At 36.5% G+C, this 62,144-nt stretch overlaps 4 protein-coding genes and 3 long non-coding RNA genes across 8 annotated transcripts; 5 read left to right on the top strand and 2 right to left on the bottom strand.

Moving 5' to 3' along the window:
- Positions 1-5,103: 5,103 nt before the first annotated feature.
- On the top strand, positions 5,104-6,900 carry LOC103462788 (kallikrein-14-like). Its single transcript, XM_008405783.2, has 6 exons — positions 5,104-5,205; positions 5,418-5,607; positions 5,690-5,875; positions 6,169-6,230; positions 6,332-6,459; positions 6,551-6,900. The coding sequence occupies exons 1-6, from the start codon at positions 5,172-5,174 to the stop codon at positions 6,698-6,700; spliced, it is 750 nt and encodes a 249-aa protein (XP_008404005.1). The 5' UTR covers positions 5,104-5,171; the 3' UTR covers positions 6,701-6,900.
- A 9,580-nt stretch (positions 6,901-16,480) lies between these two features.
- LOC145551125 (uncharacterized) lies at positions 16,481-18,373 on the bottom strand. Its single transcript, XR_014086943.1, has 2 exons — positions 16,910-18,373; positions 16,481-16,839 (listed from the first exon to the last, which is right to left on the bottom strand). It is a non-coding gene; the product is annotated as an uncharacterized LOC145551125 (long non-coding RNA).
- An 11-nt stretch (positions 18,374-18,384) lies between these two features.
- LOC145551124 (uncharacterized) lies at positions 18,385-21,266 on the top strand. 2 transcript variants are annotated; one of them, XR_014086942.1, is made up of 3 exons: positions 18,385-18,602; positions 18,706-18,845; positions 19,857-21,266. It is a non-coding gene; the product is annotated as an uncharacterized LOC145551124 (long non-coding RNA). The 2 variants fall into 2 exon arrangements; XR_014086941.1 differs by lacking the exon at positions 19,857-21,266 and having other exon boundaries at positions 18,392-18,602; positions 18,706-18,958.
- A 2,031-nt stretch (positions 21,267-23,297) lies between these two features.
- LOC103462787 (trypsin-like) lies at positions 23,298-26,209 on the bottom strand. Its single transcript, XM_081605289.1, has 6 exons — positions 26,101-26,209; positions 25,700-25,892; positions 25,432-25,617; positions 25,051-25,112; positions 24,825-24,949; positions 23,298-24,735 (listed from the first exon to the last, which is right to left on the bottom strand). The coding sequence occupies exons 1-6, from the start codon at positions 26,132-26,134 to the stop codon at positions 24,589-24,591; spliced, it is 747 nt and encodes a 248-aa protein (XP_081461415.1). The 5' UTR covers positions 26,135-26,209; the 3' UTR covers positions 23,298-24,588.
- A 13,845-nt stretch (positions 26,210-40,054) lies between these two features.
- On the top strand, positions 40,055-41,904 carry LOC103462791 (prostate-specific antigen-like). Its single transcript, XM_081605287.1, has 6 exons — positions 40,055-40,183; positions 40,405-40,597; positions 40,680-40,865; positions 41,181-41,242; positions 41,333-41,457; positions 41,549-41,904. Exons 1-6 carry the CDS (start codon positions 40,144-40,146, stop codon positions 41,693-41,695), a joined length of 753 nt encoding a protein of 250 aa, XP_081461413.1. The 5' UTR covers positions 40,055-40,143; the 3' UTR covers positions 41,696-41,904.
- Positions 41,905-45,999: 4,095 nt separating this feature from the next.
- LOC103461391 (uncharacterized) lies at positions 46,000-47,568 on the top strand. The gene is made up of 4 exons (XR_014086940.1): positions 46,000-46,253; positions 46,590-46,651; positions 46,753-46,877; positions 46,971-47,568. It is a non-coding gene; the product is annotated as an uncharacterized LOC103461391 (long non-coding RNA).
- Positions 47,569-50,969: 3,401 nt separating this feature from the next.
- LOC145551123 (snake venom serine protease homolog 2A-like) lies at positions 50,970-52,879 on the top strand. The gene is made up of 6 exons (XM_081605286.1): positions 50,970-51,129; positions 51,342-51,534; positions 51,618-51,803; positions 52,117-52,178; positions 52,269-52,393; positions 52,487-52,879. Exons 1-6 carry the CDS (start codon positions 51,093-51,095, stop codon positions 52,637-52,639), a joined length of 756 nt encoding a protein of 251 aa, XP_081461412.1. The 5' UTR covers positions 50,970-51,092; the 3' UTR covers positions 52,640-52,879.
- The last annotated feature ends 9,265 nt before the right edge of the window (positions 52,880-62,144 follow it).

Genomic DNA, 62,144 nt, shown 5'->3' with positions numbered 1-62,144 from the left:
GAGGGGATACGTTTTGGTGGCCTTAGGATCACATCTCTGCTTTTTGCGGATGATGTGGTCCTGTTGGCTTCATCAGATCGTGATCTGCAGCTCTCGCTGGAGCGGTTCGTGGCCAAGTGTGAAGCGGCCGGGATGAGGCCCAGTGCCTCCAAATCAGAGGCCATGGTCTTAAGCCGGAAAAGGGTAGAGTGCCTTCTCCGGGTCAGGGGGGTCATCCTGCCTCAAGTGGAGGAGTTTAAGTATCTGGGGATCTTGTTCATGAATGAGGGAAGAAGGGAGCGGGAGATCGACAGGTGGATTGGGGCAGCGTCTACCATGAAGCGGGCGCTGTACTGGTCCATCGTGGTGAAGAGAGCTGAGTCAAAAAGCGAAGCTCTTGATATACTGTTCAATCTCCGTTCCCACCCTCATCTATGGTCATGAGGTTTGGGTCATGACCGAAAGAACGAGGTCACGGATACAAGCGGATGAAATTGGTTTTCTCTGCAGGGTGGCTGGGCTCTCCCTTAGAGATAGGGTGAGAAACTCGGTCATCAGGGAGGGACTCAGAGTAGAGCCGCTGCTCCTCCACGTCGAGAGGAGCCAGTTGAGGTGGCTCGGGCATCTGAGAAGGATGTCTTCTGGACGTCTCCCTGGTGAGGTGTCCCGGGCACGTCCCACCGGGAGGAGGCCTCGGGGAAGACCCAGGAAATGCTGGAGGGACTATGTCTCTCGGCTGGCCTGGGAACGCTTTGGGGTTCCCCCCGAGGAGCTGGAAGAAGTGGCTGGGGAGAGGGAAGTCTGGACCTCCCTTCTGAAGCTGCTGCCCCCGCGACCCAACCCCGGATAAAGCAGAAGAAAATGGGACCTGCCCTGATTACCTTCCCTGTGTATTTAACCCCACCTGTTTTTGTCCTATGTTGGGTCCTCGTCGTATGTTAATCAATCAATCAAATTTTATTTGTATAGCACTTTTCAGCAGCAAGGCATTTCAAAATGCTTTACATAATTAAAATAAAAACAGCATGTGACATTGAATGAAGAGTGAGAAAGAGAGATTTTTTTAAAAAGAAAAAGAATAATTAAAAAGGATAAAAACATAGACATCAAAACCCACACTCTAACCCTAATTTAGCTTTTTAGTTTTCTGGAAGTTTGTTCCAAATTTGTGGTGCGTAGAAACTGAATGCTGCTTCTCCTCGTTTGGTTTTGGTTCTGGGGATTCAGAGCAAACCAGAACCAGAATATCTGAGGGGTCTAGACGATTGGTACAGCAGCAGCAGATCTTTAATGTATTGTGGTGCTAAACCGTTCAGCGATTTATAAACTAACAACAGTATTTTAAAGTCTATTCTCTGAGCTACAGGGAGCCAGCGTAGGGACTTTAAAACTGGTGTTATGTGCTCTATCTTCCGGGTTTTAGTGAGAACACGAGCAGCAGCATTCTGGATCAGCTGCAGCTGTTTGATTGATTTATTAGTCAGACCTGTGAAGACGCTGTTTCAGTAATGAATGCGGTTAAAGATAAACGCATGGATGAGTTTCTCTAGATGGTGCTGAGACATCAGTCCTCTAATCCTGGAGATGTTCTTCAGGTGATAGAAGGCCGACTTTGTGACTGTCTTAATGTGGCTATGAAGGTTCAGGTCAGAGTCTATCACTACTCCCAGGATTCGGGCCTGATCGCTGATTTTTAGTTGTAAAAATCAGCGATCGCTCCTTTTTAGGTCCAAAGATAATAACTTCAGTTTTGTTTCTGTTCAGCTGGAGAAAGTCAATCAATCAAATTTTATTTGATTGATTGACATGTAATGACATGTAATGTCACATGTAATTCTGCAGTAGTGATTTGTCTAGATTGTTCTTTTTTATCAGTGGTTTGATAACTGCTGTTTTCAAAGCCTGGGGGAAAACACCTGAAGAGAGCGATGAGTTTACTATTTGGATCAGATCCTTAGCAATGACAGGCAAGACTTTCTTAAAGAAAAGTGTAGGTAGGACATCCAGACAGCAGGAACCGGAGCTTAAATGACTAATAATTTTTTCTAGGGTTTTATAATTAAGTAGTTGAAATTGGGTCATTTTTCCTGCATTTGTTTTGTTTGGGCACAGCATTAGTACTGTCTTAGGAGTGGATGTGCAGATTAATTCTCTTATCTTTTGAATCTTCTCTAAAAAGAAACTGGAAAACTTGTTGCAGGCCACATCAGATTAAAGTTCAGGTGGCAAAGTCATCGGAGGATTTGTGAGCCTGTCAACAGTAGCAAATAAAGCTTGAGCATTGTTAATGTTTTTGTTTATGACATCTGCAAAGAAAGCCTCTCTTTCATGTTTTAGTGTTGTGTGATAGTTACGTAGTCTTTGCTTGTAGATGTCATAATAAACATGCAGTTGAGCTTTATGTCATTTCCGTTCGGCCCTACTGCAGAGTTGTCTTGCAGATTGAACTGTTTGTGGATTTCTCCATGGAGATTTCTTCCTACCAGTCACAACCTTCACTTTAATGCGGGCAATGTAATCAATGACATCTAAAAGTTTGCACTGAAAATCATCTACCAACTTATCTTTGTCATTATAGCTTACGGGCGAGGAAGAAGAGTAGATTTGATTAAATGTTTCTGCTGTGTTTTCTGTGAAAATACGTTTTGTGATAGTAGCTTTTTGTACAAGTGGGTTAACGGATAAAGAACTGTCAAAGATAACAGCAAAGTGATCCGACAGGGCCACATCAGTTACAGAGACATTGGAAATATTCACACCCTTACTGATAACCAGGTTCTGTGTGTGTCCCTGAGTGTGTGTTGCTTGTTTGACATGTTGTGTTAAACCAAAACTCTCTAATATATTGAAGGGCTTTTTTGCCCCTCGGTTGTGGTGATTTCAACATGAATGTTGAAATCACCAACAATTATTAAACAATCATAATCAATGCATATGAGAGATAGAAGCTCATTGAAGTCGGTAAAGAAATTTTCCACATATGTTGGGGTTTTGTATAGAGTTAGTGTCAAAGTTCGTTTGTGGCCTTTTACCTCAATTCCAAGATATTCAAAATACATAAAATTACCCAATGAGATTTTGCTACAGTTCATGGTATTTTTAAATATTGAAGCCACACCTCCTCCTTTTTTGTGTTTTCTATTCTCACTTAAAAAATTGTAGTTAGAAGGCGCTGATTCAATTAGTACGATTGGTTCATTATTTTCATTCATGTTTTATTTCTGTCAGAAATAAAACATCAATATTATGCTCGGTGATGAAATCATTAATTAATAGAGCTTTAGCACAGAGAGATCTCGTATTTAAAAGAGCCAGTTTAAGTGACTTGGAGGCTGAAAGCTCTTCAGTCTGAGGTTCCTTTAGACAGGGGATCAGTCTGAGGTTTGAATTAAGACCACTGCTTTTTGTATTTCTGTTTTTTGTAACTTTTCTTGTAGTGATCCGGACAGGTAATGTACTGCTATGCAATGTCGGGGGGCCAGACACATTCTGGTGGAAGACGGTTGCAAAGATAATATCTGGACCCCGGTCTCAGACATCAGAAACGCAGAGTGCTGGATCCTCAGGGAGGTTAGAGGCAGGTGGCTTAGATGAAGTGAGGTCTGCTATGTTAGAGGAACGGAGAGTCGTGCCGAGGTGAAACTGTTGATCCATACCATCCTGCTGGGAGGAGGAGTCCGTCTGTTTTCCTCTCTGACCCGGATCCCCCACCAGCATCTTCAGGCGGTTCAGGTGCAGCCCGACTCTCTTTAGTGATTGACTTCCTGGGAAACTCTGATCTTCTGAGTGAGTGTAGGAGCAGAGAGGGAGGAGGGAAGAAGGAGGGGAACCAATCATTCTGTTCCTAGTTGATGTCTTATCACTTTGTTTTGGGACACTTTGCTCTTGATAAGCGGAGGCTTCCATCTTAGTCAGACATCCTTGAGCCTGTTCTTCTGAAGCGATGGTCACATTGTTGTTCTTGTTGATAAAATGAAAAATATTTGCAGTTAGCAGTCTTATTCCATGTTTGCTAAGATTACCTCCTCTTCTCCCAAAGAGGTGAAAGCGCTGCTAGTAGGTCCAGAAGTTATTGATGAAGGTCACTAAGCTGGCAGAGCAGGTTTGTCACCATGTCATCAGTCTGCTCTCTGGTTTTTGGATTAATCATTAAATCATCATTTACATCATGTCTACCTGGGCCTGCCAGCGTCTTTCTCACCACCACCGATTTTGCTAACAAAATGTGTCACTTTGACCCTAAGTGTTGCTGTACAGCCACGTGTTCACAATTGCATCAAAGCTATCAAGAAAAACTGTAAAAGCAAAATATCATGGGTGATGAAAGAGGTCTGTGTTTTTTATAAAAAGAATCACATCGTTTAAAAGTTTACCATAGTTTTCCTTTAAATGTGTTTTAAAATCAGAATTGTTTTCATTTAAGCGGGTGAATTTCTGAGTTTTAATTCTTAGTTGTAATTTTGCATTTACAAAAAATGCAAATGCTCTTCACCACCCAGCACTGTAATATTATTCTTTTTCAAAATAAAAGAAGCAAACCATTTTTGTATATAAAGAGGTTAATTTTCACACCTCATCAATAAACAAAATGATTTATTTACTTTCAGGAGCAAAGGCAGATGTGAATTCTTGTAGGTTTTTCTTTAAAAAATCATCAACCTGAAAACAAGGACGATTCGCTCTTTCTTCAGAAAATCTGTTTCATTCCATTAAGTTTACAATCAAGTTTTCCTTGGAGCAAAACTCACTGCAAGCGTGTTCACTACAAAAACAGAAAATTTACCAATTATTTTTAGTCTATTTTCTAGTGCAAGTCTCTCAGTTCACCTCAGATAAAGCTCAACTATTTTACAAGTAACTACAGTAGAATGTATGAGCTGCTTATTTTTAGTCAAATCCTTAATATTGATGAAAAAGTTATTTCATTTGCTGATTTAAGTTATGAGAGGGGGAAATGTTTTATTAGTGAAATCTGTCAATGGAACAAGAACTTTTTTCAAGTGTTTGAGAACGACGAGATGTTAAAGATCCTCTATATGTTGATGACAGCACAGATCAGTGTCTGACCTGTGATTGGACAGATCAGTGTCTGTCTTGTGATTGGTGGCTTTCTTTCCAGCAGGAAGTTGTGAACAGAGTTTAAAAGCTGCTGCAGGACTGCAGACATTCACAGCAAGCTGGACGGACCAGCAATGTACTTGCTGAAGGTTCTGCTGCTGGGGCTGGGTGAGTCGGAAACACTGGAGACATTTCCACTGGTTCCAGAGAGGCTGCTGCTCTCGGTGACTCTCAGACTTCCCTCTGATTCTGTTTCAGAATGAAACTTCTTTGCATATAAACTGTGATGCTTTTTAATCTTTAACTGTTTATCCTCTTTCTGTTCCTGCAGCCATTTTTGCACCTGATTTCTGAGTAAAGTCCTCCTTTTTCTTCTTCAGGTGTTTCAGTAAACTCAGGTGTTTCTCTGCAGAAGAGAATCATTGGAGGTCGAAACTGTGAAAACACAGAGCGTCTTTTTCATGTTCGGCTGGAGAGCAGCAGGTCTAGTAATGAAAGGATCCGCTGTGGAGGATCTCTGATCGACCCTGAGTGGATCCTGACTGCAGCTCACTGCTGGAAGCCAGGATGGTAGGAAAGAGACATGAAGACAATTTTATCTGCAGATGATCAGGTTTTCTGTCTTTTAATTATGATCTAACTTTTTCTGCAGGATTAATGAAGCAATGTTAGAAGTTCATCCACAGACTGCTAGGCAGCAGAGTCAAGTAATCCGAGACAGACCTGTGATTTATACTCGCAGTCGCAGAGACCATGACATTGCGTTGGTGAAGCTTCATACACCAGTATCAGGTGTCCCTCTTGCTCGGCTATCAGACTGCAGATATCGTCTTAAAGTGTAAATCTTTCTCTGATCATAACATAACTTCAGGTTTTCTATCCTGCTCCTCCAATCCTGCTGCCTCTGCTTCAGCACACCTGAGTCAGGTAATCAGGCCACCAGCAGAACCAGAACCCATTTAGCTCAGGTGTGTTGGACTAGAGACACATGTCACTGAGGACTGGAGGTGGACACTCCTGTGTCAGTGGATAAAGTCCTTCATGGATTTATTTTCTGTTCTTTCATTGTTCTTTGCAGTTAATTTTCTTTGTTATCTTGTATTTTTACATTTTCTTCTTATTGTTTTTTAGAGGCGATACTGTTCATCTGGCAGGAGAGGGAGAAACAACAGCTGGCCCCAATAATCAGCGATGTGAGAGAAATATTGAAGTTATGAGAATAAAATCTTTGTTTCTGTCTCTAAAGAGAAGTTTGAGTGAAGAACATGTTTATGATTCTCTTGTTTCTCTACAGTGCCTATTATTCCTCCTATTCCAGCAAATCTTCAGTGTGTCGACATGAATGTTGTTGCCGTTTCCCTCTTCATAGTGCCATATGGGCATGTATTCCGTGCTGAAGCACCGAACAAGGATATATGCTATGTAAGTTTGTTTTTTCCCAATATCGCTCTACAGCAATTAGAAGACTTTTCTGTTTTACAACATAACTATATTGATATAAATTTTTCTACAGGCCGACACTGGTGGAGCAGCGATATACAATGGCAAGATTTATGGTGTGATTGCTCTTAGTGGAGAATTAGCATATCAGAGTCCAGCTACAATCATGGATGTGTGTAAATACAAGGACTGGATTAAAAGAACAATTAGGCGTGGAAAATAAACTATTGTGGAATAAAATTCTCATAAAATTTCCTCACATATAATTTTATAATTGCATCTTCATCAGTTTGATCCACATGTCTGTAGAATTAGAATAAATGAAGTTTTGTTTTTTTCTCACCTGATCTTCACCTCCCTAATGGAGCTTTCTCTTCACCTAAGAAATGAAAAATAAATTAATAAATGCATGAAAAAGAAACATTTCCTGACTGATTGTCTTTACATTCATGGTTCAGTTTGTTCAGTTGATATTTTCCCTGAACTGAGTCTAAAAACATGAGTTTTAAATCACATGAAGAGGAGAAACAGAAGTAATTTATTTATTCAGTTTTTGTCTTTATTTTACATCAGAAATGAATATGCAGCATCTAAACTTTGCAGCTCTGGAGTTACTATTCCTGATTTAGTTCTAGAGAACTTTAAACGCCAACACAACCAAAGAGTTGTGCACAAAAATAATGAAACAGAAGTCACATAATGCAACTATTGACAAATAATAAAATCTTAATGTAAAAATAATAGAAAAAACATCACATTTTTAATAAAGATACAAAGAAATAAGTTTAAAAATTAAAAACATTTTAAAAGTCAGAGTTTGGAATGACAGAAGTTTTAAGGAAACATTTAAAAACAGGTAAAACTAATTAATGGTATCTTCTAGTTGCCCCAAATTCAACATGAAAATTATTGAAAATGTTTGTCTTTTGCAGTTAAAGTTTCATTGTGGATTTATAATATATATACTTTTCTTTCTATAAGGAAACATAAAGCTATAAAAAGGGATTATCTTAAAAACATTAACATAAAAATGGCTTGTAAAATAAGGGAGGAAGTGCTAAGATATTTATTTACTTTCACTGTTGAAGTTAAAATTTGAATTACATGTTTATTGTGTAAAACATTTCAGAAATTACAATTTGGTTTTTAAAAAATTAACATGGCAGTAGTTATCTGTTAATTTTATAGTAACATCTGATAAATGTTATGTGTTAGTTTTGCTAAAATATGTCATTAATACGTTATTATGTTTTCAATGATAACGTTTACATAAATTTAAACAGAAAAGAAGGTTTGCATCATCAAATATGATGGCCTTATTAAATAATTATCCAAATAATGGTATTAATTAACAAGTTTTACTTATTTCTAATGAACCAAGAATATTAATGCTGTTATTAAATGATACAAACTTTTTCAAGAGTAGTGATTTTTGTTGTTCGTTTTATTCTTCATACTTCGCAGCAGTGACGTGCGGCAGGCCCGTGCAGAGACCACTAAAGGGTCAGGTGCTAAAAAAAAAGGGCACATCTAACCGCATTCTAGGACAGAATATTAAAGCCTCTCAGCTTTCAGAGTTTAATAAACAATGATAAATTACAAAAATGTGACATATACACAAACATCTCTATATAGAGCATAACACTGTACCTATATGTAAGATATTTTATTAGTAATATTTTTTTCAGGTCTACTTTGTTATTTGTTCAGGAAATCAGAGCTGCATCAAACTTTAACCTGGAACTGCAGAAAAAAGAAAAAAATATTAGCAAAACTTGAATTGTTAACGCATGTCACCATGAGAAAGGCCTACTGAGTTTTGCTTAAAAAAAACTTTTTTAAACATTTAAATCACATTCGTCTCATGAAGTGTATTTTTTTTGCGAAGCAAACTTATTTTGCATGTCAGAAATCTTTTCTTAATATTCTAAGTTTTTGTTGGAGTCAAAGTTTTGCTTGTGATTCGCACATGACGTCTTGAGCAGGGCCTAAAATCACAACAAAAGATTTCTGATGTGTGCATATAAAAGTTTATATTTGGCAAATAACTTTTTAAGTTCACAAGACAAAAATAAGTTATTTAATTTAAAAAAGTTTTTTAAACAAAACAATGTTTTTTAAACAAGAAATCATTACAATTCCAAAAGTTTTGATTACAATTTTATTTTACTTAGTTAGTTTTACTTGGTTAGTTGTTTTTTTTTCATTGAATAATTGGGAAACAATTTTAACTTCATACTCTGTGAACCAGACACTAAACTTAAAGTCTGGTTTGAGTTTTTTCCCCTTCATTAATGACACACTTTTACTACATTCATTATATCTATCATGGTAATTCAGGGTGAGTTATTTTTAATTCTAAATGAATATCCTTGTTGGACTATTATTTAAGCCTTAAAGATACATTTACCTAATGCTGTAATAAATGAAATGTACATTATGTAGCAAAGGAAATTAGAAGATTGGACATATATTCATTATGGAGATGATCGGTTTTGGACAGGCGATGTCCCCTTATTGCATAAGCGATACTGAAGAATAACTGATATCATTAAAAATACAGGGAAGAAGCTTTTTAGTTATCTTGCTTTGCTAGCAAAGTTGTTAGCTAGCAGCTAGCTAATAGCACTCCAACAACAGCCTAATGTCTGTATGATAAAAATACTGAATCGGTAGATAACAACAGTTTTTCCTCACCTGGCTGTCCTCCCGCTCAGTAGTTCTTCAGAGAAAGGCAGACGCAGAGGCCTGTCAGTGTCTTAAATTGCGACTCCGTGCTGAAGCAGAAACGATGCTTCAACGTTTTCTGTCATCTGAGAAGTAGCAAGTCTACTCCACTTTATTCACCAAAAACGTTTTTTTTTAATTCACCAAAAACTGTTCTGTAATCTGGAACGTTCGCTATGTTGAGCTCCAGTTAGCCACCTTATCTCACTGCGCGAGAGGCAACTGCGTCATGCGTCACCGGCAAAAGGTCGAAGGTAACAAGGTGACCGGAGGGCTTATTATGTTGTACAAAGAATAATAAAAATAATTTTAGTACATGTTATGTGTCAGAAGAGGGCTTAGAAAATAATAAAACAAAAAAAATAAAATAAAAATAAAAATTGACCAAAAGGGCACTTTGGGCAAGGAGCAAAAAGGGCAGGTGCTCAAGCACCCCAGCCCCCCTCTGCATGTGCCTGACGTGGGGTGAGGTTCATGGCTGGTGAGGCTCTGACTTAATCATAATCATATTTACAAATGTAAATACCTGGCATGTTACTGTTTACATATGGAAATTATACAAATGCGCACAATGAAAAAACACTTCTTTAACATGCCATCCATGGCTGCGCTGCCACAGTAGAACAATTCTGTACAGACAAGAGTAGGCACGTGCAGAGGGGAGCCTGAGGGGGCATGAGCCCCTGCTGCTTTTATCCTTGATGCCCGTTTTCATTTTGGAATGAATATGTGTAATGTAAACATTTAAATATAAATAAAAAATGTGGCCACTTCTGCTAAATTTTTGTGGATTGTATTTTGTACCATTTAGTTTTCTTCTTTGGGTAGTTAGAATATATATAAGTTAGTTTAGAACCAAAATGTATAATTAATTTTTATATTTGGAATTGTGTAGATTACATTGTTAATTGTTAGACCCTCCCATTAATTTGAGTAATTAAGTACACAACGGTTGAAGGTCTATTGTTTGGTAAATGTCTGGTGTGTTGCTAGGTAACAGGAACAAAGGTTTTTACATATTACATTGTGTAAAAGTGTTGAGCATAAACAAACTGTTTTCACCATTGACTTTAAGATGCATGTTGTCAGGAACAAAGAACACATACAGACAGGGGCACAACTACACAGTATTCAGGTGGATGCGAAAACATAAATCGGTGCCAACCCCCAAGGAAGGTACGTCAGGGTGAAGGAGCATAGAAAACATACGCTCCGGAGGAGCTGGAAGAAGTGGCTGGGGAGAGGGAAGTCTGGGCCTCCCTTCTGAAGCTGCTGCCCCCGTGACCCGACCCCGGATAAGTGGCAGAAAATGGATGGATGGATGGATGGCATACTTTAGGCACCTAAAAGTATGCCTTTTAGGTGCCTTGATAAGCTTTTACTATTTTTGTTACAATTGCAAAGAATAAAAAAATTATAATCCTGATGTAATGTTGTTTAACAAAGTACCCAATCCATTTTTAGATTTATGACGCAAGATCTATAAGTCAACGGATTTAGCTCCAGTTCACACTCCAGACCAGATGGTGGTGGTATTGCACACTTTCATATATATATATATATATATATATATATATATATATTATTGTAAAAAAAGATATAAAAGAGGAAGGAACTGGAAAGGGTAAGGGGAGTTCAGTAACACTGGTTAATTTATTAAGTAAACATCAATCACAGGATATAATACTAGCAATTTGAAAGTTACAAAAGTAGCTGAAAGGATTTAGTATGTGTGCGAGCAGGGCCGTGTAGAGACTACTAAAAGGGCAGGTGCTCAACAACAAAAAAATGGGCACATCTAACCGCATTCTAGGAGAATATTAACAAAGCCACTCAGCTTTCAGAGTTTAATAAACAATGATAAATTACAAAATTGTGAGATAGACAACCAAAGCTAAGGAAAATCTCTATATAGAGCATACAACTATGCATATGTAAGATATTTTATTAAAAATATAAACAAGGGCACAATGCAATTGTTTAGTGTACTGTAATCTATAAAACAGAGCTGCCTGTTTGCTACACTTGCAGTGGAGATGAAGATGGTCCATTCAGGAAAGCAGAGCTGCATTAAACTTTAATGTGGAACTGCAGAAAAATGAAAAAAATAAAAGCAAAAATGTAATTGTTAATGCATGTCACCATGAGAAAAGCCTACTGCGTTTTGCTTAAAAAACTTTTTTTTAATAAAAATCACACATTTTTGTCTCATGAAGTGAAAAAATTATTTGCAAAACAAACTTATTTGTGCATGTCAAAAATCTTTTCTGGCTATTCTAAGTTTTTGTTTGTGACTCAAAGTTTTACTTGTGATTCTCACATGACGTCGTGGGCAGGGCCTAAAATCACAACAAAAGATTTCTGATGTGTGCAAATAAATGTTTGTTTGGCAAATAACTTTTTAAGTTCACAAGACAAAAATGAGTTATTTCATGTAAAAAGAAAGTTTTTTAAACAAAATGTTTTGTTTTTTTTAAAAAAGAAACCATTACAATTCCAAAAGTTTTGATTACAATTTTATTTTACTTAACTGAGGTTAGTTTTTTTTCCATTGAATAATTGGGGGAAGAATTGGTAACACTTTATTTGAAGGGGGGTGAATAAGACTGACATGACACTTTCATAAACATATTACACTTGTCATGAACTGTTTAAACTTTACCTTTAATAACATAAAGTTACCTATTTTTTAAAGTGCAATCACTAATACTTTTATAACAAATTTATATCAGTAATGATTTCTTGGTTAATGACATGTTGTCATAACAAAGACATTTGGAATAATGTCAACTTTGTATTAAAAGTGTCATAATTTACCGATGACGCTTTATGACAAAAGTCGTAAATATTCATGAAGGCTTCTTCATGTTCATGATAGGTGTTTATGACAGTGTCATGTCAGTCTTATTCACCCCCCTTCTAATAAAGTGTTACCAAACAATTTAACTTAATTCTCTGCGAACCAGACCCTAAACTTAAAGTCTGGATTGAGTTTTTTCCCCTTCATTAATGACACTTTAATTACATACATTATATCTATCATGTAGTTCAGGGTGAGTTATTTTTAATTCTAAATAAATATCCTTGTTGGTCTATTTAAGTGTTATTCTTCTTCAAGATACATTTACCTAACGCTAGAATAAATACAATGTACATTATGCAGCAAAGGAAATTAGAAGACAGGACATATATCCATTATGGAGATGATAGGTTTTATACGGGCGATGTGCCCTTATTGCATAAGCAATACTGAACTGAAGAATGACTATCATTAACAATACAGGGAAGACGTTTTTTAGTTATCTTGCGTTGCTAGCAAAGTCGTAACACACAGTCTAATGTCTGTATGATAAAAACACTGAATCGATAGATAAGAACAGTTTTTCCTCACCTGGCTGTCTCCTCCCGCTCAGTAGTTCTTCAGAGAAAGGCAGACGCAGAGGCCTGTCAGTGTCTGTTGTATTTCATTACCTCTCTGCATAAACCGCGACTCCGTGCTGAAGCAGAAACAATACTTCAACGTTTTCCATCATCTGACAAGTAGCAAGTCTACTCCACTTTCTTCACCATAAACTTTTTTTAATTCACCAAAAACTGTTCTGTAATCTGGAACGTTCGCTACATTGAGCTCCAGTTAGCCGCTTTATCTCACTGCGCGAGAGGCAATTGCGTCGTGCGTCATGGGAAAAAGGTCAAAGGTAACAAGGTGACCGGAGGGCTTATTACGTTGTACAAAAAAACCCAACAAAAAACTAAATAATTTTAGTACATGTTATTATGTGTCAGAAGAGGGCTTAGAAAAATAATAATACCCAAGGAAAACAAATAAAATAAAACATTGACCAAAAGGGCACTTGTGGACAAGGAGCAAAAGGGGTAGGTGCTGAAGCACCCCCAATTCCCTTTGCACGTGCCTGTAACTTAAGTAACCAACCAATGAAACAAGAACTTTTTCATTAACATTAAAGAATTGACTCAAAACAAGCAGCTCCTATATTTTGCTGCAAAGTTGTTAGCAAGTGATCCTTTGCTTTACAGTTTTTCTTGATTGCTTTGATGTATTTGTGAATACAAGAGGCTGAACAGCAGCACTTAGGGTCAAAGTGACATATTTTGTTAGCAAAAGGCTCAAACTGTGCCACAACATTTAAAATGTTAAACAAAAACAAATATTCCTCTCTCTCAGCCTTGAAATAAGCATAACATGTTCCAATCAATTATTACATAATAAACGACAAAATACAAAACTTGATCTTCAGTGAAGCCCAGAAGTTTTCAAAGTGTGGGAGATCTAGCCTCCATGCTAGTCTCTATTCTAGCAATCCATTCATTTTCTTACAAATTTGTCCCCAGTGGTGTCAAGAGGGGTTTTTTTGTAAATGCACATCTCCAAATATCTTTCATGACTGACAAACACCATCCTGTTAGCACCTCAGACCATGCATTAAATATAGAATCCATTTCATGCATAGCAGGCAGTGGACAGCTATCCAAAAGCCAGTTTCTTGTGTTTATATGGGTTTTTATTTTGCGCACAGACCACTAATGTGGTTATTAGTGCATCAAATAATACACTGCCATCTATTGGCCATCCACTGAAAGTGTAAGAAAATTTAGTTAAATCCAATATTGCAGACAGATGAAAAAACATGCCAACCCACTCAGGAATATCCAGTCCCTCCTTCTACTGTAGAAACTCTTGCAGGTAAAAAAATATATTATGACATGAAGAAAAGACTAATACTACTGATGTAGTTTCCAAATAACAACTTTGTATTTAGAAAAATTACCAAAAATCACCTGTCCACTAAAGTGGACATCATGCATCAGTGGCAATATTCTGACAGGTATTTACTGACATCATTACTCTGACTATAGAAATACAATATGCACCATTTACAGCAATTATTTTGGCTATTAAAGTGCAGCGGAGAGCATAATTATGATGAAAGTAAAAATGGGAAGGATAATTGCTGTAATTGTGGAGGGCAACATAGGGTGACTTATGGAGGATATGAAGTCAGAAGGAAAGCAATGGAAATCGAACAAGTCAACGTCACTAATAATATCAGTTATGCTGAAGCTGTTAAAAGAGTAAAACCTAAAGAAGTTACAAGGAAGGTTCAGCCGAATCCAACAACAGATCAGAAGCAGAGTGGAATTGAAACTGGGTTAACAGTTGAAAAGATTCTGTTGTTCATTGCATATGTAATTAATTGTACAGATCAGATCAAGTTAACATTAGTCTCAAATTCTTTAGCAGGTGTTTGTTTATAGCAAGTTTACAATAAAACAACTATAGGAAGTGATCAGTATCCTATTAGGACTGAAATAAAGTTAAATGTAGAGAGGTATTGTATAAAAGGGATAAAGAAGTGGTCTTTTAAGTCCGCAGACTGGGGAAAATTTAGGAAAATTAGTGAAATAAAAATGCTAAAAGTAGATATGAACAGTAGTATTGATGATTTAAATTCTTCTATATGTAATGCTATATTTGAAGCAGCTAATCAGACTATAAAGAAGGAAAGAGGGGGAAGTGACAGAAGGTTGGTACCATGGTGGACATCAGTATGTACTAAAGTTATAAAGAAATGAAATAAAGCCTTCAAATTATTAAAAAGAAATCATAATTTTCAGAATCTGAATGAATACAAGAAATTGCAAGCAAATGCAAGAAGGGTTATTAAAAAGTGATTATTGGAGGAGTTTTTGTAATTCAATAGGGAAAGAGACAGATATTCGTAAGATCTGGGCAACAATTAAAAGGATGAATGGGATTAAGAGAGTGAGTGGAAATCCAATACTAAATTGAGAAATAACAGCAGTTACTGACAGAGAAAAGGCAAAAATGTTAGTAAATACTTTTGTTAAAATTCATAGTTCTGAAAATATTAGTGAAGGAGGAAAAAAAGGAAGGCAAAAGACAATATTGGAGAACATAAATGTATTGCAGCAAATGGAAGATACAAATGATCCATTAAATATGTCTTTTACAATAAATGAACTAAATAGGGAACTTAAAAAAATTAAGTTATCAGCTCCAGGAAAAGATCAAATTTATTATGTTATGGTTAGTAATTTAAGTGAGTCTTCTAAAAATATTTTATTAGAAATGTATAGCAGGATATGGGAGGATGGGAAGCTGCTAAAAAGTTGGAAGGAAGCAGTGATTATTCCAATCCGAAAACCAGGGAAAGATGAATCAAAACCAGAAAATTATCTTCCGATAGCGTTAACATCCAACTTATGTAAGATAATGGAGAGAATGATAAATGAAAGATTAATATATTATATGGAAAAGAAGGGACTTATATCGTCTTATCAGAGTGGTTTCAGGAGAGGGAGAAGTACAATGGATCCAGTTTTATGTTTAGAGCATGAAATTAGAAAGGCTCAAGTGAATGAAGAGTGTTGTGGCAATATTTTTTGATATTGAGCGAGCATATGATATGATGTGAAGGGAAGGGTTATTAATTTAAATGAGAAGAATGGGTATAAATGGTCATGTGTTCAGATGGCTCAAAAATGTTCTAGAAGGAAGACAAATACAAGTGAGGATAGGGAAGGATTATTCTGAGTATGAATATAGAAATGGGACACCACAGGTTAGTATAGTAAGTCCGTTATTGTTTTCAGTGGTAGTTAATATGTTTAAAGTAGAGGGTGGAATGGGATTTTCACTTTTTGCTGATGGAGCAATGTGGAAAAGAGAAAAAATTTTGAATTTATTGTTAAAAAGCTTCAGGGAGCAATTTTAGCTGTAGAAAAATGATCATGTAAATGGGGTTTTAAACTCTCTATAGAAAAAAAAAGTTTTTTTTACAAGAAAAAGAGTTGATGAAAAAACTAAATTAAAATTATATGGACAAGATTTAGAAAGAGTTAAACAATTTATATTTCTTGGAATGTGGTTTGATGAAAGAATGACATGGGAAGTGCATATTAAGAAAATAATAGATAAGTGTAGGAAAGTATTAAATATAATGAGGTGCTTAGTTGGAACAGAGTGGGGAGCTGATAGAAAATCATAAAAATACAATTTATACTGGGTTAATTAGGTCAGTCCTGGATTATGGATGAATAGTTTACAATTCAGCAGCAGATTCAAACCTCCATAAGTTAAATATTATCTAGCATCAGACTTTAAGAGTATGTACCGGTGATTTTAAAACATCTTCAACACCAGCATTACAGGTTGAAATGGGAGAAATGCCTCTTAATGTCATAATGTGAGGTACCAGGACTCGAAGGCAAGCAACAACTACAGACACCAAACTCAGTTTAACAGATTTATTGAACAATAATGGGGGGACGGATGGAGAGGTGTAGACCAGCAGCAGCAGGGAGGAACCAGGCCAGAGGAGGAACTAAGAAATGGGTGAGTGGTTAGACAGAGGAATAATGGTGTGACCTGGTAAAGGCTTATGGTTTGAGGGTTCAGATGAGCAGAGGAGGGTACAGCAGTTGGGGCAGTGAGGGGGTTTGCAGGTGGAGGAGTTCCAGCAGGTAACTGACAGTGGACAGGCAGCAGCAGGGTGGTGGTTGTGGAGGAATCCAGGGGGCTAGGCCTAGCAGAACAGCGAGGATCAGGTTGTCCAGGTGGATCAGACTCTCAGAGAGAGGTCAGAGCTGGTTCTAGGAGGAAAGAAGAGGTGTCAGGAACAAGTAAAACACTTGCAACACAGCACTAAGAGCTAGAGTGTACCACTGTAGAAGCGGAACCATCTGGCATCTTCTTCCAGGAAGCCACTCCTATTTAAGGCCCTTGCTGATTGGAGATGATGAGCACCAGCTGGATCCCATCAGCCTGCCACCCTGAAAATGTAGAGAAAACACTTCCCTGCAGAACCCAACACTTAAGGGATCAATTATCCTTAAAGTATTGGTCAAATTTACAGGGACAAAGAAACGATCATCCAACATTAGAGGTGCTTAAACACATCTGGGAAAAGTAAAAAAAAAAAAAAAACAATTAAAGAGCTTTGGATAGATAATAAACTCTAAAGTTAATTAAATTAATTTAAATCAGTTAGATATATGTCAGGCAGTTCCATTACTGCAGTTCCACCTTGGATACTTCCTGATGCTGAGGTTGATTTTTCTTTTTTAGAAAAAAACAACAAAGATAAATATCACCTTATGGATAGATATATAATACAAGAATACTTAAATGAATATTATAACTATATATAAATAAATATATTATAAATATGAGCTTTGGTTAAATATAAAACGGGCTTTAATGCAGAAAATGATCATATATATATTATAAATATACACAGATGCATCAAAAAATACAACTAATAAGGTAGGGATAGCATTTATTGTGCCACAGTTTCAAATTAAAGTAGGAAAAAGGATTAGTGATGGAGTCTCGGTGTATACAGGAGAAATGCATGCTTTGCTTTTAGCAGTTTAATGAGTGGAAGAGGTAAGACCATTAAAATCAATTATTTGCTCAAATTCTAGTTCTTCGTAATTCAGTTTGCAAAATAATAAATCAGATAGTAGACCAGATATATTAATTGAAATACAACAAACACTTTACAGAATCAATATGATGGGGCTAACAGTAAATTTAGTTTGGGTTCCAGGACATTACGGGATTATGGGGAATGAAATGGCAGACAGAATGGCTTAAGAGAGTACTAATCGGGTGAGTATAGATATTATTGTTAGTTTTAGTATAACAGAAATAAAGGCTATAATTAAACAAAAAACAAGAGAGGTGGCAAAAGATATGAGAAGAAGAAAAGAAAGGAAGGTGGTTATATAAAATTCAAACGACTATTGGACAAATGAGAAGAACAGAAAGAATAAGGAGAGAAGAGATAATTATTTCATGGTTTAGAATCGGACATACAGGACTAAATAGGTCATTATTTCTGATAGGGAAACATCAGACAGGGAAATGTGACTGCAGGGAAGATGAGACAGTGGAACATGTTATTTTGAGTTGTAGAAATTATTTGATGCAAAGAAATAACTTAATTAGAAACCTTAGTAGCATGAAAATGAAATTTGATAATGTTGATTTATTGCAAAAAGATTCAGGAAGTAGAGTATATGAGGCCTTATTTTATTTTTTAAGACAGAGGAAGTTGTTTAATAAGATATAGGTTTTTTTTTGTTCGTTTTTTTTGTCATGTGGTCCAAACTCTTTATCAGTTGGTGCCGGTAATGCTTACCTAACGTTTTATGCCAACCGCCAATAAAATTCAACTAGAAGAAGAACTAGATGAAGGAGAGGGGTGAAGACTGATCCTGTAAGTAACAGAGACGGATACAATGCCGAGCGAGGGGTGGACGGAATCCGCACGCCAGGCACAGAGCACCGGGAGGTGAACCGACGGCCCAGCACAGAGGATCAGGGCAGAGGGGAACCTCTGCCTGCGCCTGTAAGTAGTGCTCCGTCTCGATCAGAGAGTATCGGCAGGGAATATATCTCTCGACGAAGTATTGGTGCGGGGATGCTAGCGTCTTCCTGCTTCTTTCTTTCAGCCGGATCGGTCTGAAAAGAGACGTGGCACGCCGAACAGGGGAGCAATGCTGAAGCCTCCCAGAGTCAGCTGGGGATCGGCAAGTGAGCATGCTGCAGGTGTATCGCCTTCACCTGGAGCCCAACTGGTGGCCTCTGATCGGTGACTTTCTTTTAGGACAATTACTGACTCTTGAATTTTATTAAGAAGAAAATGACTGTTTTATTGGGTCACTGTTGAGGGGTCTCAGTTCAAATAAAACATTTTGAATTTGATTGTTCAGCTGTTAGGGATTTGAGATGTTTGCTCCACCTTGTACCAAAGACGAAGTGTGGGGCCATATTGGTCACACTAGCATAAAGGTCTGGCTGTTAAACTGGACCAATCCTGGTCGCTATCAAGATTAATTTCTATTAGCAGCTTAACAAATCTTTGCATTACATTATCAAGGCACATTAAAACAAACCTTTATCTTGGATTTTTTCTATTCTTGCCCTTTCTTTTCTCCCTTCCTGAAGGATAAATCCTTTTTTGAGATAGTTTTGGTTACTTAACTTCTGACCGGAGCTTTGGACCTTAGATGCTCTGCTCATTGTACAGCAGCTCATGATACCAGCTGTATCTACTGCGGCCACCAGGGGCCCACAAGAGCAATATTTTTTTTTCTTTTCATCAATAAAGTTATAATTTATACATACCACCATACCAACTTTATGTATAAAGCACTTTAAAACAACCACAGCTGATACAAAATAGGGTGCTGTGGTGGCAGAGGGGCAAATCACAACCCATGTATTGAGGCCTTAGTCCTCATGCCGGTGGTCGCAAGTTTGATTCCCAGCCTGGTGACATTTGCCGCATGTCTTCCCCCTCTCTCATAACCCTCTTTCCTGTCAAACTACTTTCAAATAAAGGACACTAGAGCCAACAAAACCTAAAAAAAACAGCTGATACAAAGTGCTGTACATTAAAAAATAACATAAAAATAATAACTCATAGTTTAAAAACAAAAACATACAATTTAAAACTAGATCCCGCTGAAGTTGAAAGCCAAGTAAAATAGATGGGTTTTAAGTCGAACTTTACAAAATATATATATTATTGTTAAAAAAATAACAATAGTGAAATTGATTAATCACAAATACAAGTGGCCAAAATGAGTTTTCTCTGCAGGGTGTCTGCATAGAAAACTTCTATGAAGCTCGGTCATCCAGGAGGAACTCAGAGTAGAGCCACTGCTCCTCCACGTCAAGAGGAGCCAGTTGAGGCTCGGGCATCTGGTCAGGATGCCTCCTGGACGCCTTCCTGGTGAGGTGTTCCGGGCACGTCCCACCGAGAGGAGGCCCTGAGGAAGACCCAGGACACGCAGGAGGGACTATGTCTCTCGGCTGGCCTGGGAATGCCTTGGGGTTCCCCCGGAGGAGCTGGAAGAAGTGGTTGGGGAGAGGGAAGTCTGGGCCTCCTTTCTGAAGCTGCTGCCCCTGTGACCCGACCCCAGATAAGCAGCAGAAAATGGATGGATGGATGGTGAAATTGTGTGTTTTTGATATTATGACATAGAAATTATTACTAAAAAATAAGCTCCATTGAGGGGGCCCCCTAGTGGCCTTGGGGCCCTAAGTGGCTGCTTAGTTTGCTTTGCCAGTCCTGGTCCTGATGGGTGTGGTTTGTATCCAAATGCAGCAGGCAGGAGATGAAAAAGTTCTGTAGTAGATTTAATTAAAAATCTAATTTAAAGAAAAACAAAGAGCAAGGCACAAAAATAAACCCAAACCAGAGACATGAAGAGAGCAAGAGGAAACCAGGGCGAAGGGATGAGGAGCAGTGGCCTGGAGTAACAAGATGAACCGGCAAGTAACCGTCTGTGATTTGACTAATTAGAGACGTGATTATATATTCATCTGCTAATAAAAAAATGTTTTATGAGGCTAAAGGTTAGTTTAGTGTAAAGTGGAGCTAATGTTCTAACAAAGTTCAAGTTAAGGACACGCATGAATACAAAAATAGAAAAAAGCCCTGATGCCACAATGTGAAAATCATAAATGTAACTAAAATATCCTTCGTAAAAGAAACTATGAATCTTGTGATTTTCATAGACAAGAAATGTTACAAGAAATTCATAAGGAACACTCTGTTATGGACAAAAGGACTCTGTCTTTTCTGTTTTATCTGCTCACGTACACGGCTGCATGCTGACATAACCACAACATTTAAGACTGACAACAGTCACACACAAAGAAAAACTGATGAAGGCATGAAACACCTTAGAGAGGAAGCAGAATGAGGAGAAAATAAAGCAGAACTTGCTCCACAATCTTTGCTTCACTTGGTGTCTCCCCTAAGGTGAGCTGAGTGGAGCTCAGCTGGACGGTGAATGTTACTCTGTATCTGCTCCATTTGGACGACATGGAAACATTTGATCATTTTCTGCATTAAAGCCTGTTTTATATTTTAAATTCAAAGCTCATTATTTCTCAATGTAATGATACTGGGATTTTAGTCGGGTCTTTTGGTGCATCATAGTTGGAGAATAGATGAATCAATGAAAGAAATAAAACAAATCTTTGCTTCTGTCATGATAAATGTCTTTATTTTTGTCACATCACTAACACACCTTATGGGTCACTTCTACCACAGAGGTCCTGTGTAACGTCTTGCACAAATAAGCCCTAATAAGTCCATCTTGATTTTTTACATTTAATTTTCCTTTGAAAGAGTTGACGGCGTTGAAATATTAAGTGGTCCATATCTGTGGTTTCCTAACATAAGATGAGAGTGAGATCGCTTCAGACATTAAACTAAAGCACATTTATGCTAAAAGGTGTTAGAAGAGATAAAAACAGTATCTACGACAAGATAAAATAAATACATTGTATTGGCAGTTGATGCTGTCTCTTTTAGGCCTCATCTCACCAAACTGGTACCAGTGCCTAACTGGTTCAAGAACTTATTAAACTATACTTATCTGTGTTTCCACCAAGTCATTAAGTGCTACTTCTGAAAACAAAAGAAGCCAGCAGCCAGTCAAAACATCATAATCACCGTGTCTGAAACGTCGCAGTTTAGTTTTGTTTTTGAAAATACAGCAGGATAATAAAAAGAAACAGAAACCCAACACCTTACACTATAAACGCACTCATTTCTACCATTTTTAGTCCAGTTAGTATCTCAAATATCTTAGTAGACTTGAAATTAGACAAAACTAACTTTGCAGCCAGATGGAGGAGTTTGTTTTAAGCAAATAATTCCTTAATATTGGCAAAAAAGTAAGAGTTTTAAGTGAAATAATCTGCCAGTGGAGCTAGTACTTTTTAAAAATCAATACTAAGGAATTATTAACTTTAAACAAGCTCATATTTGATGCTAAAGAGTTACTTGTTGATTTTGTCTTACTTCAAGTGAGCTAAGACATTTGCACTAGGAACTAGACCAAAACAATTTGGTAAGATTTTGTGTTTTTGCAGAGCAGTAACGGTAAGATACTGGATTAGTGTCAGAACTACATATGCAAACTTATTTTCCTGCACCTTATTTTGAAATCACTCCTCAAGGTGTTTAAGTAAGTCATTATTTTAAATTTAAACAACAAAACTTATTTCGAAATCAGTTTGATAACATCGAGGGACTCTTAAAATTTCCACAGTTTTAATAAATTATGCCCTAGCAGCTGTTTAATCCTCTGTTCTGTTCTTGTGCAGAATAACACATATATTTACCACAGAGATCACTTATTAATTGTTCTTTGTTTGGGAAATATGTAGTGTTTTTTGGTGTTGAATCCTAAAACACATAGTGGCATTGTTGTCAGTTGCTATGGAAACGACTCTACGTGTACATAGGCTGATACAGAGGGTATTAAATTAATAATATCTGCATTTCCAACTTTCATTGAGTTGACAGAATTATTCTACATCGGCAGTGCTGCTATAGATGACGTGTAAAATAGTCTTTTTGCTCTCAAACGTTGTGCGCATGTGCAAAATATGTAAACAGTACCATGAAAGGTGTCTATATTTGTAAATCTGATTATGATTAGGTCAGTGCCTCACCAGCTAACCTCACCTCATGTCACTGCTGAAGAATAAAATGAATAATAAAATAACTCCTCTAGAAAAAGTTTGCATCATTTAATAACAGCTTAATTAAACATTCCTGGTTCCATAGAAATGAGTAAAAATAATTTAATACAATACTTTGGACTGTTATTATTGAATTAGTAAGGCTATCATATTTGATGATGCAAACCTTCTTTTCTGTTTAATTTGATGTAATATTATCAGTGAAAATGTAAGAATAAAGTATTGAATGACATATTTTAGCATTACTAACACATTATAACTTTTGTCAGATATTACTATAACATTTTCAGAGACCTTTTGTCATTTAAATTTTTTCAAAGGTTTTACACAATAGATTTTAATTTCAACAATGAAAATACATATTTTTTGCACTTCCTATTTTATCTGCAGGTGATTCTTATGTTAATGTTTTTAAGATAATTCTTTTTCATAGCTTTATGTTACCCTATAAAAAATGTTTAAAAAATTAAAGTGCTGTTGTAGAAATTTTATGAAGGAATGAGAATCTGTTTCAATAGTAAGAGAAAGATTAATCTTTGTCTTTAAGTTTCTTTATTCGAAGGCAAAAGCGTTCGAAGACCCGTCTCACTGATTGCAGTCAGGAGAAGAGCCCTGAGCAACACACATCACATCGTTTATAGTCACAGCAAGACAAAGACCCTCCCAAAGTCTGATGTTATCTCTACTGCCAGATGGCCACAGAGACACCCTGACCCCCTCCTCATGAACTATCCCTCACCTCTTGGAGGAGATGATATTATGGCAGGATGGAGATCTGATAAGGATTTTAGGAGGAACTTCTAACACTTCTTTGTCAGTTCATGGGGTCAGGTCAAACAGAGTACAAACTACTTTCCACACATCAGTCCTTTAAGACAATTATCAGATCAAGCATTTTACCCAAGATATCTTCAGGTCTCATAGCTGCGGAAACATCTAAACATTATCTGCAAACTTATGGAAAACTTATGGAATGGAAAAACACATCTTACAGAAATACAAAATACAGCAGATATAATCAGTAAATAAATGGTAAAAAGTATCATCAGTTCCATCAAAGAAAGAAATAAGACTAAAAACAAAATTTTCTATCACAGTGCAAAAGAGGAAATATTTTTTAATCATTTTTATGTTGAATTTATGGCAAGTAGAAGCTACCATTAATTAGTTTAACCAGTTTTTAAATATTTTCTTAAAACTTCTTTCATTCCAAATTTTGACTTTTAAAATGTTCTTAATTACATAACTTTTTATTTCTTTGTATGTTTATTTAAAATGTGATGTTTTTTTCCCATTTTTACATTAGCATTTTACTTGTTAACGGCTGTATTATGTGACTTCTGTTTTATTATTTTTGTGCACAGCTCTTTGGTCGTGTTGCAGTTTAAAGTTCTCTAGAACTATATCAGGAATAGTAACTCCAGAGCTGCAGAGTTTAGATGCTGCATATACATTTCTGATGTAAAATAAATTCAAAAACTTAATAAATTACTTCAGGTGTTTCTCTTCATGTGAGTTAAAACTCATGTCACATTTTTAGACTCAGTTCAGGGAAACTGAACAAACTGAACCATGAATGTAAAGACAATCATCCAGAAAATGTTTCTTTTTCATGCATTTAGTGACTTATTTTTCATTTCTGAGGTGAAGATTTTTTTTTCAGGTGAAGAGAAAGCTCCAATAAGGAGGTGAAAATCAGGTGAGAAAAAACGAAACAATTAATTTATTCTTATTCTATAAACATGTGGATCAAACTGATGAAGATAAAATTATAAGATTATATGTGAGAAGAAATTTGATGAGAATTTTATTTCACGATAGTTTTTTTATTGAATCCCAGTTCTTTGTTTAATCCACCCCACATATTTACACACATCCATGATTGCAGCTGGTCTCTGACATGCATCTTCTCCACTAGCATAAATCACTCCATAAATCTTGCCGTTGTATATCGCTGCTCCACCACAGTCGCCCTGTAAAAAAATGTATATCAATATATTTATGTTGTAAAACAGAAAAGTCTTCTAATTTCTGTAGAGCGATATTCAAGAAACAAACTTACATGGCATATATCCTTGTTCGGTCTTACAGCATAGAACATAAACCCATGACTCGGCACAACGAGGGAAACAGCAACAACATTCATGTCGACACACTGAAGATGTGATGGAATAGGAGCATCAATCACTGTAGAGAAACATAAAAATTATAAAAATGTTCTTCACTCAACCTTTACTGTAGAGACAGAAACAAATATTTTATTCTCATAACTTCAATATTTCTCTCACATCGCCGATTATTGGGCCCGGTTGTCGTTGCTCCCTCTCCTGCCAGCTGAACAACACCGCCTCTAAAACACAATAAGAATAAAATGCAAAAATACAGGACAACAATGTAGAAAATTAATTGTTATGAAAAACAATGAAAGAACTGAAAATAAATCCATGAAGGACTTCATCCTCTGACACAGGAGTGTCCACCTCCAGTCCTCAGTGACGGCATCCTGCGTCCTTTACATGTGTCTCTGGTCCAACACACCTGAGCTAAACGGGTTCTGGTTCTGCTGGTGGCCTGATTACCTGACTCAGGTGTGCTGAAGCAGAGGCAGCAGGACTGGAGGAGCAGGACAGAAAACCTGAAGTCAGGTTTCGGATAAGAGAAGGAATTACCTTCTAAGATGACGCCTGCAGTCTGGTAGCCGAGCAACTGGGACATCTGTTACTGGTGTATGAAGCTTCAGTAACATGATGCCATGCTGGCGGTTGTCATGAGTATAAATCACAGGATCATGTCGGATTACCTGATTGTAATGTATAACCGTCCGTGGATGAACTTTTAACATTGCTACGACAGTCCTGCAGGAAAGGTTAGATTTTATTGAAGATACAGAAAACCTGATCATCGGCAGATAAAAGTGTATTTATGTCTCTTACCTACCATCCTGGCTCTGACGTCCAGCATAGAGTTGAAGTCAGGATCCACTGACTGTGGATCAGAGATCCTCCACAGCGTCTCATATGAGTACCATTGCTGCTCTCCAGCCGAACATGATAAAGACGCTCTGTGTTATCACAGTTTTGACCTCCAATGATTCTCTTCCGCAGAGAAACACCTGAGTTGACTGAAACAGCTGAAGAAGAAAAAGGAGGACTTTACTCAGAAATAAGGTGCAAACATTGCTGCAGGAACAGAAAGAGGATAAACAAAGATTAAAAAGCATCACAGTTTATATGCAAAGAAGTTTCATTCTGAAACAGAATCAGAGGGAAGTCTGAGAGTCACCGAGAGCAGCAGCCTCTCTGGAACCAGTGGAAATGTCTCCAGTGTTTCCGACTCACCCAGCCCCAGCAGCAGAACCTTCAGCAAATACATTGCTGGTCCAGCTTGCTGTGAATGTCTGCAGTCCTGCAGCAGCTTTTAAACTCTGTTCACAACTTCCTGCTGGAAAGAAAGCCACCAATCACAAGACAGACACTGATCTGTCCAATCACAGGTCAGACACTGATCTGTGCTGTCATCAACATATAGAGGATCTTTAACATCTCGTCGTTCTCAAACACTTGAAAAAAGTTCTTGTTCCATTGACAGATTTCACTAATAAAACATTTCCCCCTCTCATAACTTAAATCAGCAAATGAAATAATTTTTTCATCAATATTAAGGATTTGACTAAAAATAAGCAGCTCATACATTCTACTGTAGTTACTTGTAAAATAGTTGAGCTTTATCTGAGGTGAACTGAGAGACTTGCACTAGAAAATAGACTAAAAATAATTGGTAAATTTTCTGTTTTTGTAGTGAACACGCTTGCAGTGAGTTTTGGTCCAAGGAAAACTTGATTGTAAACTTGATGGAATGAAACAGATTTTCTGAAGAAAGAGCGAATCGTCCTTGTTTTCAGGTTGATGATTTTTTAAAGAAAAACCTACAAGAATTCACATCTGCCTTTGCTCCTGAAAGTAAATAAATCATTTTGTTTATTGATGAGGTGTGAAAATTAACCTCTTTATAAACAAAAAGGGTTTGCTTCTTTTATTTTGAAAAAGAATAATATTACAGTGCTGGGTGGTGAAGAGCATTTGCATTTTTTGTAAATGCAAAATTACAACTAAGAATTAAAACTCAGAAATTCACCCGCTTAAATGAAAACAATTCTGATTTTAAAACACATTTAAAGGAAAACTATGGTAAACTTTTAAACGATGTGATTCTTTTTATAAAAAACACAGACCTCTTTCATCACCCATGATATTTTGCTTTTACAGTTTTTCTTGATAGCTTTGATGCAATTGTGAAGATGTGGCTGTACAGCAACACTTAGGGTCAAAGTGACACATTTTGTTAGCAAAATCGGTGGTGGTGAGAAAGACGCTGGCAGGCCCAGGTAGACATGATGTAAATGATGATTTAATGATTAATCCAAAAACCAGAGAGCAGACTGATGACATGGTGACAAACCTGCTCTGCCAGCTTAGTGACCTTCATCAATAACTTCTGGACCTACTAGCAGCGCTTTCACCTCTTTGGGAGAAGAGGAGGTAATCTTAGCAAACATGGAATAAGACTGCTAACTGCAAATACTTTTCATTTTATCAACAAGAACAACAATGTGACCATCGCTTCAGAAGAACAGGCTCAAGGATGTCTGACTAAGATGGAAGCCTCCGCTTATCAAGAGCAAAGTGTCCCAAAACAAAGTGATAAGACATCAACTAGGAACAGAATGATTGGTTCCCCTCCTTCTTCCCTCCTCCCTCTCTGCTCCTACACTCACTCAGAAGATCAGAGTTTCCCAGGAAGTCAATCACTAAAGAGAATCGGGTTGCACCTGAACCGCCTGAAGATGCTGGTGGGGGATCCGGGTCAGAGAGGAAAACAGACGGACTCCTCCTCCCAGCAGGATGGTATGGATCAAGTTTCACCTCGGCACGACTCTCCGTTCCTCTAACATAGCAGACCTCACTTCATCTAAGCCACCTGCCTCTAACCTCCCTGAAGATCCAGCACTCTGCGTTTCTGATGTCTGAGACCGGGGTCCAGATATTATCTTTGCAACCGTCTTCCACCAGAATGTGTCTGGCCCCCCGACATTGCATAGCAGTACATTACCTGTCCGGATCACTACAAGAAAAGTTACAAAAAACAGAAATACAAAAAGCAGTGGTCTTAATTCAAACCTCAGACTGATCCCCTGTCTAAAGGAACCTCAGACTGAAGAGCTTTCAGCCTCCAAGTCACTTAAACTGGCTCTTTTAAATACGAGATCTCTCTGTGCTAAAGCTCTATTAATTAATGATTTCTTCACCGAGCATAATATTGATGTTTTATTTCTTACAGAAATAAAAAATTTCTGTTTATTTCTTACAGAAATAAAACATGAATGAAAATAATGAACCAATCGTACTAATTGAATCAGCGCCTTCTAACTACAATTTTTTAAGTGAGAATAGAAAACACAAAAAAGGAGGAGGTGTGGCTTCAATATTTAAAAATACCATGAACTGTAGCAAAATCTCATTGGGTAATTTTATGTATTTTGAATATCTTGGAATTGAGGTAAAAGGCCACAAACGAACTTTGACACTAACTCTATACAAAACCCCAACATATGTGGAAAATTTCTTTACCGACTTCAATGAGCTTCTATCTCTCATATGCATTGATTATGATTGTTTAATAATTGTTGGTGATTTCAACATTCATGTGGATAACCCCCACAACCGAGGGGCAAAAAAGCCCTTCAATATATTAGAGAGTTTTGGTTTAACACAACATGTCAAACAAACAACACACACTCAGGGACACACACAGAACCTGGTTATCAGTAAGGGTGTGAATATTTCCAATGTCTCTGTAACTGATGTGGCCCTGTCGGATCACTTTGCTGTTATCTTTGACAGTTCTTTATGCATTAACCCACTTGTACAAAAAGCTACTATCACAAAACGTATTTTCACAGAAAACACAGCAGAAACATTTAATCAAATCTACTCTTCTTCCTCGCCCGTAAGCTATAATGACATAGATAAGTTGGTAGATGATTTTCAGTGCAAACTTTCAGATGTCATTGATTACATTGATTGATTATATGCAAAAAAGTTTCATTCTGAAACAGAATCAGAGAGAAGTTTGAGAGTCACAGAGAGCAGCAGCCTCCCTGGAACCAGTGGAAGTGTCCCTAGTGTCTCCAGTGTTCGCGACTCACACAGCCCCAGCAGCAGCAGAACCTTCAGCACAGCCATTGCTGGTCCAGCTTCCTGTGAGTGTCTGCAGTCCTGCAGCAGCTTTTAAACTCTGTTCACAACCTCCTGCAGGAAAGAAAGCTACCAATCACAGGGCAGACACTGATCTGTCCAATCACAGGACAGACACTGATCTGTCCAATCACAGGCTAGACACTGATCTGTGCATAGTACATCTGCATACAGAGGAACTTTAACATTTCATCGTTCTAAAGAAACTTGAAAAAAGTTCTTGTTCCATTGACAGTTTATTTCAGTAATAACCAAACATTTCCCTTTATTAACAGGGCCGTACAGAGACCACTAAAGGGGCAGGTGATCAAAAAAGGGCACTTCTAACCGCATTCTTGGACAGAATATTAACAAATCCTCTCAGCTTTCAGAGTTTAATAAACAATGATAAATTACAAAATTGTGAGATAGACAATCAAAGCTAAGGAAAATCTCTATATAGAGTATACAACTATGCATATGTAAGATATTTTATACTCATGGCGAGCACCAGCATGGCATCATGTTACTGAAGCTTCAGACACCAGTAACAGATGTCCCACTTGCTAAGATACCAGACTGCAGGCGTCATCTTAAATGTAAGTCTTTCTCTGAAACATGACTTCAGGTTTTCTGTGTCCTGCTCCTCCAGTCCTGCTGCCTCTGCTTCAGCACACCTGAGTCAGGTAATCAGGCCACCAGCAGAACCAGAACCCTTTTAGCTCAGGTGTGTTGGACCAGAGACACATGTAAAGGACGCAGGACATAGTCACTGAAGACTGGAGGTGGACACTCCTGTGTCAGTGGATGAAGTCCTTCATAAATTTATTTTCTGTTCTTTCATTGTTCTTCAATAGTGTTCAGCTGGCAGGAGAGGGAGCAACGACAACCAGCCCCAATAATCAGCAATGTGAGAGAAATATTGATGTTATGAGAATAAAATCTTTGTTTAAAAGAAGGTTGAGTGAAGAACATGTTAATGATTCTCATGTTTCTCTAAAGAGAGAATTTCCTCTATTCCAGCAAATCTTCTGTGTTGTCGACATGAAAGTTGTTGCTGCTTCCCTCTACGTGCTGCCATATGGGCATATATTCCGTGCTGAATCACCGAACAAGGATATATGCTATGTAAGTTTGTTTTTTTCCCAATAATGCTTTGCAGCGATTAGAAGACTTTTCTATTTCACAACATAAATATATTGATATAAATTTTTTAACAGGCCGACACTGGTGGAGCAGCGATGCACAATGGTATGATTTATGGTGTGATTTCTTTTGGTGGAGAAGATGATTGCCGGAGTTCAGCTGCAATCATCAATGTGTGTAAATACAAGGACTGGATTAAAAGAACATTTAAGCGTGGAAAATAAACTATTGTGGAATAAAACTCATTTAATTTCCTCTCACATGTATTTTTATTGTTGTATCTTCATCAATCTAATCTACGTTTGTAGAATTAGAATAAATTGTTTTTGTTTTTTCCTACCTGATCTTCACCTCCCTAATGGAGCTTTCTCTTCACCTCAGAAATGAAAAATAAATCAATAAATGCATGAAAAAGAAAGATTTTCTGGCTGATTGTCTTTACATTCATGGTTCAGTTTGTTCAGTTTATATTTTCCTGAATTGGGTCTAAAAACATGAGTTTTAAATCACATGAAGAGGAGAAACAGAAGTAATTTATTTATTCAGTGTTTGTCTTTATTTTACATCAGAAATGAACATGCAGCCTCTAAACTATGCAGCTCTGGAGTTACTATTCCTGATTTAGTTCTAGAGAACTTTAAACTCCAATACGACCAAAGAGTTTTGCACAAAAATAATGAAACAGAAGTTGCATTATACAACTATTGACAAATAATAAAATCCTAATAATGTAAAAATAATAGAAAAAAACATCAAATTTTTAATGAAGACACAAAGAAATAAGTTTACTTAAAAACATTTTAAAAGTCAGAGATTGGAATGAAATAAGTTTTACGAAAATATTTGAAAACAGGTAAAACTAATTAATGGTATCGTCTAGTTGCCACAAATTCAACATGAAAATCATTGAAAGTTGTTGTCTTTTGCAGTTAAAGTTTTATTGTCAATTTATAATATATATATATATATATATTTCTTTTTATTGGATAACATAAAGCTATAAAAAGGGATTATCTTAAAAACATTAACATATAAATGGCTTGTAAAATAAGGGAGGAAGTGCAAGGATATTTATTTATATATATTTCACTGTTGAAATTAAAATTTAACTTACGTTTATTGTGTAAAACATTTCAGAAATTACAATTTAGTTACAAAAACTGACGTGACAGTAGTTATCTGTTAATTTTATAGTTACATCTAATAAATGTTATGTGTTAGTTTTGCTAAAATATGTCATTAATACATTATTGTTATGTTTTCATAACTTTTACATAAATTTAAACAGAAAAGAAGGTTTGCATCATCAAATATGATGGCCTTATTCAATAATAGTCATCCAAATAATGGCATTAATTAACTTGATCTTTGTTTGCATATTAGCTCCACTTTACCATACCATACCAACTTTATTTATAAAGCACTTTAAAACAACCAAAGCTGATACAAAGTGCTGTACATTAAAACACAGCATAATAAAAAAAATAAAAACTCTTACAGTTTAAAAACAAAAACATACACTCTTTGTATCAAATTAAATTTTAAGTAAAATTTTATTGCACTTGCAGTGGCCAGTAGTTGGCAGTGTATTGTGTAATGTACTATTGTCCAGTTTAGTGGTCTGTGTGCATTTAGAAAGTAAAAACCCATGCAAACACAAGAAAATGGCTTTTGGATAGCTGTCCACTGCCTGCTATGCATGAAATGGGTTACATATATCATGCATAGTCTGAGGTACTAACATGGCGGTGTTTCTCAGTCACTAAATATATTTGGAGCCTCAGTTGTACAGTAGTTTGTGAAATCAAGATCCAGCCTGTTATACACAGAGCGAACTTAGTTCCTGGGAGTTTTTGTCATACCAAATATGTAAGTTCAGGAAGCTGAACTTTCTGCCTGTTCCATGTTTACTGTCATATCAGATTACATTTGTTTTTCATTGCTTTGACCTGCTTAAAGGATTTGGGATCCACTCAGTTTTCATCATCTCAGTTGAAGAAAACCTTCGGCAGATGTATGAACATCTGGACGTTTGTGTGTAAGTTGTAGTTTTACCGAATAAAGACGCTTTATGTCCATAAGGCGCATTCAATATGATCAATCGCTCCCTCTGAATCCTTCCATTGGCCATGTTTTCCACCGGAGCCAAAGTCCTCCAGTTACGCGTCTCACCTTTGCGCAGCCACTTATATACGATGGACTATACACACCTTGATCACATTAAAAATAATCAAATTTGTTTGGAGTTAATCTGCTGATCCAACCCTGTTTTCTTTTATCAGTCAGAATTAAATTACCACATAAATGCATTTCAGGCGTTTTGGCACACAGACCAATGCGTTACATCTTTGTGAGACAAAACCTGAGGAAAATTATTTACATTCTAATAAGGTTTTCACATCCTTTTATTTTTGTTTTCTTTATTTTGTGTGCATGTCAGCTTATTCTCTGAGTATAGGTGCGGTTCAGATTCATTGTGTTAAACTATTAAAACCATGAAAAAAACATCAGGTTTGATGCTTTTTGGTCAAAATAACTGAATGTAGTCAGATTTAACTGTATTAAAGTGAGTTTTGACGCTTTCTATATTGATATTGTTCACAGGAAAGGTTTGCGTGGCTGCTGCACATTTTCATGCCAGGGAAAAAGTGTGCGTATATTTACGGAAACTTTGACACAAAGTACATTTTTATATACACCGTCACAAGACAAAAAGTGGGATTTTTGACCCTGTATTCTGATGCAAACACAGTCCTGAATCAGACTCTAATCCGTTTGTCAAGGGATTCCGAGTTTTTGGGGAGGTCTGAATGCAAATTTGAATTCCAAAACAGACTTAAAAACCGAACTCTGATCCTCCTGAAAACCTAGGTCTCGAAATGGTTGAAGTCGACTCTAAAACGGTAGAAAACCTGTCTGAATGCAACCTGACTAGAAACCGTTCCAAAAGCATTAAGTCAGATACAGTGCAGGTCATTCTGTTTTTGTTTACATGTTTGTGAAGAAGGAAGTTGCACTGACCTTCTTCAGAGGTTTTGTGTCGATTTCTTCAGTAGTTCCTGGTGCAGCGCCCCCACAGGCGATGGAGGTAACAGGTTTTTCAGTTAGTTTTAGTCGTTTGACACAGTGGGTGTGAATGCGAACTAGTTCTGAAAACATAACAAATGTTGCAAATTTAGTCCCCAATCGACCTGAGTCTACCAGACTATCCGGTCTGAGTACACCCAAAGAGTCATTTTGTCCATAACAGAATGTTCCTTATGAATTTCTTGTCTATAAAATCATAAGATTTATAGTTTCTTCTACGAAGGACATTTTAGTGACAGCGTTTTTGTTTTTCACAATGTAGCATCAGAGCTTTTTTTCTATTTTTGTCTTTATGCGTGTCCTTAACTTGAACTTTGTTAGCACATTAGCTCCACTTTACACCAACCAACTTTTAGCCACATAAAACAGACATTTTTTTTATTTTTTATTAGCAGATGAATATATAATCACGTCTCTAATTAGTCAAATCATAGACTGTTAGTCATCGGTTCGTCTTGTTACTCCACACCACTGCTCCTCATCCCTTCTCCCTGGTTTTCTCATGGTCTATTTATGTCTCTGGTTTGGGTTTATATTTGTTCCTTGCTCTTTGTTTTTTTGTTCTTTTTTAAGTTTGATTTTTAATTAAATCTACAACAGAACTTTTGAGTTTCCTGCCTGCTGCATTTGGGTTCACACTTCAACCACACACATCATGACAGACGGTGGTAATGAATTGGACTTTAAGGCCACTCTGTCCATCACGGTCAGTTTGGAATGAGTATATGTAATGTAAACATTTAAATATAAATGAAAATAGTTTTATTTAAGAACCACAAAACATTTATTTTGTTAGAAAGTCTCAGATCAGCTCAGCCCTCCAAGATGTCAGCAGCAGAAATAGCAACATTGAATCTATCAGGGAAACATTATGTGCTTCGTCCCCACACAATGACAATGATACAGTATGATCTGATTAAATGTTTTATTTTATTATATTCTTGACTAATATGGATTTTTATGTTGTTGTACAATGTTTTAAAATCTTGTTTTTTTCCTTTTTAACTTTGAGCTCCTGCCCCTACAAAGGTCTCTGCACGGCCCTGTGTGAATGGGCAGCTGTGTGCATGTGAGCAGAGAAAAAAAAGAGAAAATACAAAGAGTCCTTTTGTCCATAACAGAGTGTTCCTTATGAGTTTCTTGTAACATTTCTTGTCAATGCAATCACAAGATTCATAGTTTCGTTTTTGAAGAACATTTTAGTTACATTAGTCGTTTTGTTTTTTACAGTGTAGCATCAGGGCATTTTTTTTCTATTTGTTTGTGTTTAATTTGAACTTTGTTAGCACATTAGCTCCACTTGACACCAAACTAAGTTTTAGCCACATAAAATAGATGTTTTTATTTTCCGATAAGTAGATGAATATATAATCACGTCTCTAATTAGTCAAATCACAAACTTTTGCTCGCTGGTAAAAAAAATAAAAAATTTCATTAACCACAATAAAGCCTACCATTGTTAGAAAATAAAATGGCAGCAATGGACTTTTTTCCTTAAATCTTCAAGCCAATAACTAAAATATAAAAACGTTTTAATAGCCAAAATATTTGCTGTAAATGGTGCATATTGTATATCTAGTCAGAGTAATGATGTCAAATACCTGTCAAAATATTGCCACTGATGCATGACATCCATTTTAGTGGAATCATTTGTAATTTCTCCAAATACAAAGTTGTTATTAGGAAACTACGTCTGTAGTTTTAGTCTTTGCTTCATGTCATGATATATTTTTTACCTGCAAGAGTTTCTACAGTAGAAGTAGGGACTGGGTATTCCTGAGTGGGTCGGCATGCTTAGTTTAGCAACTTAGTTTCTGAGTTCTTGTCAGAGAAAGTGTTTAAGTTCAGGACATATTTCAATTATTGTTTCAAAAAAGGTTTAAATGACTTAATGTGGCATATTGTAAAGAATCCTACAGCAAGGCTGCAGACAGTAAAACAAATAAATGTTTTTTATACACTCTATGTTTAAGTCACATTCATGCAGCAGCCCACTACAGGTATACACACATGTTGCACAACATGTTGAAAAATATTTTAGTACAGTACTGGGACCAAGTCAGTGTTTTGAAAGTCTCAAATCTGAAACTCTGAATTTCAAGTCTTTTTTTAAAAACCCTGTTATATGTTACACTCAAAAAATGAACTTAGGGGGTTATAACATTAACAAAAGAATACTATGTACTTCTAACACAATAATTTCATGTTTTAAACAAACACGTGATAAAATCATGCTGGATAAACAAGAAATTCAACAACTTGACGTTTATGAAATTAAATCATGTTGAGATAGCATGATTCATTATAGTCAGACTGATCTTGTGCTGGAGGCGACGAGCGAAATCATGGCAGATCCCGCGAGATCATAAGAAATCACACGAGGCCCCGCGAGATGATTTTTTTTAATAACTTTATTTGAAACAAATAACATGAACATACATATGGACGTAAACTCAATGACAAATAAAAACAAATAGTAAAGAATAATTACAAACATTTGAGATAATTGTTTTGCGTGCCAGGAAAACTCCAGCTGCAGTTATGAGAATGCTAAATTTTCCGGGCTGGATTATGCATATACATATCCACAGTGTTGCTATGTTTGGTCAGGTTTCTATGTAATTGATGTTCTCAAGTTGGTGGCTAACATGTGTTAACATGACATGAAGTGATGGTTAACTGGTAATTAATCAGCGTTTTTCTAACATTTGCACCATTTCCTGCTTGGTCTATGCTTGTGTCAAAACACAATTGAATTTAAGTGTTCATTGCATTTATAAAAAAATAACATGTTTAACAGTTGGCAGTATGTTTAAGTTTTATGTTTCAAAGGCAAATATGACAAAATCACGTCAAATAAACATAAAATTCAACAACCCAGTGTTAATAAAATGTATTCAAGTTGAGACAAAGTGATTCAATTTAGTCAGACTAATCTCCCGCCGAAGAGGGACTAGCGAGATGCTAGCGAGATTACGGAAGATTACGTGAGATGCTAGCAAAATTACGGAAGATCACGCGAGATGCTAGCAAAATTACGGAAGATCACGCGAGATGCTAGCGAGATAGGTCTCGTGCCTGGGATAACGTCAAACGGTTCTTTCAAGAGAAGCGGGAACATTTCTGCTTAATTTGAAAAAGGTAAGATTGGATGGGAGGCGCGAAGATGGCGGAGAGAGCGGATGCGTAGTAATGAGCTCCTGGTAGCAAGCTCCTAATTAGAACATAATTGAACATTTATGAAGTCCGGATTTGACACCAAGGAGTATCATCATGAACTAATAACTTAAAAGTCCAGTGATAAACGGAAAATTAATTACAAGCAAGAGTTAAACAACAATGATAATGGCTAACAACAAAGCTAACAAAGCTAACAACAAAGCTCTGCTAACTCACGACTATTGCTTGGACGCAGATGCCAAAGGGCTAAACTAAACTCATGGCTCCAACGAGACCTTTCTATTTTAGGACGGATTTACTTATCAAAAATGGAAAGTTTATCAAGATTAATTTATTCAACTTGTAGCACTGCTGTCCCAAATAGTTTAACTAAAACTATTAATCAAATGAACTTTATTTGGAGAAACAGGCCACACTACCTACGGAAAGGTCACATGATCAAAGAAATCAAAGATGGCGGTCTGAAAGTAATGTAATTCTCAACTATTTTGGTATTGTGTCCCTAATTATATTTTTAACAAAATAGGTGGTTTAAAACTTGTACTTCTAGCTGATTTCAATATACATAAATTGCCCATTAAACTATCAGAGTTCCATAAACAAGTATTACTATACTGGAAGATGCTCACTACTCGCCACACGGCTCTATCATATGGAATAACAGATTCATACTGCATCGAAACAAATCCTTATTTTACAAAGATTGGATGGAATAGAATATTTGGTCTATTATACACACAATGGATGTTAATGGTTGCATGCTAAACTACGAGCAATTCTGTGCAAAATATAAATTCTGTGCAAAATATCAATTCTTTCCCCCAAAAGTTGAGCTTATGAAATTATATAATGCCTTACCAAAACAATTTATTAATCAATTTAAAAATATAATAACATATAATCCGATGACCCACAACTACCCAATTTATTAATTAATGGGGGCAATGTAATCAATGATATCTGAAAGTTTGCACTGAAAATCATCTACCAACTTATCTACATCATTATAGCTTAAGGGCGAGGAAGAAGAGTAGATTTGATTAAATGTTTCTGCTGTGTTTTCTGTGAAAATACGTTTTGTGATAGTAGCTGTTTGTCCAAGTGGGTTAACGGATAAAGAACTGTCAAAGATAACAACAAAGTGATCCGACAGGGCGCCATTAGTTACAGAGACATTGAAAATATTCACACCCTTACTGATAACCAGGTCCATGAGTGTGTGTTGCTTGTTTGACATGTTGTCTTAAACCAAAACTCTCTAAGAAATTAAAGAGCTTTTTAGCCCCTCGGTCTTGGAGGTTTTCAACATGAATGTTGAAATCACCGACAATTATCAAACAATAATAATCAATGCATATGAGAGATAGAAGCTCATTGAAGTCGGTAAAGAAATTTTCCGCATATGTTGGGGTTTTGTATAGAGTTAGTGTCAAAGTTTGTTTGTGGCCTTTTACCTCAATTCCAAGATATTCAAAAGACATAAAATTAGACAAAAAAACTTTACTACAGTTCATGGTATTTTTAAATATTGAAGCCACACCTCCTCCTTTTTTGTATTTTCTATTTTCACTTAAAAAAATTGTAGTTAGGAGGTGTTGATTCAATTAGTACGATTGCTTCATTATTGTCATTCAGCCATGTTTATGTCAGAAATAAAACATCAATATTATGCTCTGAGATGAAATCATTAATTAATAGAGCTTTAGCACAGAGATCTGGTATTTAAAAGAGCCAATTTAAGTGACTTGGAGGCTGAAAGCTCTTCAGTCTGAGGTTCCTTTAGACAGGGGATCAGCCTGAGGTTTGAATTAAGACAGCTGCTTTTTGTATTTCTGTTTTTTGTAACTTTGCTTGTAGTGATCCGGACAGGTATTGTCCTGTTTTGTAGTACCGGGAGGCGGGTGGCTTAGATGAAGTGAGAGTTGTACCGAGGCGAACCTGTTGATCCATACTATCCAGCTGGGAGGAGAAATAGTCTGTCCGTCTTCCTCTCTGATCCGGATCCCCCACCAGCATTTTCAGGCGGCTAAGGTGCAGCCCGACTCTCTTTAGTGATTCACTTCCTGGGAAATTCTGATCTTGTGAGTGAGTGTAGGAGCAGAGAGGGAGGGGGGAAGGAGCAGGGGAACCAGTCATTCTGTTCACAGCCGATGTTTTATCAGTTTGTATTGGAATAGTTTGTTCTTGATATGCAGAGGGCTCCATCCTAGTGAGATATCCTTGAGCATTTTCTTCTGAAGCAATGGTCTCATTGTTGTTCTTGTTGACAAAATGAAAAATGTTTGCAGTGAGCAGCCTTATTCCGTGTTTGTTGAGATTGCGTCCGCCTCTTCCAAAGAGGTGAAAGCGCTGCCAGTAGATCTCGAGGTTATCGATGAAGGTCACTGAGCTGGCAGAGCAGGTTTTAATCAGCCATTTGTTTATCATGTCCAGCCTGGAATGTTTTTCGTCTCCCCATTGAGGCGATGGAATTGGACCACTGAGAAATAACTTTGTTTTTAGCTTCCCATAGTGTCCAGAAGAATATTAAAGTCCTTTTTCAGAATCTCGGATTTTTGCTTTGCCAGATCGTTGGCTCCAACATGCACAACTAAAGTCTCCATGTTTGGCTGATCAGTGGTTAGAGAAAGCACTTTGCGAGTCAAATCAGATACAGTGTCACCAAGAAAAGAAACCACTCTTGTTTTCTTGGGATTGCAAACATGACTGATTCCATTTACTTTTAGGTATGCCAATAAGCACTCTTGGCATACCTTCCGTTTTCCTGGTGGTCACTTTGTCCTTCGGAGCTTTGTGGGGTGGATGCATTGGTTTAGCCTCATTGCTGATGTTTGAATGTGGGTTTTCACTCAGAGGCTCGTGCTGAAGTGCAGAAAATCTGTTTTTCAGTGGGATTCCCACGGAGTTAGGATGTTTTGAGGCTCAGGCTGGTCGCTTTGTCCTTGGGAGCGGGGTCGGTGGTGCTGTTTTGGTTCCAGCTGTTTGTTTGCCTTTTTTTTTCTGAGCAGGTGTTGAACTTGAAAGTGGGTTTCGACTCAGAACCGGCCACGCTGATTCGTCCAGGTGAGGGGTTCTCCACGTTAGTCGTCTCATGGGATCCGCAGTGTGAGACTTTTGTTTCGGCTTGGCGCCCTGAGCGATCCAGGGTGAGCTGCTGGTGTGGGGTGTACAACATCGCCGTTGATTTGAGGAAGAGTTGTTTCATATCCACAGGTAGCGTTGATCTCAAAGTTCACCTCCAGCCGTTGAATCTTTGTTTCTAAAAACTGAAGTCGTTGTAGAATACTGCTAATGTCCTTGGGGTTGGACGGGGGAATTTTGCCCTAGTTCAACTTGGAGGTGAAGAAAAGTGAGGTAAAAATAAAAGTGAGAAAATCTCCCGGTCTTTAGGTTTGAAGTAATCCAGTTATGATGTCGATAATGTGAATAAAACCATAAAAATTGTGACTTTAAAAATAATTCACAAGCAAAGTTATCAGTAAGGACGGGAGAGAGCAGGATAAGCTGTTCCTCCTTCAGCTGCCAGATCAGAAGTTGATCTGTCCTTTGATCTGTCCTGTGACAGATTTTCAAGTTTCTTTAGAACAATGAGATGCTAAAGTTCCTCTGTATGCAGATGACAGCGCAAATCGGTGTCTGTCCTGTGATTGGTGGCTTTCTTTCCAGCAGGAAGTTGTGAACAGAGTTTAAAAGCTGCTGCAGGACTGCAGACATTCACAGGAATCTGGACCAGCAATGGCTCTGCTGAAGGTTCTACTGCTACTGCTGGGCCTGGGTGAGTCGGAAACACTGGAGACACTGGAGACACTTCCACTGGTTCCAGGGAGGCTGCTGCTCTGTGTGACTCTCAAACTTCCCTCTTATTCTGTTTCACACTGAAACTTCGTTGCATATAAACTCTAATGTTTTTTTAATCTTTAATTGTTTATCCTTTTTTTTCCCAGCAGCCATGTTTGCACGTGATTTCTGAGTAAAGTCCTCCTTTTTCTTCTTCAGGTGTTTCAGTGAAGTCAAATGTTTCTCGGCAGAAGAGAATCATTGGAGGTCAAAACTGTGATAACACAGAGCGTCTTTATCATGTTCGGCTGAAAAGCAGCAGGGGTGATGAAACGATCCGCTGTGGAGGATCTCTGATCCACCCTCAGTGGATCCTGACTGCAGCTCGGTGCCTGCAGGATGGGCCAGGATGGTAGGAAAGACACATGAAGACAATTTTATCAGCGGAATTTCAAGTTTTCTGTATGTTCATTATAATCCAATCTTTACTGCAGGACTATCACAGCAATGTTGAAAGTACATCCCCGTACTACTGGGCAGCAGAATCAGATAATCCGAGACAGACCTGTGATCTATATCCGCGGCAGCCGGCAGCATGACATCATGTTGCTGAAGCTTCCGACACCAATAACAGATGTCCAACCTGCTCAGATACCAAGCTGCAGGCGTCATCTTAAACTGTAAGTCTTTCTCTGATTATAACATGACTTCAGGTTTTCTGTCCTGCTCCTCTAGTCCTGCTGCCTCTGCTTCAGCACACCTGAGTAAGGTAATCAGGCCACCAGCAGAACCAGAACCCGTTTATCTCAGGTGTGTTGGACCAGAGACACATGTGAAGGATGCAGGACACCGTCACTGAGAACTGGAGGTGGACACTCCTGTGTTAGTGGATGATGTCCTTCATGGATTTATTTTCTGTTCTTTCATTGTTCTTAACAATTAATTTTCTACATTGTTGTCTTGTATTTTTACATTTTCTTCTTATTGTGTTTTAGGGGCGATACTGTTCAGCTGGCAGGAGAGGCATTAACGACAATCGGCCCCAATAAAGAGCGATGTGAGAAATAATGAAGATATGAGAATAAAATCTTTGTTTCTGTCTCTTCAGAGAAGGTCCAGTGAAGAACATGTTTCTATTTCTCTGCAGTGCCCATTCCTAGTATTGCAGGACATCTTCAGTGTGTCAACATGCAAGTTGTTAGTGGTTCCTATCTCCAGCTAACACTTGGGCAAATGATCCGTGTTGAAGCACCAACCAAGGATGTATGTCTTGTAAGTTTGTTTCTTCAATATCTCTCTGCACCAATTGGAAGACGTTTCTGTTTTACAACATAAATAAATATTGAAATAAATTTTTCTACAGGCCGACTCTGGTGGAGCAGTGATGTACAACGGCAAGATTTATGGTGTGATTTCTTTTAGTGGAAGAGACTACACATGTCAGATTCCAACATCAATACTTGATGTGTGTTATTACAAGGAATGGATTAGAAGTAAAATTAGGCATTGAATATAAACTATCATGAAATAAAATTAAAATCAAATTTCCTGACATATAATTTTATAATTGTATCTTCATCAGTTTGATCCACATGTCTGTAGAATTAGAATAAATTAATTTTGTTTTTTTTCGTCACCTGATCTTCACCTCCCTAATGGAGCTTTCTCTTCACCTCAGAAATGAAAAATAAATAAATCAATAAATAAATGTAAAAGAAATTTGAGTTTGTTCAGTTTATATTTTCCCTGAACTGAGTCTAAAAACATGACATGAGTTTTAAATAACATGAAGAGGAGCAACAGAAATAATTTATTTATTTGGTTTTTGTCTTTATTTTACATCAGAAATGAACATGCAGCATCTAAACTCTGCAGCTCTGGAGTTACTATTCCTGATTTAGTTCTAGAGAACTTTAAACTGCAACGCGACCAAAGAGCTGTGCACAAAAATAATGAAACCATAGTCACATAATACAACAATTAATAAATAATAAATTCCTAATAAGGTAAACATAATAGGAAAAAAACATTAAATTTTATATGAAGATACAAAGGAAATGTTTAATAATTTAAATAATGTAAAAGTCAAAATCTGGAATGAAAGAAGTTTTAAGAAAATATTTTAAAAATTTTATGGTAGCTTTTGGTTTCCACAAATTTAACAAAATGGTTGAAAATTTTCCTCTTTTGCAGTTAAAGTGTCATTGTTAATTGATAAATTTTAAATTTAGAACTTTTTATAGTTATACAGCTATAAAACATGAATTGTTATTGTGTAAAACTTCTCAGAAATTACAATTTGGTTTTCAAAAGTTTAAACATGACAGAAGTTCTCTGTACATTTTATAGTAACGTGGACAAGCTAAAAAGCTGTTAGTACTGCTAAAATATGTCATCAAATACTTTATTGTTATGTTTTCACTGATAATATTACCTCAAATAAAACAGAAAAGGTTGGCATCATCAAACCATATGATAGGTTTGCATCATCTAACCTATCATATGGTAGCCTTAATTCAATAATCACCATCTAAATAATAGTATTAATTAACTATTTGTACTTATTTCTATGCAACCAGGAATATATTATTAAGCTGTTGTTAAGTGATACAAACTTTTTTTAGAATAGTGATTTTGTCGTAATCTAAGTAATTATAAAATTCATTAAAAAAATATTGTAATATTGCCTGCAGCTAATTACCTTGAAATTATTGGAATTAATCAGAAAAAAATCCAAATTTTGCTGATGTTTTTTTAAAGGTTCTCTTCTCTCTAGTGGCCTTTATTCAAAAGAAGTTTGACAGGAAGGAGGTTTATGAGAGAGAGGGAAGGCATGTTGCAAATGTCGCCAGGCCAGGAATCGAGCCTGCAATCACCAGCATGAGGACTAAGGTTTCTATACATGAGTTATGCTTCACCCTGTGCCACCACAGCACCCATTGCTGATGTTTATATCTATGATGGAAAACCATAAACCAGACTGCAGAAGTAATTTATATAAATTAGAATGCTGGTGTGATACTTTCCATTTCCATTTTCTTACACCCTTGTCCCTCAGTGGGGTCGGGAAGGTTGCTGGTGCCCATCTCCAGCTAACGTTTCGGGCGAGAGGCGGGGTCACCCTGGACAGGTCGCCAGTCTGTCGCAGGGCAACACAGAGACATACAGGACACACAACCATGCACACACACACCTAGGGACAATTTGGAGAGGCCAATTAACCTGACAGTCATGTTTTTGGACTGTGGGAGGAAACCAGAGTACCCGGAGAAAACCCACGCATGCACAGGGAGAACATGCAAACTCCATGAAGAAAGACCGGGGTCGGGAATCGAACCCAGAACCTTCTTGCTGCAAGGCAACAGCTCTACCAACTGCGCCACTGTGCAGCCCGGTGTGATACTTTGTTTTTTAATAATTAAATCTATAACAATTTTGAAATCTCAAATGAAGACCAGGTATCAAACAGGTAATCCACCAAGTTCAGGGCAAACTCCTACAGCAGACGCCACCATCATTATGAGAGAATTTGATTAAATTATGTATTTGGGATTAATTAATTTTAGGTAGACCAGAGATTTGTCACATTTAGAGAACTGTATGGTAGGCCCTGCTGCTTGGATGAAGGGGAAGTTGGGTAAAAGGCGATTCCACCTAATTTTTTACTACCGACAGCATTTTTAATTTACCAAAAAGATATGGTCAATTTTACAAAGGGAAAACCACAGCTGTCGGTATCTTACCGTATTTTAGGAAATACGGTAAAATACCGTCAGCTGTAGTTGACAGATATTTACCGTATTTTAGAAAATACTGTAGAATACTGGGAGTTTAGGTCAACAGCAGTGGCAAAGCTACGGGGGACTTTTTGATATAAAAAACGATCCGTGACTCACTGCAACGCAGCTCAAAGCCTCAGTACCACCTGCTCACTGTTCACTCTCTGCTTCACCTTAATGTTACTACCAGGTGGTTCACAGTGATGATGGTGGGATCTGAGCTGGAGGTTCACGACTATCAATAGAAGTTACTGCAGCACCTCAACTGATTAAGAAAGATCCAGCTCATAGCATTTGGAGTTCACAAAATATAACATAAACATCAGTGCAAAATACTGTAGCAATAATTTGAACTGCAACATAAAGCCAAACATCCCACAATTAATTATTTCAAGATGCCCCAAATCATCGGCAGACTGGCATAGGGGGGATTCCAGGTAGTGTAATATGGGCACAGGGCCCCATATTACCTTGGGGCCTAGACAGAATCATGATTTAGGCTCCGGCCCATTATACCAAGAACATCAGCATCACTGTGTTTAAATATAGATTTAGTGAAGTCTGTCATAGGGAGATTAATTGGCTGAGTTTAAAATCAATCACTGATTATTGGTTATTTGCTCTCATGTATTTGTGAACAAACCCAGCTCAAACACAAAGATTACACCATATTGTAGCCATGGTAACACAACAATGAAACTGTCAAGATGATTTTTTTTTCACTTTTACAAACTAAACATTCTAATTAAATCCTAAATCTACTATTTATATTAATTTTTTCTCTGCTGGATGGATTCAATAAAATTTAGTAACATTGTCATTCTCAATAGACGACTGTGACAGTTTTGCATCTATGATATGTATTAAAATTCAACATTTGATACCGCTGAATGTCTGGAGGGCCCCTGAATGGCCCCTACCATCAGCTAATGGCTTTCTTTGTCTTGACTTCTCAGTTAATTCTCAGATCAGCTCAGCCCTCCAGGATATCAGCTGCAGAAACAGCAACATTAAACCTATCAGGGAAACATAGACTACATTTGCTTTGCTTTGTCCCACATGATGACAATCATACAGTATGATCCAATTATATATCAGATTCTTGATTATTATGGGTTGTTGTTATGTTGTACAGCGTTTTAAGATCTTGTTCTTTTCCTTTTTAACTTTGAGCTCCTGCCCCTCTAAAGGTCTCTGCACAGCCCTGTGTGAACGTGCCGCTGTGTGCATGTGAGCAGAGAAAAGACAAAGAGTCATTTTGTCCATAACAGAGTGTTCCTTATGAGTTTCTTGTAAAATTTCATGTCAATACAATCACAAGATTCATAGTTTCTTTTACGAAGAACATTTTAGTTAGTCTTTTTGTTTTTCACATTGTGGCATCAGGGCTTTTTTCCATTTTTTGTATTTCTGTTTGTCTTTAACTTGAACTTTGTTAGCACATTAGCTCCACTTTACGCCAAATTAACTTTTAGCCACATAAGATAGATGTTTTTTTATTATTAGCAGATGAATATATAATCATGTCTCTAATTAGTCAAATCTCAGACTGATGTTCGTCGATTCGTCTTGTTACTCCACACCCCTGCTCCTCCTCCCTTCTCCCTGGTTTTCCCTTGATCTATTTATGTCTCTGGTTTGGGTTTATTTTTGTTCCTTGTTATTTAAATTTTATTTTGAATTAAATCTACAACAGAACTTTTGAGTTTCCTGCCTGCTGCATTTGGGTCCACACTTCAACCACACACATCATGACAGACGGTTGTAATGAATTGGACTTTAAGGCCACTCTGTCCATCACGGTCAGTTTGGAATGAGTATATGTAATGTAAACATTTAAATATAAATAAGAATTTTTTTTTAAGAACCACAAAAAAAACGTATTTTTGTTAGAAAGTCTCAGATCAGCTCAGCTCTCCAGGATGTCAGTAGCAGAAACAGCAACATTAAACCTATCAGGGAAACATAGACTACATTTGCTTTGCTTTGTCCCCACATAATGACAATGATACAGTATGATACGATTAAATAGGAAAGAGACATGAAGACAGTTTTATCTCCAGATGATCAGGTTTTCTGTATGTTCATTAAGATCTAACTTTTTCTGCAGGACTAACACAGCAATGTTAAAAGTTTATCCACTGTGATGCAGAGTCAAGTAATCCAAGACAGACCTGTGATTTATACTCATGGCGGTTGGAACCATGACATCATGTTGCTGAAGCTTCAGACACCAGTAAGAAATGTCCAACCTGCCAGGCTACCAGACTGCAGGAGTCGTCTTAAAGTGTAAGTCTTTCTCTGATCATAACATGATCAGAGAAAGGTTTTGGAGACAGGTTTTCTGTCTCCACTCCTCCAATCCTGCTGCCTCTGCTTCAGCACACCTGAGTCAGGTAATCAGGCCACCAGCAGAACCAGAACCCGTTTAGCTCAGGTGTGTTGGACCAGAGACACATGTACAGGATGCAGGACACTGTCACTGAGGACTGGAGGTGGACACTCCTGTGTCAGTGGATGATGTCCTTCATGAATTTTTTTTCTGTTCTTTCATTGTTCTTCATAACAATTAATTTTCTTCTTTGCTATCTTGTATTTTTACATTTTATTCTTATTGTGTTTTAGAGGCGATAGGGTTTGGCTGGCAGGAGAGGGAGAAATGACAATCAGCCCCAGTAATGCTCGAAGTGAGAGAAATATTGAAGTTATGAGAATAAAATCTTTGTTTCTGTTTCTAAATAGAAGGTCAACTTTAGATCATGTTAATGATTCTCTTGTTTCTCTACAGTACCCATTCCTAGTATTGCACGTCATCTTCAGTGTGTCAACATGAAAGTTGTTCGTGTTTCCCAACGTCATCACACATTTGGGCATGTGTTCCATGCTTCAGAACAGTCCAAGGATGTATGTCTTGTAAGTTTGTTTCTTCAATATCTCTCTGCAGCGATTATAAGACTTTTCTGTTTTACAACATAAATAAATATATTGATATACATTTTTCTACAGGGCGATTTTGGTGGAGCAGCGGTCCACAACAGCATGATTTATGGTGTGATTTATCCTGATGGATCAAACTATGTATGTCAGAAACCAACTGTAATCCTTGATGTGTGTAAATACATGGAGTGGATAAAACAAACAATTGGGTTTAAATAAAACACAAACTTTCATAAAATAAAATTCTCATCAAATTTCCTCACATATAATTTTAGAATTGTATCTTCATCAGTTTGATCCACATGTTCGTAGAATTAGAATAAATTAATTGTTTTATTTTCTCACCTGAGCTTTCCCTTCAAATCAGAAATAAAAAAATCAATAAATGCATAAAAAAGAAACATTTCCTGGCTGATTGTCTTTACATTCATGGTTCAGTTTGTTCAGTTGATATTGTCCCTCAAATAAGTCTAAAAACATGAGTTTTAAATAACAAGAGGAACACCAGAAGTAATTTATTTAATGTTTGTCTTTATTCTACATCAGAAATGAACATGCAGCATCTATAATATATAATCACGTCTCTAATTACTGTTACTCGCTGGTAAAAAAAAAAACTGAACCACAATAAAGCCTACCACACTCTAAAAAGTGTATTTGGGCAGTAGTTCATCTTATGGACTTATTTACATTAATTTCACTTAATACTTTTCCTTTTGCTATGACAACTTACTTTTTTGTGTTTTTTAACTCAACTTACAAATCTTTAACCTAAAGGAACTGTTCATTTTGACTTTACTTAAATGATTGAGTTCAATGCCAGTTTCATATCCTATGTCTGACCAACTCAATTTATTATGATCATCCAACTCAATACACTAAGTCCTTCCAACTCAATTTGCTAAGTTTTTATAACTTAATTCATAAGGAGGTTTAACATGACAAATTTAAGTCACTCTTACTCAAATCATTTATTTTCTTCTAATAAACTTTTAAAATCTCTTTTGACTTTCTGTAGAATTAAGTCACTCAAACTTTTAAGTAGTTCCAATTCCAAACTAAATTTTAATACTCTTTTTACAGTGTCCTCTAAATACACAAATCTTTTCCTTAAATGACCTTTTTACTTTGACTTTACTTGAAATAATTATGTTCAATACCATATTTGTATCCCTCGTCTGACACTATGACTCGAGCTTACCCGGGACAGATTCCCTGGTAAGCGACCATGGCTCTGTGGGTAGAGTGGTCGTCTTGTGATTGGAAGGTTGTAGGGTCGATTCCAGCTCCCACATGTCCATGTGCCCCTGGGCACTTAACCCCAAATTGCTTACTGATCTGCGCATTAAATACATGTGAGAATGTGACTCTAGTATAAAGCGCTTTCAGTGGTCAAAATGACTGGGAAAGCGCTAAATAAGTTTATTTACCATTTTTAAAGTAAACTAAATGATTTGAGTAAGAGTGACTTAAATCTGATCTTAAACATACATAATAAATTTGTTAAAAATAAATTAACAAATTGAGTTGGATGATTATAATATATTGAATTGGTTAAACTTAATAAATTCAGTTGAATAAACTTAATTGAATTACTAGTTAACTATAGAAACAATTCAATTAAGTTGGTTCAACTATTTTCTTTTTAGAGTGCATTGTTAGAAAATAAAATGGCAACAATGGACTTTTTCCTTAAATCTTCAAGCCAATAACTAAAAGATAAGATTGTTTTAATAGCAAAAATATTTGCTGTAAATGGTGCATATTGTATTTCTATAGTCAGAGTAATGATGTCAGTAAATACCTGTCAAAATATTGCCACTGATGCATGACGTCTAATTTAGTGGACAGGTGATCATTTATTTGGAAACTACGTCAGTAGTTTCAGTCTTTAGGTGTTTCTTCATGTCACAATATATTTTTTACCTGCAAGAGTTTCTACAGTAGAAGGAGGAACTGTGTATTCCTGAGTGGGTCAGCATGCTTTTTCATCTGTCTACCATTCTGGATTGAACTAAAATTTCTTGCAATTCCAGTGGATGACCAGGAGATGGCAGTGTATTGTAAAATGTATTAGTGTCCAGTTTAATATTACGTTTGCATTTACAAAAAAAACAATCCACATGAACACAAGAAAATGACTTTTGGATAGATGTCCACTACATTAAATTGATTACATATATAATGCATGGTCTGAGATAAAAGGTTGGTGTTTCTCAGGCATGAAAGATATTTGGAGATAAGCATCAAGACCCCTCTTGACCCCACTGGGGACAAAGGTTTAAGAAAATGAATTGATGGGTAGAATAGAGACTAGCATGGAGGCCAGATCTCTCACACTTTGAAAACCTCTGGGCTTCACTGAAGATCAAGTTTTGTATTTTGTGATTTATTATGTAATGATTGATTGGAACATGTTATATTTCAAGGCTGATTGAGAGTAATATCTGCTTTTGTTTAATATTTTTAATGTAGCTAGATTTGAGCCTTTTGCTAACAAAAGAGTCACTTTGACCCTAAACGCAGCAGCATTTAGTGCTGCTGCGTAAATGCATCAAAAGCTGCGTAAATGCATCAAAAGCAATCAAGAAAAACTGTAAAAGCAACAAATCATGGGTGAAGAACATACTAGTTTACAACCAAAGATCAGACCGAAACCAGCAATTTTAGAGCTCTGAATTCTCTCTTTATGAAGTTCTTCAAACATTTCAATCCATTTTACAGCATAACATGCATTCAATCAACAGGAGGGAGAGACTCCCTCTGATCTGAACCACCTGGCATTTAAGGGTTTGACTCCCACCAGGACTAAAGGGGTGGAGACATTTACATTTCCAGAAAGAAAAAATCGAAACATTTGTACTAAACTATATTCCTAGAAAATATTTACACAATTATGACTAACTCTAATAAATTCAAAACTAAATAAAATACAATCTGTGCCTTATGTAGCATCTGTGCAAACAGTATACTATATTACGAAATAAAAAATGGATCATGACCAACAAGGTCAATGGACTAGTTCTCAGAAGTCTAGATACGACTCGGGAAGGAGTAGACAGACTAGAAGTTGCAGATGTGAGTGCCTTGTATTCACAGTGATTAATTATTTACATTACAATAAGGAAAAGAAACATTCAAATGGCCATATTAAAATAAAAGGAAATAATACACAAAGAATGAAATATTAAATTAACAAATCAAAAGAAAACAAATCAGCTCCACAGTTCCAGCAACAAGCCACACTATTCAGTTCATACAACCTTGTCAGCACTGCTCATGGCCGCGCTTCCATGGCAACATATGACCAGGTGACCTGTTAGGGAGGGGGTAAAAAAGTTAAAAGTTTACCATAGTTTTCTTTAAAATGTCTTTTAAAAATCAGAATTGTTTTCATTTAATTGGGTGAATTTCTGTGATTTTTTTTGTTGTAATTTCACTTTTACAACAAATGCAAATACTCTTCTCCACCCAGCACTGTAGCATTGTTCTTTTTCAAAATAAAATAAGCAAATACCTTTCTCTTAGTAGAGGCTCATTTTCACAGCTCATCAACAAATAAAATGATTCTACTTTTGAGAGCAAAGGCTGATGTGAATTCTTGTAGATTTTTCTTTAAAAAATTATCAACCAGAAAAAAGGACAAGTGGCTCTTTCTGCAAAAAATCTGTTTTATTCAATCAAGTTTACAATCAAGTTTTCCTTTGAGTAAATCTCTCTGCAAGCTTGTGCACTACAAAAACAGAAAATTTACCAATTATTTTTAGTCAATTTTCTAGTGCAAGTTTCAGTTCACTAGAGAAAAAAAAACTAATAAGTAATTTTGCAGCAAAATATGTCAGCTGCTTGTTTTGAGTCAATTCCTTAATATTGATGAAAGAGTTTGTGTTTCATTTGCTGATTATTTAAGTTTTAAGAGGGGGAAATGTTTTGTTATTAGTGAAATAATCCATCAATGGAACACAAACTTTTTCAAGTTTCTTTACAATAATGAGATGTTAAAGTTCCTCTGTATGCAGATGACAGCGTAAATCGGTGTCTGTCCTGTGATTGGACAAATCAGTGTCTGTCCTGTGATTGACAGATCAGTGTCTTTCCTGTGATTGGTGGCTTTCTTTCCAGCAGGAAGTTGTGAACAGAGTTTAAAAGCTGCTGCAGGACTGCAGACATTCACAGGAAGCTGGACCAGCAATGGCTCTGCTGAAGGTTCTGCTGCTGCTGGGTCTGGGTGAGTTGGAAACACTGGAGACACTTCTACTGGTTCCAGTGAGGCTGTTTCTCTCTGTGACTCTCAAACTTCCCTCTGATTCTGTTTCAGACTGAAACTTCTTTGCATATAAACTCTGATGCTTTTTAATCTTTAACCGTTTATCCTCTTTCTTTCCCAGCAGCCATGTTTGTCCCTGTTTTCTGAGTAAAGTCCTCCTTTTTCTTCTTCAGGTGTTTCAGTGAAGTCAAATGTTTCTCTGCAGAAGAGAATCATTGGAGGTCAAAACTGTGATAACACAGAGCATCTTTATCATGTTCGGCTGGAGAGCAGCAGGGGTGAAGAAACAATCCGCTGTGGAGGATCTCTGATCCACCCTCAGTGGATCCTGACTGCAGCTCGGTGCTGGCAGGATGGGCCAGGATGGTAGGAAAGAGACATGAAGACAATTTTATCTGCGGATCATCAGGTTTTCTGTCTGTTCAGTATAATCTAAAACTTGTCTGCAGGACTAACACAGCAATGTTAAAAGTTCATCCACGGACTGCTGGGCAGCGGAGTCACGTAATCCGAGACAGACCTGTGATTTATACTCGCAGTAACCGGAAGCATGACATCATGTTGCTGAAGCTTCCGACACCAGTAACAGATGTCCAACCTGCTCAGATACCAAGCTGCAGGCGTCATCTTAAACTGTAAGTCTTTCTCTGATTATAACATGACTTCAGGTTTTCTGTCCTGCTCCTCCAGTCCTGCTGCTTCTGCTTCAGCACACCTGAGTAAGGTAATCAGGCCACCAGCAGAACCAGAACCCGTTTATCTCAGGTGTGTTGGACCAGAGACACATGTAAAGAACGCAAGACACCATCACTGAGGACTGGAGGTGGACACTCCTGTGTTAGATGATGATGTCCTTCATGGATTTATTTTCTGTTATTTCATTGTTCTTCATAACAATTTTCTACAAGTTATCTTGTATTTTTACATTTTATTCTTATTGTGTTTTAGAGGCGATACTGTTCAGCTGGCAGGAGAAGCATTAACGACAATCGGCCCCAATAAAGAGCGATGTGAGAAATAATGAAGATATGAGAATAAAATCTTTGTTTCTGTCTCTTCAGAGAAGGTCCAGTGAAGAACATGTTTCTATTTCTCTGCAGTGCCCATTCCTAGTATTGCAGGACATCTTCAGTGTGTCAACATGCAAGTTGTTAGTGGTTCCTATGTCCATCTAACACTTGGGCAAATGATCCGTGTTGAAGCACCAACCAAGGATGTATGTCTTGTAAGTTTGTTTCTTCAATATCTCTCTGCACCAATTGGAAGACGTTTCTGTTTTACAACATAAATAAATATATTGATATACATTTTTCTACAGGCCGACTATGGTGGAGCAGCGATATTCGACGGCAAGATTTATGGTGTGATTGCTTTTAGTGGAAGAGACTACACATGTCAGATTCCAACATCAATACTTGATGTGTGTGAATACAAGGAATGGATTAGAAGTAAAATTTTCCGTGGACCATAAACTATCATGAAATAAAATTCTCAACAAATTTCCTCTCACATATAATTTTAGAATTGTATCTTCATCAGTTTGATCCATGTTTTTAGAATTAGAATAAATTAATTGTTTAATTTATCTCACCTGATCTTCACCTCCCTAATGGAGCTTTATCTTCACCTCAGAAATGAAAAATAAATCAATAAATGCATGAAAAAGAAATCAATAAATTTATAAAAAATAAACATTTTCTGATTGTCTTTACATTCCTGGTTCAATTTGTTCAGTTGATGTTTTCCCTGAACTGAGTCTAAAAACATGACATGAGTTTTAAATCACATGAAGAGAAGAAACAGGAATAATGTATTTATTTGGTTTTTGTCTTTATTTTACATCAGAAATGAACATGCAGCATCTAAACTCTGCAGCTCTGGAGTTACTATTCCTGATTAAGGATTTAGTTCTAGAGAACTTTAACTGAAGCACGACCAAAAAGCTGTGCACAAAAATAATGAAACTGTAGTCACATAATACAACAATTAACAAATAATTAAACCCCAATAACCTAGAAATAAGCAAAAAATAATTTTTTTATGAAGATACAAAGGAAATGTTCAATAATTTAATTTAAAAGTCAAAATCTGGATTGAAAGAAGTTTTAAGAAAATATAAAAAAAAACAGTCAAAACTAAATGGCAGCTTCTGGTTTCCACAAATTTTACATAAAATGTTTGAAAATGTTTCTGTTTTGTAGTTAAAGTGTCAAACATGTAGTTAAAGTGTCAAACATGAATTATCTTGAAAACATTAACATAAAATCACCTGCAAAATAAAGGAGGAAGTGCAAAACTATGTATTTTCTTTTTCTGCTGAAATTAAAATCTAAATTACTTTATTGTGTAAAACTTACAAAACTTATAAAAATTACAATTTGGTTTTCAAAAGTTTAACCATTACAGAAGTTCTCTATACATTTCATAGTAACATATGGAAAAGCTTAAAAGATGTTAGTACTGCTAAAATATGTCATGAAATACATTATTGTTATGTATTTCACTGACAATATTACATAAAAATAAACAGAAAAGGTTTGCACCATCATATATGATAGCCTTAATAATTCAATAACCACTGTCCAGATAATAGTATTAATTAACAATTTGAGCTTATTTCTATGCAACCAGAAATATTTAATTAAGCTCTTATTAAATAATACAATCTTTTTCTGGAGTAGTAATTTTGTCCTTTTCATTCTTCATACTTCATAGCAGTGATGTGCGGTGAGGTTCATGAATGGTGAGGCACTGACTTAATCATAATCAAATGTACAAATATAGATACTTTGCATGGTACACTGTAAAAAAATCAGCAAATTTCAAGGTAAAAAATGGTAAAATAAAACAGTTTCTGACCGTAAAATCCAAAACATTTTAATACCGTAGAAATTCATAAAAAATATATATTGTAATATTGCCTGCAGCTAATTACCTTAAAATTAATGGAATTAATCAGAAAAAATTCCAAATTTTACTGATGTTTTTTTAAAGGTTCTCTTGGCTCTAGTGGCCTTTATTCAAAAGAAGTTTGACAGGAAGGAGGGTTATGAGAGAGGGGGAAGGCATGTTGCATATGTCACCAGTCCAGGAATCAAACCTACAACCACCAGCATGAGGACTAAGGTCTCTATACATGAGTTATGCTTCACCCTGCGCCACCACAGCACCCATTGCTGATGTTTATATCTATGATGGAAAACCATAAACCAGACTGCAAAAGTAATTTACATAGATTAGAAAGCTGGTGTGATACTTTGTTTTTTAATAATTAAATCTATAACGATTTTGGTATATCAAAATGAAATCTCAAATGAAGACCAGGTATCAAACAGGTAATCCAGGGCCAACTCCTACAGCGGACGCCACCATCATTATGAGAGAATTTGATTAAATGATGTATTTGGGATTAATTAATTTTAGGTCGACCATAGATTTGTCACATTTAGAGAACTGTATGGTAGGCCCTGCTGCTTGGATGAAGGGGAAGTTGGGTAAAGGGTGATTCCACCTAATTTTTCACTACTGACATCATCTTTAATATATCCAAAAAGATATGGCCAATTTTAGAAAGGGAAAACCACAGCTGCCGGTATCTTACCGTATTTTAGGAAATACGGTAAAATACCGTCAGCTGTAGTTGACAGATATTTACCGTATTTTAGAAAATACTGTAGAATACTGGGAGTTTAGGTCAACAGCAGTGGCAAAGCTACGGGGGACTTTTTGATATAAAAAAACGATCCGTGACTCACTGCAACGCAGCTCAAAGCCTCAGTACCACCTGCTCACTGTTCACTCTCTGCTTCACCTTAATGTTACTACCAGGTGGTTCACAGTGATGATGGTGGGATCTGAGCTGGAGGTTCACGACTATCAATAGAAGTTACTGCAGCACCTCAACTGATTAAGAAAGATCCAGCTCATAGCATTTGGAGTTCACAAAATATAACATAAACATCAGTGAAAATACTGTAGCAATAATTTGAACTGCAACATAAAGCCAAACATCCCACAATTAATTATTTCAAGATGCCCCAAAAACATCGGCAGACTGGCATAGGGGGGATTCCAGGTAGTGTAATATGGGCACAGGGCCCCATATTACCTTGGGGCCTAGAGGCCTAGACAGAATCATGATTTAGGCTCCGGCCCATTATACCAAGAACATCAGCATCACTGTGTTTAAATATAGATTTAGTGAAGTCTGTCATAGGGAGATTAATTGGCTGAGTTTAAAATCAATCACTGATTATTGGTTATTTGCTCTCATGTATTTGTGAACAAACCCAGCTCAAACACAAAGATTACACCATATTGTAGCCATGGTAACACAACAATGAAACTGTCAAGATGATTTTTTATTTCACTTTTACAAACTAAACATTCTAATTAAATCCTAAATCTACTATTTATATTAATTTTTTCTCTGCTGGGTGGATTCAATAAAATTTAGTAACATTGTCATTCTCAATAGACGACTGTGACAGTTTTGCATCTATGATATGTATTAAAATTCAACATTTGATACCGCTGAATGTCTGGAGGGCCCCTGAATGGCCCCTACCATTAGCTAATGGCTTTCTTTGTCTTGACTTCTCAGTTAATTCTCAGATCAGCTCAGCCCTCCAGGATATCAGCTGCAGAAACAGCAACATTAAACCTATCAGGGAAACATAGACTACATTTGCTTTGCTTTGTCCCACATGATGACAATCATACAGTATGATCCAATTATATATCAGATTCTTGATTATTATGGGTTGTTGTTATGTTGTACAGCGTTTTAAGATCTTGTTCTTTTCCTTTTTAACTTTGAGCTCCTGCCCCTCTAAAGGTCTCTGCACGGCCCTGTGTGAACGTGCCGCTGTGTGCATGTGAGCAGAGAAAAGACAAAGAGTCATTTTGTCCATAACAGAGTGTTCCTTATGAGTTTCTTGTAAAATTTCATGTCAATACAATCACAAGATTCATAGTTTCTTTTACGAAGAACATTTTAGTTAGTCTTTTTGTTTTTCACATTGTGGCATCAGGGCTTTTTTCCATTTTTTGTATTTCTGTTTGTCTTTAACTTGAACTTTGTTAGCACATTAGCTCCACTTTACGCCAAATTAACTTTTAGCCACATAAGATAGATGTTTTTTTATTATTAGCAGATGAATATATAATCATGTCTCTAATTAGTCAAATCTCAGACTGATGTTCGTCGATTCGTCTTGTTACTCCACACCACTGCTCCTCCTCCCTTCTCCCTGGTTTTCCCTTGATCTATTTATGTCTCTGGTTTGGGTTTATTTTTGTTCCTTGTTATTTAAATTTTATTTTGAATTAAATCTACAACAGAACTTTTGAGTTTCCTGCCTGCTGCATTTGGGTCCACACTTCAACCACACACATCATGACAGACGGTTGTAATGAATTGGACTTTAAGGCCACTCTGTCCATCACGGTCAGTTTGGAATGAGTATATGTAATGTAAACATTTAAATATAAATAAGAATTTTTTTTTAAGAACCACAAAAAAAACGTATTTTTGTTAGAAAGTCTCAGATCAGCCCAGCCCTCCAGGATGTCAGCAGCAGAAACAGCAACATTAAACCTATCAGGGAAACATAGACTACATTTGCTTTGCTTTGTCCCCACATAATGACAATGATACAGTATGATACGATTAAATATTATATTTTATTATATTATTGACTAAGATGGATTGTTATGTTGTTGTACGATGTTTTAAGATCTTGTTCTTTTCCTTTTTAACTTTGAGCTCCTGCCCCTAGAAAGGTCTCTGCACTGCCCTGTGTGATTGGGCAGCTGTGTGCATGTGAGCAGAGAAAAAAAAGAGAAAATACAAAGAGTCCTTTTGTCCATAACAGAGTGTTCCTTGTGAGTTTCTTGTAACATTTCTTGTCAATACAATCACAAGATTCATAGTTTATTTTACAAAGGACATTTTAGTTGCATTAGTCTTTTTATTTTTCACAGTGTGGCATCAGGGCTATTTTTCTATTTTTTGTATTTTGTTTGTCCTTAATTTGAACTTTGTTAGTACATTAGCTCCACTTGACAACAAACTAAGTTTTAGCCACATAAAACAGATGTTTTTATTTTCCGATAAGCAGATGAATATATAATGCAGTCTCTAATTAGTCAAATCACAAACTGTTACTCGTTGGAAAAAGAAAAAAAAATTCTGAACCACAATAAAGCCTACCACTGTTAGAAAATAAAATGGTAACAATTGACTTTTTCCTTAAATCTTCAAGCTAATAACTAAAATATAAGATTGTTTTAATAGCCAAAATATTTGGTGTAAATGGTGCATATTGTATTTCTATAGTCACAGTAATATCAGTAAAAACTGTAAAAATATTGCCACTGATGCATGACGTCCACTTTAGTAGACAGGTAATCATTTGTAATTTCTCCAAATACAAAGTTGTTATTTGGAAACTACATCAGTAGTTTTAGTCTTTGCTTCATGTCACAATATATTTTTTACCTGCAAGAGTTTCTACAGTAGAAGGAGGAAATGGATATTTCTGAGTGGGACAGCATGCTTTTTCATGTCTGCCATTCTGGATTTAACAAAAATTTCTTGTACTTGCAGTGGATGGCCAGTAGATGGCAGTGTATTTTATACTGCACCAGTGTCCACTTCAATGGTGTGTGTGCATTTACAAAAAGACCCCTCTTGACCCCACTGGGGACAAAGGTTTAAGAAAATGAATTGATTGGTAGAATAGAGACTAGCATGGAGGCTAGATCTCTCACACTTTGAAAACCTCTGGGCTTCACTGAAGATCAAGTTTTGTATTTTGTGATTTATTATGTAATGATTGATTGGAACATGTTATGTTTATTTCAAAGCTGATTGAGAGTAATATCTGCTTTGGTTTAATATTTTTAATGTAGCTAGATTTGAGCCTTTTGCTAACAAAAAAGAGTCATTTTGACCCTAAACGCAGCAGCATTTAGTGTTCACAAATGCATCAAAGCAATAAAGAAAAACTGTAAAAGCAAAGAATCATGGGTGATGAACATGCTAGTTTACGACCAAAGATCAGACCGAAATCAGCAATTTTAGAGCTCTGAATTCTTTCTTTATGGAGATCTTCAAACATTTCAATCCATTTTACAGCATAATATGCATTCAATCAACAGGAGGGAGAGACTCCCTCTGATCTGAAGCTTTTAAGGGTTTTGCTCCCACCAGAATTAATTAAAGGTATGGAGATATTTACATTTCCAGAAAGAAAAAAAGAAACATTTGTACTAAACTATATTCTTAGAAAAAATATTTACACAATTCCGACTAACTAACAAATTCAAAACTGAATAAAAACAATCTGTGCCAAAACAAAATCCAAAAACAATCAGGCATCAGGGCTTTTTTCCATTTTTTGTATTTCTGTTTGTCTTTAACTTGAACTTTGTTAGCACATTAGCTCCACTTAACGCCAAATTAACTTTTAGTCACATAAAACAGATGTTTTTTATTATTAGCAAATGAATATATAATCACGTCTCTAATTAGTCAATCTCAGACTGTTACTCGTGAATACGTCTTATTACTCAAGGCAACTTCTCCTCTTCCCTTCTCCCTGGTTTTCCCTTGATCTATTTATGGGTGCATTCACACTGCAGCCTGAAGTGACTCAATTCCGATTTTTTTTGACGTAATGCGACCTGTATCTGATCTTTTCATGGCAGTGTGAACAGCACAGGTCAGATTCTATTTCGAATGTGACCCATATCCGATACGTATCCCATTCAAATGCGACCATAACTTTCAGGTCGCATTCATCTGAACTGAACGTCACTGATTCTCAACAAATCTCACTATTCTTCGTCCTGATATGCGCAAGTGAGAATAAAAACAACAACCATGATGGACTATATGAAGTAACCTTGCCATTTTTGTACAGCAAATTTTTAGATGTTGAATTTGAGACAGCGAATTTCAGCAAGTTGAATTTTTAGGACACTGAAAAATTGCATTTGAATTTTGAAAAGTTGAATTTTTTTATATGCTGAATTTTTTTAACACTGAAAAATATAAATATTTAAAATTTCATCACTTTGAAATAGGAATGTGAATTTTTTTAACAAATTAAAATTGCAGAGGTGTACAAATAATGACAGAATTTTTTTTAGGTCAAAATTGTATTCTGAATTAATTTTGAAATTGGAAAAGTAAGCGCAAATATACAACATTCAAGTTTCAGATGCATTTTTTATTCAAATTCTGATGGCACATATTTACTTCCATAGATTTAGTTCTAGAGAACTTTAAACTGCAACATGACCAAAGAGCTCCGCTCAAAAATAATGAAACAGAAGTCACACAACACAACAAATAATAAAATCCTAATAACATGGAAACAACAATAATAATGATGCAATTCTTAATATTTGCGCCAACTTTACGGAAGAGATGATCTATGGGTTCTTCTTAATCGTCCATTTTTCTAATCAGTTCTGAGGTGAAAGATGGGGTGAGAAGCTCACCCCATCTCTAAGGGAGAACCTCCCTGGTGAGGTGTTCTGGGCAAGTCCCACCAGGAGGACATGCTGGAGGGACTATGTTTCCCTCTCCCCAGCCACTATGTTTCTCACCTGGGAACACCTTGGGATTCCTATGGAGGAACTGGAACAAGTGGCTGGGGAGAGGGAAATCTGGGTCTTCCTATTTAGGCCCTGGATAAGCAGAAGAAGATCAAAGGATGGATAGGTGAAAGGATGGTTAATTTTCTGTTTTTGCAGTGCACAAGCTTGCAGTGAGTTTTGCTCAAAGGAATACTTGAGTGTAAACTTAATGAAATAAAACAGATTTTCTGAAGAAAGAGTGACTCGTCTTTATTTTCAGGTTGATTTTTTTAAAATAAAAAACTCTTTGGTTTACAAATTACAGAAATTCACATCTGCCTTAGGTTCCAAAACTAGAATAATTTTGTTTATTGATGAGCTGTGACCCTCTATGCTACTGGGCCCGAAACTACGGCCCGCGGGCCGAATCGGGTCCGACTCCACATTTGGTCCGGCCCCCTGAACAATATCAGAGAGCATTCAGATTTTTTTTCATATACCGTATTTTCCGGACTATAAGCCATTTTTATGTGTTTTTTTCTTCAACCACCAGGGGGCTCTTTAGCAGGAAGTGAATAATTGGAAGTCAAAATTGGAAATAAAAGAAGAAAGCACCATTAAAACTGAATTAGGTTTTAATAGGGAATTGAAATTTGAGAAAGTTGTTGATCAGTTAAACAGCATTGACGGAAAAAAGAAGATTTTTACTTTAAAAAAAAATAATACTAGGATCATTATGATAATTTGAGGTATAGATATTAGGATCCCGTAGATGGCAGTAGTACAACAATAATGGATGCAAGCTGCCGTTGAAATCTATAGAAGAAGAAGGAGCCCATTTTCAATTAGCAAATGCTAGTAGCAGACACGAAGGATCAGCACTTTTACTGTTACAGTTACCGTTCGGAAACTACCGTAATCGGTTCAGTTAAATCTAATCTTGGCAACTTTTTCTTTTTTAACCCTAATAAATGTGATATTCATTTGACCTGTTATTACTCAAATTTTGGGTGTCTACGCCCCTCTGCTGCTGCATCGTTGTGGAAAACCTGGAATGACAGAGATATCTGTGGCTTATATGTGTATGTTTACTGGTTTAAAAAACACACAACAACTTTGGGGTTGTGGCTTATAGTCCGGTGCGGCTCATTGTTCGGAAAATACGGACTATAATCCTTCCAGTATTTTTTTTGTGAAGAACCCAGAGAGGGTTATTTGGTTATTTATTTCAGTAATAGTGTGGTAACACTTTATTCGAAGGGGTGTGCATAAGACTGACATGACACTGTCAAAAACATGACATAACACCTGTCATGAACATAAAGGAGTCTTTATGAATGTTTATGACAGTTGTCATGAAGTGTCATTCGGTAAATAATGACACTTTTGATGCAAAGTTGCTCTAAACGTTGCATTGAAAGTACATTAAAAAGGCCAACTTTGCATTAAATTATAATTTACAAAATCATGCAAAGTTGGCACTTTTAATGGAATTTTAATGCAACTTTTAGAGCAACTTTGATCTTTTTAAAAGTAACAAGATGCACCCGACCACAGATTCTTCAGTGCACAATATAAACAATTAAACAATTCTTCTTTAAAATATTTCTTCTTTAAAAACGAGGCTTCAGGCCTACTACTCGGTCCTTGGAACAAAAGGAACACAATAAGAAAAAAAGGGAAGACAAGTTTGATTATTCCAACAAATAAATAAAACAAACCATGCAATGCAAAGAAATGAGTCAAACAAAACATTGTCTACTTTTCTGTATATGCCTTCTGTTGTGCTGGATTTACTCTCAACAAAGGTCTTCTGCAAACTTTAATCAATTTTACCAGTTCATATAACAAAAATATTCAGATTTTGGTGCAATTTTTGTTTTTTGCTATAATTTCTTTTTAATTCTTTCAGGTTTGTACTAATTTATGCTCTGCTAATTTATGCTTTTTGAAAAAATTTCCTTATCAGCTTTTGCAAATATTTCAGGTTTTATTCTTATTTAAGCTTTTGCGAATCTATTCAATATCTTTTGCTATGTGTTACTATTGTACTTTTTCCAAATATTTCTGCTGAGCTATGCTATATCTTTTGTTATGGGTTACTATTGTACTTTTTCAAATATTTAAGGTTTTATACAAATTACTGCTTCTGATAAGTTATGCTATTTCATTTGCTATGTCTTACTTTTCAGCTTTTTTGACTATTTCAGGTTCCATACAATTTTTTGTTATATGCAAATTTCTGTCCCATTGAAATACATTGAAAGTCTTCAAAATCCTACAGGTAGAAGCTGATTCTTAGCCTGTTGGTCCTGCTCTTTATGCTCCTCAGCCTCCTGCCTGATGGAAGAGGCTAGATCAATCTGTGTTCAGTGTGCGTTCCTCAT

The sequence above is a fragment of the Poecilia reticulata genome, chromosome 3 (assembly GCF_904066995.2).
Source record: "Poecilia reticulata chromosome 3, P_reticulata-male-v2, whole genome shotgun sequence".
Taxonomy (NCBI): domain Eukaryota; kingdom Metazoa; phylum Chordata; class Actinopteri; order Cyprinodontiformes; family Poeciliidae; genus Poecilia; species Poecilia reticulata.
The sequence above is the reverse complement of the archived record's forward strand: the minus strand, read 5'-3'. Positions and strand labels throughout refer to the sequence as shown.

Coding starts and splice junctions, on each gene's coding strand:
- LOC103462791 (XM_081605287.1), top strand. CDS start 40,144: ATGGCTCTGCTGAAGGTTCTACTGCTACTGCTGGGCCTGG. Junction 40,598..40,679: donor CTGCAGGATGGGCCAGGATG/GTAGGAAAGACA, acceptor TCTTTACTGCAG/GACTATCACAGCAATGTTGA. Junction 40,866..41,180: donor TGCAGGCGTCATCTTAAACT/GTAAGTCTTTCT, acceptor ATTGTGTTTTAG/GGGCGATACTGTTCAGCTGG.
- LOC103462788 (XM_008405783.2), top strand. CDS start 5,172: ATGTACTTGCTGAAGGTTCTGCTGCTGGGGCTGG. Junction 5,876..6,168: donor TGCAGATATCGTCTTAAAGT/GTAAATCTTTCT, acceptor ATTGTTTTTTAG/AGGCGATACTGTTCATCTGG. Junction 6,231..6,331: donor TGGCCCCAATAATCAGCGAT/GTGAGAGAAATA, acceptor GTTTCTCTACAG/TGCCTATTATTCCTCCTATT.
- LOC145551123 (XM_081605286.1), top strand. CDS start 51,093: ATGGCTCTGCTGAAGGTTCTGCTGCTGCTGGGTCTGG. Junction 51,535..51,617: donor TGGCAGGATGGGCCAGGATG/GTAGGAAAGAGA, acceptor ACTTGTCTGCAG/GACTAACACAGCAATGTTAA. Junction 51,804..52,116: donor TGCAGGCGTCATCTTAAACT/GTAAGTCTTTCT, acceptor ATTGTGTTTTAG/AGGCGATACTGTTCAGCTGG.
- LOC103462787 (XM_081605289.1), bottom strand. CDS start 26,134: ATGTATTTGCTGAAGGTTCTGCTGCTGGGGCTGG. Junction 25,618..25,699: donor TGGACGTCAGAGCCAGGATG/GTAGGTAAGAGA, acceptor CCTTTCCTGCAG/GACTGTCGTAGCAATGTTAA. Junction 25,113..25,431: donor TGCAGGCGTCATCTTAGAAG/GTAATTCCTTCT, acceptor ATTGTGTTTTAG/AGGCGGTGTTGTTCAGCTGG.